Below are 72,089 nucleotides of genomic sequence, written 5' to 3' on the forward strand. Positions count from 1 at the left end.
GGACAGTGGTGTGCACTGGCTTTTTCTTGTGCAACCATCTCCGATGCCTTTGCCATCAGCCTACCGAGCACATAGTGCTTGGAGGCCTTGTCACCACCATTGCTCTCCACTTCGGCTTTGTTCCAGGACATCATAGACTGCGCTTTATTACTGGACCATCGAGAATTGATCAAACTATCTACATATCCATGGGGATATGTAAGAAGGTGGACAACAAATGCTACTTAGTGGATGCAGAAGGAAACACCATCCCTCGGAGAAACGAGGCAAGGGAGGGACCCAGTGAGACTTCATAGCCTCAAGAAGAAAGGCAAGAGCGGATGTTCGAAGAGTCCCCTGTCCGAGTGCCTCCATACACACCACCATTGACAAACCCGGTCCTTACATACCTGTAGCGCATGGAGACCACAATATACGGCAAGATGCGAGCTATCGAGGACAGCCTCCAGGAAGCACACAATAAACTGGACAAACTAGATGAGGAGGATGAGGAGGAAGATGAGCAAGGATCACCAGCATCACCATCATCATCATCATCATCAGAGGCCTTTTAGAGATAGGACTATAGGATAGGATCTTTATTGTAATATCTTACATGCCCTAGTCCTAACTTGCAACCATAGGTCTCTTTTATTTACTTTATGTTCAAAAATTTTCCATGCTTAATAAATATTATGCTTCCTTAAAATTTTTGTACACTTGATCTGATTTTGCATATTATATTGACATTGAGGACAATGTCTGGTTTGAGTTTAGGGGGGGATACATTTGCACTTGCATATCATTACATGCACATCATTGCATTGTTTAAATTCAACTACATTATTCTTGTGTATCAAAATTTTCGAGAATTTTTGAAAATTTTTGGATTGTAAATTGTGAAACTTAGCACTATAACCAAATTTTTTGTAAGCTAATAATTGGACTCCATAGGATAGAGGAATGAACGTATCTAGATGGGCAAAAAGAGATTCTAACATGTTATTTGTGAAGAAGCTAATCTCTTTTATGGAACTAGACTAGCTAAACCTCTTCATAACTATTAATTTATCACATTAAACTTGTAAAATTAGGAGAACAAATTTTGAAACACAAGCAAACTCAAAAATTGCCTCACTAGCTCTAGAACATATCTTTCGGACCTATCGAGGCGAAATACTAGCATATGTTTGATGAAGAGATGATTAAAGCATTATTTGATACAGCCTTACCAAGCCTTAGCCACCCCTAAATTAAAACGTATATCCCTTATAGCCAACTTGAAACCTATGTTCATCCTTTAAAATTTATTGCTTACCCATGTTATTCACCTAGCCCCTAACCTAAACAACTACCATACCCTTTTGAGGAAGCAAAATGCATAAAGAAAATGAAGAGAGGATGTGGAACTCAAGAAAGAATGCGAGTGTGCAATTGAAGCCAAAGAAAAATTTGCCTTTCTAACCCAGCAAAAGCAATGAATTTGAGGGAGAGGACAAAAAGGAAAGAGAAAAGAAGTCCCGAGATAAGTGTCATGGAAGCATGCTTGACAATATAAAAAGCCAAAAGCCTTTCCTCTCCACATAAAATATGTAGAAACGAACTCAGTATACTTGGATTTTATGCATACATGCTATCCTCATATTTGCATTTCCTAAAAACCTTTCATTGGCAACCAAGTTTATCCCTCTAGCCCCATTACAACCCTTTTAAAGACGTTTTGATCTTTTTCAAAAAGCACATACTACATTAGTGGAGATAAAAAATTGAGATATGCCTATAGAGTTAGAATTGAAATACTTCATCTCAATTACTTACGAAAGAGGCAGATTTGAGGAGTTAGTATTTCTTAGTTCTATCCCGATAAAATAGGTTGTTTGTGGCTTATTAATGGTCTTGTATAGAGGAATAATTAGTCGAAACACCATGAAATGAGGTGAAGTTCCAAACAGGCAACTGTTAGAGCCTTTATGCCTTGAAAGAGGGGAGTTGGTATGAAGGTTATAGGAGTTCAATTTATGCTTATTAAATTGATGGTTGTATTCCTAAGTATCCCTTGAAATGTGCTTTAAAATAGAGTTTTATTTTGCTTGAGAACAAGCAAAAGTTTGAGTTTGGGGTTATTTGATACACTTGAATTGTATAGATATTTTTTAGCACATTTGTATTCTAAATCATAGCATTTAGGCAAGTATTTTCATGCATAGTAGTTGATTTCATTAGTTTTCATAAATTCTATTGCCAAGCCCTTAATTCCATGTTTTCTGCATTATTTCAGGTGTTTGGGTGAAGCCCCAAAGGATGGGAGTGCAAAGAAAAGCTTGGAGAGGTAAAAAAACAAAGAATTACTGCTGATACAAAGTACACGGGGCATGTAAACCAAGCCCCAGACCCATGTAACTCTCTGCTAGAAGAAAGTCAAGAGAATCGATGAGAAACACAAGTACACGGGTCATGTAAGTAGACCCTTGTAATCTACAGGGACCCGTGTAAGTCTCTGCCGAGCGCAAGCTTGAAGAACCTTATGGGAACAATAGTACACAGCCCGTGTAGTTGGTATAGACCCGTGTAACCTCTGTGCCAAAACAAGACCACATGATTCTCCTCTAGCAAGTTATACGGCCCTACTTTGCGGGACTCGTGTACTGACACACGGGCCGTGTACTATGCTGCAGCCTATTTTCTGACTCAAATTCCCCTCCTGTTTTCTTATTCGAACGAGACTCCTAAAGCATTTGGGACTCAAAATGACCTAACCCTAGAGCAACCACTATAAATAGAAAAGAAAACATCAGGAAGAGAGGTCGGTCACTGTCATCGGGACTGCTGCTGAAGGTTGCTATTGTCAGGCTCTACATCAGTACCAAAAGAAGTTTCCCAGCTGAAGCTTCGCAAGATCAAAGCTACAAACTCTCTTTTGTTCCTTTGTTTCATCTCCTTAGATAGATTTTTACTATTTATTTCTTTTGCATAATTCTCTTTTTATTGTTTTTACTTTTTATCATGACATTTGCTGAACTCACCATGAGTGAGTAGTTTTCTTATTCTGGATTTGGGAGAGTAGCTCTTGTAATTATTATTATGGATGAACACTGAGTTTTATTTATTGGATTTGAGATTCATTTCTTGATTTAATTTCTTGCGATCTTAATGCATGCTATGTGTTGGTACCCACTTAGTTATGATTGTAGATATTAATTGAAGGACTGAAAGGTGAAGATTAACATTAGAAAATCAAGATCTTGAACCTAGGAATTCTGACCTAGACATAAGCTGATACCTTTGTGGAATCTAAAAATTGGTCAAACGTCTTAAAGGATTTTAATTGATTTGATCACCACAAAAGTAGGGTTCGAGTTAATTAGAATACACCCTAGATGCCTTTAGAGAGGATTTAAGATAGCTTAGGACTGATTTCCATCAAGGAAAACGATCCTTAATTCAATAAATAAATGAGATAACATCCCTAATATGATTCAAGTGTGAAATCTTAATTCCAGAATTGCTTCAAATAAATCATTTCGTTTTAAGTTTACCATTTTAGTGTTTAAAGTTAACAAACTTCATTCCCTAAGTATTCGATAGCCTAGACAGTCAAGATTTTAGTGTAAATTGGTACTTGCTAAATAAAATTCCTCGTGGGAATGATACTCTACTTATCACTTTATTACTTGTTAGCGATACTTGCACTTATGGTGATTGCAATATAGCGAAACACAGGACTTCCACGTACACAAAAGAATCTTTGGGTTATTATTGATAGATTGACCAAGTCTGCACACTTTATGCCAGTGAGGATGGATTACAGCCTGGAAAGATTGGCCAAATTGTACATTGATGATGTGGTGAGGTTACATGGAGTGGCAGTGTCTGTTGTGTCGGACAGAGATCCAAGGTTCACTTCTAGATTCTGGGGTTGTCTCCAAAAAGCCCTAGGGACTAGATTGAACTTCAGTACAGTATTCCATCCACAGACAGATGGCCACTATGAAAGGATCATTCAGATTTTGGAGGATATGCTTTGGGCTTGTGTGATTGAGTTTGAAGGGAGTTGGGACACACACTTGCCTTTAATTGAATTTGCTTATAACAACAGTTATTAGTCAAGCATCGGGATGCCTCCATATGAAGCACTTTATGGCAGAAAGTGTAAAACCCCCTTATGTTGTGATAAAGTGGGCGAGAGGAAGTTGATTGGCCCAGGACTAGTGCAACAGATGGAAGAAAAGGTTAAGCTCATTAGAGACAGACTCAAAGTTACAATGGATAGACAGAAGTCTTACATTGGCCTAAAGAGAAGAGATATTCAGTACAGTGTAGGTGACAAGGTGTTCTTGAAAGTTTCCCCATGGAAGAGGATCATGAAGTTTGGTAGAAAGGGCAAACTAAGTCCTCGCTTCATTGGGTCGTATGAGATTCTAGAAAGAGTGGGTCCATTGGCATATAGACTTATATTGCCTCTAGAGTTGGAAAAGATTCACAATGTCTTCCATGTCTCCATGTTGAAGAGGTCTGAATCGGACTTCTTTCACATTTTGCCAATAGTGGAGATTGAAGTAAATCCAGACCTGACATATGATGAAGAGCCCATAAAGATCTTGGCATATGAGGTAAAACAGCTGAGGAGTAAACAAATACCTCTAGTCAAAGTGCTGTGGGACCATCATTCAGGCTAGGAGGCTACATGGGAGTATGAGGAGGACATGAAGAGACAACACCCACAGCTATTCAGAGATTGAGACCAGGTAAATTTCGAGGACGATATTTATTTTTAATGAGTGAAGAATTATAACACCCCGAACCTACGAGTTATGAATAGTACCATTTTTGGTCCGTGACTAGTACTATTCAAAGATACCTTAAGGACCAAAAATAAATACAAAATTAATTAAGATAGACACAATAAAAATTCAAGTGACCCAAAAATATAAGGACTCACCGAGTATATTGTAAAAGAGGGATTATGACCCGATAAAGGGCATTTTGGTTAATTCACTTTAAGAGTTGATTTTTGACCAAAATTTCAATCTAAGTAAATGAAAATAATAAATTGAATAATGAATAAATTTTTGAGGGAAAAATTCAAGTAAAAATATGTAAGGGAAAATTTAAGAAGTGAAAACTTAAATTTTCATTTTCATTAAGACAAAATTTAAAATTATGAATTATAGGCTTTTTATAATTAAATTCAATTATTAATTAAAAGAAATAAAATAGGTATAAAAGAAGACAAAACCCTCCCTTCCTCTCCCATTCATGCCGCCCCACCTCCCCTCTCCCTCTTTCATTATTTCTTTCTTCTTCTTTCTTCCTCCTCCATAGACACCCATCCTCCAAGCTCAATCCCTTACTTATCTTTCATGAGTTTTCCATCTAACTTATAGTAAACATCAAAGAGATCTTTGATTGAGAGATTAAAAGCAAGGGGAAACAAGAGATTAGAAGAAGTTGGAAGGAAGTCATCAAGAGGTAAGTTCTTTAATGCTCATTTAGTTATACAAACCTTTAATTAAGTTAGATTATGATGAAATTTCATAAGAAAATGAAAGAAAATATGTATGGAATCTAAACTAGGGTTTTGGCAAAATTGGAGAAAAGTTAGGGTTTGATGTCTTTGAATGAAATTGATGATGAGATTAAGCTTAGTTGAAGTAGTATACGTGATTGGGGCAAAGAAATTGCATGAAATGTGTATAAATTTAATTATGGGAGATTAGGGTTCATAGGAAAATTGGAGCTTTGGTGCTAGAGAGTGAAATTAGGGTGTGTAGTATTAAATTATGATCATTTGAAGTTTATTTAGTTTGAATTGACATTGGGTTGATAAATGGAGGTAATGAAATGGTAGGATTAGGGAAAATTATAAACTTTGGTGTTTGAAAATTATGGGGTTTATGCTAGGAAGTGCCATTGATGTGTCAATGCTAAATTATAGTCATTTTGGATGAATTAAATGTGAATTAAGGTTGGTTAGTGGGAATAATTGAAGAAATAAAAATTTGAACCTAGGGCAAAATTTGCACACTGAGTTTAGTGTGTTTGACAGCCCATAAATTGAGCTACACAACTCCAATTGGTGTGAAACCAATTGGAAATGAAACTTAAGACATAGGGCTAGAATTTTCATAATGAGACGCAACCCAGAAACTACACAGAAGTTGCCTAAAACTTGGCTTGAACTTGGAGACAAAATTCTAGAACCTGCAGAATTAGGATGTGAATAGTAAATTTTGCATGGCCATAACACTCTCTAGAAAACTCTGATTTAGGTGATTCTTGAACCGATAGAAACTTAAAACATAGTAGAACATTTCATATGAAGAACTTAAGGCCAAATTATGGACTTAACCCAATCAAATTGCTAAGCAAATTGAATTACCAAATCTGCAAAAAATCTGGAAATCTGCAGATTGACTATATGAACAGTAAACTTTGCATAGCCATAACTCTCTCTAAAAAACTTCAATTTAGACGATTCTTGAACCAATGGAAACCTAAGACATAGTATAACATTTTGTATGAAGAACACTAGACCAAATTATGGACTTAACTTGATCACATTACTGAACGAAGTTGGATCGTTAAATCTGCGAGAACTGAAACTATAGGGTGAATAGTAACATAAATAGTAACTGTTTTTTGGTCATAACTTGAGCTACACTAATCTGAATTAGGCGATTCAAAAAGGAAAATAAATTTAAGATCCAGATGAAAAATTTTCATGAAGAACACCTCACCAAATTATGATCGAAACTAGGTAAAAATTGGGTTCAAAGATTGGGGCACTAAGCTGTCCAAAACCAAAACTCTCTAAAATTTGCAATGCTAATTTGGGATGCATTAGACATTCATGTAATGAGTTCTTGGCAGCAATTGAGATGCATATTGAGACATTTTATTTTTGTATTTTTAGTAGAGAAAGAGGTTAGGAAGGACAAGAAATAGTGAGTAAAGAGAAAAGAGAGCATTGAAGGTTTGTGCACAACTAACCTTTTCTTCGTTTTTAAACTTGGAAATTGTTTGGAATGTGTTTATTTGAATGAGTTTGCTTTGAATAAGTTTACTTTGACTAAAACATAGTTTTTCTCTTGCATTTAAGAAATTTGGGTGTTACCACCTTTATATGGATATTATGATGAATTTAAATGTGTTTATTGGTTTATAAATTTGATTGTTGAGTGGGAAATTTTTGGAAACTGTTTTAAAACCACAGTTAGCATAACAGTCCCTTTCTAAACTCTCCAGTGGTAATGGCTACTTAGGGTTGATAATTGATATTGATTATGTCTCCCATTAATAACGGTTAGTGAGGTAAGACTACATGAATACTCATTAGCTTGCTAGCCCTTCCCTCATTAATAATGGTTAGTGAGGTTGAGATTACTTTGTCGTGGTGTACAACACGGCACTGATCATGAAATTTTGTGTCATGGCCTGAACTGTGTGTTAATGTTGGCAATACTAATGCTTTGAGAATTGTGATTTATGAAGTGTGATTTCTCATTTGAAATGTTATTCCAATAAATGGCTCTTATGAACTTAGAATTATTGTGATGTTTTCATGCTTAAGAATGATGTGATTTATTATGCTTTGACAAATTGTTTTTTTCCTTAAGTTTTGAAATTTTAGTTGTGCACCACTGAGTGATATACTCAGCGATAGCTTCTTTATGCTATCGCAGGTAAGGGAAAGGAGAAGGCTGCCGAGTGAGAGACTTGGAAGCAGCATTTTGATATTGTTTGTGGGTATTTACGTTAGGTATACCCTTGTGATTCCTTTGGATGTATTTTGTACCTATATGTATGGATGTACGGACATTGATCAGTTTGTATTAAAAAGCATTGCATTGCTATCACATTTTGAGTTTGTAACTATTTGTATTTTATTTTGAGACTTATGAAAATGTAACCTTTGCAATATTTAGTCTATCATTATTTTCAATGGATGTTTACATTGAATTTTAACAATTCCCATGCAGTTTTTCACAAAAGAATTGATAAGATAAAAAGCTATAATTTGTTTAAAATCCCTTATAGCATAACTAATGGATTATCGGTAGGTGTAATTTGGTAATTCATTAGATATGCTACGAGAACATGTCATGCCTTACAAGGGATAAGGTGTGACATTATAGCCGGCACTCTGTCGGATTTTCTATAAAATTTGTGAAAACTCTGAATTAAATAAAATTTCAATAAATGACATAAATGGCAAAAATTTCACTTAGTGACTTTTAATAAATATATTAAGAAATAATAAATTGATTTGGAATATGGAATAAGACAAGATAAGGTAGTTTGACACTCTGTGTGACATGCCTTGCTCGGCTACACTGTAAACGGGTAAGGGGTGTCACATTTAGTGGTATCAGGGCACGATTTAGGCATTTCTGAGTCTAGATAGAGTGCATACTATTGCATTGCATTTGTAAGTATTGAGGTGACACTGATGCAAATCTGTTGTTTTTCGTTATTTTGATTAGGATATGGACCCAACATCACATAAAGCAATCGATGAAGAGGTGGAGAGCCATGCTCCCCCTGTGACTGAAACTGGAGGCAAGAGGGGACCTGCTCCACTAGTACATGAGGCACTTGCACAGCCTCCATAGGCCATGTTTTAGCAAATGGCCAAGTTTTTCAGACAGATGGCAGGAGCTATGCCACCGCCACCACCTCTACAGCAAAAATCTCACTTGGAAAAGATTAGGAAGTTTGGAGCTATGGATTTCGTGAGTAAGAAAGAAGATGACTTGGTGGCAGCTGAGAATTGGTTAGACTGAACCATAAGGCTACTGAAACAACTTCACTTCACCCCAGAGCAGAACCTGGAGAGTGCTGTGTCCTTGCTCCAAGATGATGCCTATCAATGGTAGGACACAGTAACCCATGAGGTGCAGCCAGATAGAATTACTTGAGAATTCTTCCTTATGTAGCTTAGGAAGAAGTACATTGGAAATGTATATATAGAAGATAGAAGGAGAGAGTTTATTAGTTTGAGGCAGAGACAGTTGACCATAGCAGAATATGAGAGAGAATTTGTTAGACTGAGCAGATACGGAAGGGAGATAGTCCCCACAGAAACTAAGAGGTGTAGAAAGTTTGAAGAGGGGCTAAATGATAATATCAAAATTATGATAACAACTTTGGGGATTTTTGATTTTGCAAAATTGGTTGAAGCAGCACTGAAAGTGGAAAGGGTCAGAGTAAGTGAACAAAACAGGAAAGATAGGCAGCGTAAGAGGGAATTTGGATCAGGGCAGTCAAGTATATCGATTGATAGTAAGAAGTTAAAGGGTTCACAAGACCAGACACAGGGCCAGAGAGGCTAGGTTGGGATATCTGTAGCTAGCTCCCCAGGCACAGTAAAAAGGGGATCAGCCCTAGTGCCTGAATGTATGCACTATGGTAAGAGACACAGAGAAGTCTTGTTGTTAACTAGAAAGTGTTTTAAGTGTGGGGCTATGGATCATTTCATAAGAGATTGCTCTCAGAGGAGTGGTTCAATAGCTCTAGCACAAGCTGATAGATCTGCCCCTACAGCTCAAAGGGGTAAAAGACCTGGAAGAGCAGAGATGGCTAACATTTCACAGAAGGCTGCTTCTAAGACGGTCGAAAGGCCCGAGGCTAGAGTGGCATCATGGGTACATGCGATGGAGGCTCGGGAGGAACTAGACCTAGACATTGATGAGACAACACAAGGAAGTGGAGAAGCAAGGAGGTAGCAGATTCCTTGACCATTTATATCAGGTAAATTTCGAGGACGAAATTTTATTTAGAGGAGAAGAATTGTAATGCCCTCACTTTAGATAGTTTGTACATTCTACTATTTCGGTGACCAATGTCTGTCCGAATAGCCAGAATGCCTGGAACTATATTTAAACTAGAGTGAGAAGTCATAAATAATTCAAATAACGGTAAGAAAAGTTAAGGAAAAAAAAATTTAGCAATGAAATACAATGAAATTAAATGAGTCGGTGCCCTAGCGAAGGGTGACCTAATGAAAGTTGCTGTGAAGATAGCTAATAGCCCTAAACCCAAGGGAAATTCCGTGAAATAATTTTTGGGACTCCAAAGAAGATTCATTGAGGTTTCGATGGTATTAGAATGCCAAGAAAATGCTTAGAAAATTTTATTAATTGGTACAGACAATTTTAGTCCGTTAAGCCAAATGGAGGGCATTTTGGTCATTTCGCATTTAGAGACAATTTTTGACTGACTTCTCCATTTAACTAAGTGAATTACATGATATAAAATATAAATAAATATTGATGAAAAATTAATTAAAAATGAATAGAAAAGAAAGAGAAAGAAAAAGAATTAAATGCCTAATTATGACATCATAATGATGTCATTTAAAAGCTCCCACCAATCACATTTAAATAAGCCATTATAAACCAATTAAAAAGAGATAAAATGAGGTAAAATTAAAAATCAATTTGCCTTCTTCTTCCCATAACCAGCCGAACTCCCTTCCCTAACCCATCCTCCATGAAAGTTTCATCAAGCTCCAAATCCCACCTAATTTCACCCTAAAACCACTAGCTTGCTTCACTAAAAATTGATCTTGCATCTTGAACAACCTCTAGGCAGAAATTAGAAGAATAAATTAAGAAGATTGACAAGCTCAAGTTGGATCTCAATAGAGGTTAGTGTCCAATTTCTTCTCTCTCTCACTCAAGTCATGTTTAAGGACATGATATAAGTTGAAATTGTAAGAAAATAGAATGAAATTTATATGTATGTATCCCCATGATTTCGGCAGCCTTGGGATGGTTAGAGTTTGAAGAATTTCTTTAAATTAAAGTAGAATGCTTGCTGCCCTTGACATGAATTTCATGATTAGAACATGAATTGTAGGTGTAATGCAAGAATTGAAATTTGAGAATTTGGGGTTTTGAGTAAAATTAGGGTTTTGGTCATGCGATGGTTGATGAACATTTTAAAGGTCAATTAGTGACCATTTAGTAAGGTTTGACCATAAAATGAGACAATTTGTGGCATTGGATTGTGAGTTGGCTAGGCTACCCTTTGTGATCCATTCTGGACCACTAGAGTCTTGTGTGGTTGGAGAGCCTTAACTGAACTTGTATAGCTCCAATTGGTGCAAAGCTAATTGAACATGAAATTAGACACATAATTAAACATTTTTTGTGAAGAAACTATGCCTAGAAAACTAACTTAGGTTGGCCTAAAAATTTACCTAATCTGGGTAACACACATGTTGCCCTGGAAAAGTGACTAAATGAATAGTGTTTGTTCAAATAGTTATAACTTAGTGTAGAAATGTCCAATTGACCTAATTTTTATGTCAATGGAAAGCTTAGACAATTTAGAACAACTTTCATGAGGAGCACAAGTCCAAATTTTGATCGTAAGCCATCTGAAATGCTAGCCAAAATCAGGGTACCAAAACTGCCAAATGGTTCCCAGAAATTCTTGGTACTAACCAATCCGGCTAGTTATGATTAACAGGCCATAACCTAAGCTACAAAACTCCAAATGGAGTGATTCAAAAATGGAATTAAAGAAGACACAATAAGGAACAATTTTGATGAAGAGAGTATAGCCAAATTTTTACTGTAAACAGGCCTAATGGAACAGTGAACTTAGGTGAACCAAAACTTAAAATTTAAGATTATGTCCATTAAGCTTAGAATTGAATTTGGCAACCAATGCCAACACATATAATATTCAAAATGTGGTATGTTGGTTTTATTAGAACTAACATACCCATTGATTATGAAAAAGTCTACATTTTGGTTGACTAGCAAAATGAATAGTAACCAATGAATATCAAATGCAAAGAATTACATAATAAAATTTTATAACATATCTTAGTATGCCTAGTGTGATTGGTTTGGATAGATTGGCATGCCAATAGAGTTCTGATAGCAGTACTGCATGTAGCATTATGCCATTATGTGATTTATGGCTTTTGTGGCCATTCTGTGATATCATAGCTTTAAGCCTTTCCAACACTATTGTTGGCCTTGTGCCCGATGATTACTATGGCTATTTAGTTGTTCTGTTGCACACCGGAAGACACTTTGTGATTGAGGGTGTGATGGCCCGAGGTACTTGGTACCTAATGCCAGTTTACCCATTTATCCAGTCCGGTTAACTGTATAGGTTACTTGGGCAGTTAAATTAAGTCTTAATAAATTATTAATAACTAATGTACCAAATTGATAAAATTGTTAATAATTATAAAAAATTTTACACTGCATAAAATATTAACAACAAATCTGCATAAACATTTATTTTATTTTATTTCAGTTTATTTTTATTTTATATTGGCACCACTAAGTTTTATGCTTAGCGCGTCGCTGTTTGCCATGCGTAGGTACAGGAGTTACAGAGAGAGATCCCAGCAGACCCCAGACTGGAAGGGAGTCTCGATCTGTATAGAGTCAGAATCACCTTTCATCTTCAGTGCATCATTGGTAGGACCCTTAGGTTCCTTTTGGATTTTGTATTTGCATTTTGTAGTAAATATTAGTTTTGATTTGTAAGTTATGAATTCATGTACATTGTAAACTTATGTAATTATATGTTGATGTAAATATTTTGTAAATTTTTGTTAATTAATAAAATTTGAGTATTTCTTATTAAATTTGAGCCTGAATGTGACATGAACTGAAAGAAAATGAAATTGTGGAATTGTGTTAAAAAGTTTAGACGATTGAAAATTTATTGATGATTATTTGGGGTTGAGGACTTGAAAAATATATTGGGAGTGTTCTTTTTCAGGTTCAGAAGAATTATTTTTTCAAATTATAGCCGACACTCTGTCGGATTTTCTATAAAATTTGCGAAAACTCCGAATTAAATAAAATTTCAATAGATGACATAAATGGCAAAAATTTCACTTAGTGACTTTTAATAAATATATTAAGAAATAATAAATTGGTTTTGAATATGGAATAAGACAAGATAAGGTGCTTTGACACTCTGTGTGACATGCCTTACTCGGCTACACTGTAGACGGGTAAGGGGTATTACATTTAGTGGGAGCCCAGCTTAGGCTGGACGTGGCGTAAAGCTCCTTTGAAAAATAAGGAAACACATCCCACATCGGAATGGGAGGACAAGGTAATGTTATATAAAATGGGGGAAATAATCACTAGAGGCGCCTTTTGGTGGAATGGCCTGGAGACTTGAAAGAACTCCGGGGTTAAGCGTGCTTGCTTAAGAGAAATCCTAGGATGGGTGACCTCCTAGAAAGTTCTCCATTCCACCTATGGGACAAAACCGTGAGGCTTACGACCAAAGTGGACAATTCCTCTAGTGGTTGGAGCCTGACCGTTACAATTGGTATCAGAGCCGGACACTCCCTCAGTACGGTGTGAGAGCGAGGACACTCGAAGCTTAAGGGGATGAGGAGCCTAGCTTAGGCTGGACGTGGTGTAAAGCTTCTTTGAAAGACAAGGAAACACGTCCCACATCGAAATGGGAGGACAAGGTAATGATATATAAAATGGGGAAATTCATCACTAGAGGCGCCTTTTGGTGGAATGGACTGGAGAGTTAGAAGAACTCTAGGGTTAAGCGTGCTCGCTTGAGAGAAATCCTAGGATGCGTGACCTCCTGGGAAGTTCTCCATTTCACCTATGGGACAAAATCATGAGGCTTACGGCCAAAGCAGACAATTTCTCTAGTAGTTACAGGTAGAATGCTTGCTCATGTGTAAAATTGATAACCGCCCCACCTCCCCTTGTTTTCCTAACTTGTTATATTTATATCTAGTGTAAAAGACCTTAAATCAAAGTCCTAATAGCTTTGAAAAGTCCATTTGGGTAAGGCAAGAAGGAAGAAAAGTAGAGGTTGGGATTCTTTGCTAGAGTCTATGCACGGCCCATGTAGTATTTATTATGATTCGGCCCGAGGGTCATAACTGGCACTAGGATTCTAACCTATGGTGAGTTCTACAATTAAACTTCAATAAAGAAAACAAAGAGAAAACATCAGAAGAAACAGAATAAAGGAACCCAGAATGAGAAATTGTAGGTTTAGATTTTTGGAACTTCGGCTAGAAATCTCCTCTAGTAATCTTGTTGAATGATCTCTTCCTTGGTTTTCACAAAGGTAGAATGCTTGCTCATGTGTAAAAGTTGATTCTCCTCCCCCCCCCCCCCCCTTTTTCCTAACTTGTTATATTTATATCTAGCGTAAAAAACCTTAAATCAAAGTCCTAATAGCTTTAGAAGTCCTTTTGGGTAAAGCAAGAAGGAAGAAAAGTTGAGGTTAGGATTCTTTGCTGGAGTCTATGCATAGCCCGTGTAGTATTTGTCATGATTCAGCTCGGGGGTCATAACCGGTGCTAAGGAACGAGTCAGCTTAAGGTTGTCGAAACCCATAGCAAGCTTGAGACTCTAGACTTTAAACTTCTAAGGGCCCACATAACTACTTTGGAACTTTTCTTAAAGTTTAAGGGAGGTTATTTCCTCCCTAAGATTCAAACTCAACAGAAAGAGCTTAAAACTTAAATGTATTATGTGGAAATTTCATTTTCTGTTTTTATCTTTCATTATCATTATTATTGTACTAAACTTTATTTTTACAAAACTAAGCTATTTCTGTAACTTTTACATGACTGCTGTAAACCACATAACTTTCTTTGAATTGTTTCCCTAGGAAGAGCATGCTGAAGACCTTTACTTTCTTATCTCTGTTATGGCTATTCAACATTATCATACATAAACTTCAGAAAAGTTCCCTTAAGGGACTTCTTTTCTTAATCATAGTATTTTAACTTTAACTGCATCCTATTAATCACACTAACTTTACTTCTTTGTGCACATTAGGTCTACCCTTGGTATTGAAATACCTAAAAGGGTCATTGATTACCCCAGTAGACTTCCATTAAATTTCCCAAATTTAGTGTGACAATAGGATAGTACTTACTCTATCTTTATTACATAATTTATGCACATAGGTTCGTTAATTATGGAGAGGTTCTAACTTTTGGTCCTATTCTTCTAACATTTTCATTTCTCTAAAACATCTATAGAACTCCATATCCCATTTCAATCTAAATGAAACCATTCACTACACATGCATCTATACAACTCGCTGGTAAGCACATTATCATACTATATACACTACTTGTACATGCCCACACAAAGACATATGATATACAACCATCATACTACTATACACTTTAACATTACATACCCACACATCATAATCAAATTGCATACTTGAACTAAAACTTATACATAAGACATTACATAACTTAGACAAATCTACACTATTACATAATTATTCTTTTACAATCCAAGCCTTCCTAGGTTCTTGTGCATCTATTACCTAAAAAATTGTTTTGGTTGGGTAAGGGGTGAGCTAGGAGGCTTAGTAAGCATAAACTACTTAAAACAGTCACATAAAATCTTTACATTACATAATATGATTGTCAAACACATGAATGCATCATTTCATCAAACATGTGCAAACATGGTAGTCATGTCACTAGTGACTCCCTTATAATCCAATGTGCTCGGCTCATGTAGAGGCTTCTCAAGACTTTTGCTTAATATATCTAATGTGCACAGCTCATGTAAAGACTCCTCAGGACTTCCACTTAAAACATGATATGTGCCATATACCAGGGGCCTCGTAGGGACCTCACTTGAATTTTTTGATCCATAACACACATAACATAATGCCATATACCATTTGGGAGTCAGTGGCTCATCCATAATCTACCTCATATCATAAACATATACGCAAACATCAAGTATGGTTCTAATGCATTGCAATTGCATCCTAATATCAATGCATTTCATGATGCATAATTATGCTTAAAGTAATAATTAAAGTAATTAAAAGTCATTTGAAATTAATTTAAGCAATCTATACTTACCTCTTATAGTACTTATTCATTTGCTCTTACCCCAGATTTGGCAGGTAGACTTGATTTCATGTGTGCTTCTAGGATTTTCTGACATCAAACCAACTCAAGGCCTGACTTCCTTGAACCTTGATCATCAACTCTAATTAAGTGATGAAACAACAAACATATCAATTGCATATCCTAGACTCCCTAAAAACATGTAAAGTACCTTTAATGTACATCATCTAGGTCCTTTTGGATCATAAAAAATGGTTTTGGAGCCTTAAAACAAAAAGAGAAATAAGGCCAGTGGAACTAACTTTGGCTACTGAAGTAAAAGGCTTTGGCTACCAACATCTTGAATCTTAAATGTCCTTCAGTCCAATAGCGGTTGCGGTTATCAAAGTTTTAAACTTTGACTACTGAACCTAAAAATTTTTAAACTTTGACTATTGAACTCAAAAATTTTCTAGATTTTCTCTAGAAACTGCATGACTCTAGCTACTAAAATAATGGTTTTCGGCAGCTGAACCTGGAAATTTCCAGAATTCCTAAGTCAAAAACCTACATTAACTCAACCCAAACATCATCAAAACTTATATCTATCCTCCAAAACACAATCCAAATCTCTCAACACTTAACTAGGGCCTAAAACAACTTGAATTCAAGCTCAAAGTCCACATGCATCCATCATGAACATGAATTTAAGGTTCTACTAAACTTCAAACAAAACATTAACATATATCACTTCATTCCATCTAGGAAAACTAGCCAATTTAGGCTTATAAACACCTTAAACTTGACAAATTCATAACACGACATGTAATTGCAACCAAAAAATGTCAAAAACCCTAACATGCAAGAATATCCCCAAGCTTACCAAAGTTCACAAACTTTTTCAAACTACACAAGAAATTAAAGCTTCCTAACCTAACTCTCATAAGCATGGTTAAACTCTACTAAAAGATCAAAAAGGGAAGAAGAATGACCTCTTTTCCCTTGAACTTGAATTGAGAGAACTGATAGTCCAAGCTTCAATTTACTCTGACTTGACTTCCCAAAAGAGAATTCAAGCATCAAGGTGTCTAAAACATGCAGTTGCCCAAAGAATTTCAAACTTACACTCTTTCCATGTAACAGTAGCTGAGGGAGAGAGAAAAAAAACTTATTTTCTTTCAAAAAAATGAAACTAAGTGGATCATTTATACCCTTGCTATAGATAGGACTTTCAGCTACTAGAGTCCATTCTATCCAAAAGGATATTTCAATAGTAAAAAAGAACTTCAGCTGCTGAAAGTCTAACTTTTAACTGTCAAAGTTCCTTCTGCCCATAAGGATATCTTAATTTCTTTTCTTAACAAAACATGCTTAAAAACCCACATATAACCTAGACTCTTAACACATTCATACATACATATACTCATATACATCTTACCACCATTCCCTTACCCATAAAAGCTCAAGTTTCATGAGAACTTCCTATCAACGATAGTAATTCTGACATCGAAAAATGGTGAGTGTTACAGTATTGCACTGGGAAGGGTCGTGCAATGCTTTATACTACTTTATGCCTAAAGTTTCCTCTTGTCTAGAAGATATGGTGTAGGTTTCACATCTTACCCCTCTGTAAGGCATAACATAATCCCGTAGAATACCTAATGAACTACCGAACTTCACCTACCGATAACTTATTAAGTATCCTACAAAGGATTTTGAAAAAAAAAATCTTACTTTTATAAGTGGTGAGCATTTTTTTAATAGATATTAAAACATTTAATTAAAGTTAAAAACTAGTTAAAATTTTTTGCCTATTTTATTTTTTCGTAAATTTTATAAAAATTTATTAATATTTTCTTATGTATTTTGAGAAAACAGTTCTTCAAATACCTATAAAAAGCACTTCTAATTATTTATCAATTCTGCAAAAATCCTCCCAACCAATTTCAACATCATTTCTCAATTTCTAAAAATTTAAATCCACAATTTCCAATTCAAATATCATCCGAAATATTACTAATTACTTTCATTCAAATTAAAATAAAATACTTCCATTCATATGTAATTAAATGTAAAACAATTTATATACATCATACTAAAAATTTACATTAGGAAAATCCAAACTAAAATTTATTACAAACTTTATACAAACTGCTCAAGACTAGTTTTACATGTCCATATCTTTACATACATTACTTACATCAAAATAAATTTTTCTGATCGAGTATAAAATATACCAGATAGACTTCAGAGTAGGTAGCTCCTCTGTCCTCAGCAACTCACTCTACTGCTCTTCTAGTCTCTATATCTGCGAAAGCAATAACAGCCATCGCTGAGTACTAGGACTCAGTGGTGCACAACATACTAAATTAATCTTTATGCAGAATTTAAATCATATTTATTCAAAAATTAAACTAAACATGAGAATTAAATACAAAACATGAATTATGAGATTTTAATCCAAACAATTTCATTTCGAAGTGTCAAAAACAATTTCATAAAACCCACAGTTATATCATGCCGTTCGAAACAAATATCATCTCAATAGCCAGAGGCTTATGAGAAGTCACATCACAAGGCTAGCTAGCTCAAATATATGGGAACCCATTTTTTTTCTTCTTCTACTGGCACACACCTCAACACTTCAGCCAAAGAAGGAATCAAAATTCGAAACTGATTTCCCCCACTAGTCATGCTATTGAGGTATTCAAATATATGGTCATGACACTGTGGTTTCAAAACTTATCTTAACAATTTACTAAACATTTATGCCATCTCAAATATACACAAATAACTTTCAACAATTTAAATCAAAATCATAATAAATATTTCATCACAATGATGTCACAATTCAATATTTCAATTTATTCAAAACAATATGCAGAAGAAAATTTACAGAAATTCTACGTTGTGCACAAACCTTATATGAGTCGCCTTTTGGCCTTGACTCGACACCTCGGGTTCCTTCCCAGTATTCTTTTTCACCGAAACACACAGTTTCATAGTGTTTCAGTATCATAACTTAGCATAAATCCAAAAATAAATTTAAATTCACTTTTACCTAGCTCTAATGTGCTAAACTTGACGTTCTTTAAAATTTGTGTTTCGAGGTTACTATTCACGACACTATTTAAGTCTTTAGGCTTATAAACACCTTAAACTTGACAAATTCATAACACGACATGTAATTGCAACCAAAAAATATCAAAAACCCTAACATGCAAGAATATCCCCAAGCTTACCAAAGTTCACAAACTTTTTCAAACTACACAAGAAATTAAAGCTTCCTAACCTAACTCTCATAAGCATGGTTAAACTCTACTAAAAGATCAAAACGGGAAGAAGAATGACCTCTTTTCCCTTGAACTTGAATTGAGAGAACTGATAGTCCAAGCTTCAATTTACTCTGACTTGACTTCCCAAAAGAGAATTCAAGCATCAAGGTGTCTAAAACATGCAGTTGCCCAAAGAATTTCAAACTTACACTCTTTCCATGTAACAGTAGCTGAGGGAGAGAGAAAAAAAACTTATTTTCTTTCAAAAAAATGAAACTAAGTGGATCATTTATACCCTTGCTATAGATAGGACTTTCAGCTACTAGAGTCCATTCTATCCAAAAGGATATTTGAATAGTAAAAAGGAACTTGTCTTTGAAAGTCTAATTTTTAATCACAAAGTTCATACGCCCATAAGGATATCTTAATTTCTTTTCTTAACAAAACATGCTTAAAAACCCACATATAACCTAGACTCTTAACACACCAAATTCATACATACATATACTCATATACATCTTACCACCATTCCCTTACCCATAAAAGCTCAAGTTTCATGAGAACTTCCTATCAACGATAGTAATTCTGACATCGAAAAATGGTGAGTGTTCTGATGTTACCTTGGGAAGGGTCGTGCAATGCTTTATACTACTTTATGCCTAAAGTTTCCTCTTGTCTAGAAGATATGGTGTAGGTTTCACATCTTACCCCTCTGTAAGGCATAACATAATCCCGTAGAATACCTAATGAACTACCGAACTTCACCTACCGATAACTTATTAAGTATCCTACAAAGGATTTTGAAAAAAAAAAATCTTACTTTTATAAGTGGTGAGCATTTTTTTAATAGATATTAAAACATTTAATTAAAGTTAAAAACTAGTTAAAATTTTTTGCCTATTTTATTTTTCAGTAAATTTTATAAAAATTTAATGAGTGTCTGTATTTTGAGAAAACAGTTCTTCAAATACCTATAAAAAGCACTTCTAATTATTTATCAATTCTGCAAAAATCCTCCCAACCAATTTCAACATCATTTCTCAATTTCTAAAAATTTAAATCCACAATTTCCAATTCAAATATCATCCGAAATATTACTAATTACTTTCATTCAAATTAAAATAAAATACTTCCATTCATATGTAATTAAATGTAAAACAATTTATATACATCATACTAAAAATTTACATTAGGAAAATCCAAACTAAAATTTATTACAAACTTTATACAAACTGCTCAAGACTAGTTTTACATGTCCATATCTTTACATACATTACTTACATCAAAATAAATTTTTACAGTCAGGGTATAAAATATACCAGATAGACTTCAGAGTAGGTAGCTCCTCTGTCCTCAGCAACTCACTCTACTGCTCTTCTAGTCTCTATATCTGCGACAGCAATAACAGCCATCGCTGAGTACTAGGACTCAGTGGTGCACAACATACTAAATTAATCTTTATGCAGAATTTAAATCATATTTATTCAAAAATTAAACTAAACATGAGAATTAAATACAAAACATGAATTATGAGATTTTAATCCAAACAATTTCATTTCGAAGTGTCAAAAACAATTTCATAAAACCCACAGTTATATCATGCCGTTCGAAACAAATATCATCTCAATAGCCAGAGGCTTATGAGAAGTCACATCACAAGGCTAGCTAGCTCAAATATATGGGAACCCATTTTTTTTCTTCTTCTACTGGCACACACCTCAACACTTCAGCCAAAGAAGGAATCAAAATTAAATCGATTCCCCCACTAGTCATGCTATTGAGGTATTCAAATATATGGTCATGACACTGTGGTTTCAAAACTTATCTTAACAATTTACTAAACATTTATGCCATCTCAAATATACACAAATAACTTTCAACAATTTAAATCAAAATCATAATAAATATTTCATCACAATGATGTCACAATTCAATATTTCAATTTATACAAAACAATATGCAGAAGAAAATTTACAGAAATTCTACGTTGTGCACAAACCTTATATGAGTCGCCTTTTGGCCTTGACTCGACACCTCGGGTTCCTTCCCAGTATTCTTTTCACGAAACACACAGTTTCATAGTGTTTTGATATCATAACTTAGCATAAATCCAAAAATAAATTTAAATTCACTTTTACCTAGCTCTAATGTGCTAAACTTGACGTTCTTTAAAATTTGTGTTTCGAGGTTACTATTCACGACACTATTTAAGTCTTTAGGCTTATAAACACCTTAAACTTGACAAATTCATAACACGACATGTAATTGCAACCAAAAAATATCAAAAACCCTAATATGCAAGAATATCCCCAAGCTTACCAAAGTTCACAAACTTTTTCAAACTACACAAGAAATTAAAGCTTCCTAACCTAACTCTCATAAGCATGGTTAAACTCTACTAAAAGATCAAAACGGGAAGAAGAATGACCTCTTTTCCCTTGAACTTGAATTGAGAGAACTGATAGTCCAAGCTTCAATTTACTCTGACTTGACTTCCCAAAAGAGAATTCAAGCATCAAGGTGTCTAAAACATGCAGTTGCCCAAAGAATTTCAAACTTACACTCTTTCCATGTAACAGTAGCTGAGGGAGAGAGAAAAAAAACTTATTTTCTTTCAAAAAAATGAAACTAAGTGGATCATTTATACCCTTGCTATAGATAGGACTTTCAGCTACTAGAGTCCATTCTATCCAAAAGGATATTTCAATAGTAAAAAAGAACTTCAGCTGCTGAAAGTCTAACTTTTAACTGTCAAAGTTCCTTCTGCCCATAAGGATATCTTAATTTCTTTTCTTAACAAAACATGCTTAAAAACCCACATATAACCTAGACTCTTAACACACCAAATTCATACATACATATACTCATATACATCTTACCACCATTCCCTTACCCATAAAAGCTCAAGTTTCATGAGAACTTCCTATCAACGATAGTAATTCTGACATCGAAAAATGGTGAGTGTTACAGTATTGCACTGGGAAGGGTCGTGCAATGCTTTATACTACTTTATGCCTAAAGTTTCCTCTTGTCTAGAAGATATGGTGTAGGTTTCACATCTTACCCCTCTGTAAGGCATAACATAATCCCGTAGAATACCTAATGAACTACCGAACTTCACCTACCGATAACTTATTAAGTATCCTACAAAGGATTTTGAAAAAAAAAAATCTTACTTTTATAAGTGGTGAGCATTTTTTTAATAGATATTAAAACATTTAATTAAAGTTAAAAACTAGTTAAAATTTTTTGCCTATTTTATTTTTTCGTAAATTTTATAAAAATTTCGGCAGAGTGTCGTCTGTATTTTGAGAAAACAGTTCTTCAAATACCTATAAAAAGCACTTCTAATTATTTATCAATTCTGCAAAAATCCTCCCAACCAATTTCAACATCATTTCTCAATTTCTAAAAATTTAAATCCACAATTTCCAATTCAAATATCATCCGAAATATTACTAATTACTTTCATTCAAATTAAAATAAAATACTTCCATTCATATGTAATTAAATGTAAAACAATTTATATACATCATACTAAAAATTTACATTAGGAAAATCCAAACTAAAATTTATTACAAACTTTATACAAACTGCTCAAGACTAGTTTTACATGTCCATATCTTTACATACATTACTTACATCAAAATAAATTTTTACAGTCAGGGTATAAAATATACCAGATAGACTTCAGAGTAGGTAGCTCCTCTGTCCTCAGCAACTCACTCTACTGCTCTTCTAGTCTCTATATCTCATAAAGCAATAATACACCATCACGAGTACTAGGACTCAAGCAGTGCACAACATACTAAATTAATCTTTATGCAGAATTTAAATCATATTTATTCAAAAATTAAACTAAACATGAGAATTAAATACAAAACATGAATTATGAGATTTTAATCCAAACAATTTCATTTCGAAGTGTCAAAAACAATTTCATAAAACCCACGCTTATATCATGCCGTCAAACAAATATCATCTCAATAGCCGAGGCTTATGAGAAGTCACAACAAAAGGCTAGCTAGCTCAAATATAAGGGAACCCATTTTTTCTTCTTCTACCGCACACACCTCAACACTTCACCAAAGAAGGAATCAAAATTAAATCGATTTCCCCACTAGTCATGCTATTGATTTATTCAAATATATGGTCATGAAACTGTGGTTTCAAAACTTATCTTAACAATTTACTAAACATTTATGCCATCTCAAATATACACAAATAACTTTCAACAATTTAAATCAAAATCATAATAAATATTTCATCACAATGATGTCACAATTCAATATTTAAATTTATTCAAAACAATATGCGTAAGAAAATTTCTGAGAAATTCTACGTTGTGCACAAACCTTATATGAGTCGCCTTTTGGCCTTGACTCGACACCTCGGGTTCCTTCCCAGTATTCTTTTTCACCGAAACACACAGTTTCATAGTGTTTCAGTATCATAACTTAGCATAAATCCAAAAATAAATTTAAATTCACTTTTACCTAGCTCTAATGTGCTAAACTTGACGTTCTTTAAAATTTGTGTTTCGAGGTTACTATTCACGACACTATTTAAGTCTTTAGGCTTATAAACACCTTAAACTTGACAAATTCATAACACGACATGTAATTGCAACCAAAAAATATCAAAAACCCTAACATGCAAGAATATCCCCAAGCTTACCAAAGTTCACAAACTTTTTCAAACTACACAAGAAATTAAAGCTTCCTAACCTAACTCTCATAAGCATGGTTAAACTCTACTAAAAGATCAAAAAGGGAAGAAGAATGACCTCTTTTCCCTTGAACTTGAATTGAGAGAACTGATAGTCCAAGCTTCAATTTACTCTGACTTGACTTCCCAAAAGAGAATTCAAGCATCAAGGTGTCTAAAACATGCAGTTGGCCAAAGAATTTCAAACTTACACTCTTTCCATGTAAGAAATGAGGGAGAGAGAAAAAAAACTTATTTTCTTTCAAAAAAATGAAACTAAGTGGATCATTTATACCCTTGCTATAGATAGGACTTTCAGCTACTAGAGTCCATTCTATCCAAAAGGATATTTCAATAGTAAAAAAGAACTTCAGCTGCTGAAAGTCTAATTTTTAACTGTCAAAGTTCCTTCTGCCCATAAGGATATCTTAATTTCTTTTCTTAACAAAACATGCTTAAAAACCCACATATAACCTAGACTCTTAACACACCAAATTCATACATACATATACTCATATACATCTTACCACCATTCCCTTACCCATAAAAGCTCAAGTTTCATGAGAACTTCCTATCAACGATAGTAATTCTGACATCGAAAAATGGTGAGTGTTACAGTATTGCACTGGGAAGGGTCGTGCAATGCTTTATACTACTTTATGCCTAAAGTTTCCTCTTGTCTAGAAGATATGGTGTAGGTTTCACATCTTACCCCTCTGTAAGGCATAACATAATCCCGTAGAATACCTAATGAACTACCGAACTTCACCTACCGATAACTTATTAAGTATCCTACAAAGGATTTTGAAAAAAAAAATCTTACTTTTATAAGTGGTGAGCATTTTTTTAATAGATATTAAAACATTTAATTAAAGTTAAAAACTAGTTAAAATTTTTTGCCTATTTTATTTTTTCGTAAATTTTATAAAAATTTCGGCAGAGTGTCGTCTGTATTTTGAGAAAACAGTTCTTCAAATACCTATAAAAAGCACTTCTAATTATTTATCAATTCTGCAAAAATCCTCCCAACCAATTTCAACATCATTTCTCAATTTCTAAAAATTTAAATCCACAATTTCCAATTCAAATATCATCCGAAATATTACTAATTACTTTCATTCAAATTAAAATAAAATACTTCCATTCATATGTAATTAAATGTAAAACAATTTATATACATCATACTAAAAATTTACATTAGGAAAATCCAAACTAAAATTTATTACAAACTTTATACAAACTGCTCAAGACTAGTTTTACATGTCCATATCTTTACATACATTACTTACATCAAAATAAATTTTTACAGTCAGGGTATAAAATATACCAGATAGACGTCAGAGTAGGTAGCTCCTCTGTCTCAAGAACTCACTCTCGCTCTTCTAGTCTCTATATCTGCGGACAATAAATGCATCATCGAGTACTAGGACTCAGTGGTGCACAACATACTAAATTAATCTTTATGCAGAATTTAAATCATATTTATTCAAAAATTAAACTAAACATGAGAATTAAATACAAAACATGAATTATGAGATTTTAATCCAAACAATTTCATTTCGAAGTGTCAAAAACAATTTCATAAAACCCACAGTTATATCATGCCGTTCGAAACAAATATCATCTCAATAGCCAGAGGCTTATGAGAAGTCACATCACAAGGCTAGCTAGCTCAAATATATGGGAACCCATTTTTTTTCTTCTTCTACTGGCACACACCTCAACACTTCAGCCAAAGAAGGAATCAAAATTCGAAACTGATTTCCCCCACTAGTCATGCTATTGAGGTATTCAAATATATGGTCATGACACTGTGGTTTCAAAACTTATCTTAACAATTTACTAAACATTTATGCCATCTCAAATATACACAAATAACTTTCAACAATTTAAATCAAAATCATAATAAATATTTCATCACAATGATGTCACAATTCAATATTTCAATTTATTCAAAACAATATGCAGAAGAAAATTTACAGAAATTCTACGTTGTGCACAAACCTTATATGAGTCGCCTTTTGGCCTTGACTCGACACCTCGGGTTCCTTCCCAGTATTCTTTTTCACCGAAACACACAGTTTCATAGTGTTTTAGTATCATAACTTAGCATAAATCCAAAAATAAATTTAAATTCACTTTTACCTAGCTCTAATGTGCTAAACTTGACGTTCTTTAAAATTTGTGTTTCGAGGTTACTATTCACGACACTATTTAAGTCTTTAGGCTTATAAACACCTTAAACTTGACAAATTCATAACACGACATGTAATTGCAACCAAAAAATATCAAAAACCCTAATATGCAAGAATATCCCCAAGCTTACCAAAGTTCACAAACTTTTTCAAACTACACAAGAAATTAAAGCTTCCTAACCTAACTCTCATAAGCATGGTTAAACTCTACTAAAAGATCAAAAAGGGAAGAAGAATGACCTCTTTCCCTTGAACTTGAATTGAGAGAACTGATAGTCCAAGCTTCAATTTACTCTGACTTGACTTCCCAAAAGAGAATTCAAGCATCAAGGTGTCTAAAACATGCAGTTGCCCAAAGAATTTCAAACTTACACTCTTTCCATGTAACAGTAGCTTAGGGAGAGAGAAAAAAAACTTATTTTCTTTCAAAAAAATGAAACTAAGTGGATCATTTATACCCTTGCTATAGATAGGACTTTCAGCTACTAGAGTCCATTCTATCCAAAAGGATATTTCAATAGTAAAAAGAACTTCATTTGAAAGTCTAACTTTTAATCACAAAGTTCCTTCGCCCATAAGGATATCTTAATTTCTTTTCTTAACAAAACATGCTTAAAAACCCACATATAACCTAGACTCTTAACACACCAAATTCATACATACATATACTCATATACATCTTACCACCATTCCCTTACCCATAAAAGCTCAAGTTTCATGAGAACTTCCTATCAACGATAGTAATTCTGACATCGAAAAATGGTGAGTGTTACAGTATTGCACTGGGAAGGGTCGTGCAATGCTTTATACTACTTTATGCCTAAAGTTTCCTCTTGTCTAGAAGATATGGTGTAGGTTTCACATCTTACCCCTCTGTAAGGCATAACATAATCCCGTAGAATACCTAATGAACTACCGAACTTCACCTCTACCGATAACTTATTAAGTATCCTACAAAGGATTTTGAAAAAAAAAAATCTTACTTTTATAAGTGGTGAGCATTTTTTTAATAGATATTAAAACATTTAATTAAAGTTAAAAACTAGTTAAAATTTTTTGCCTATTTTATTTTTTCGTAAATTTTATAAAAATTTAGTGAGTCGTCTGTATTTTGAGAAAAGCAGTTCTTCAAATACCTATAAAAGCACTTCTAATTATTTATCAATTCTAAAAATCCTCCCAACCAATTTCAACATCATTTCACAATTTCTAAAAATTTAAATCCACAATTTCCAATTCAAATATCATCCGAAATATTACTAATTACTTTCATTCAAATTAAAATAAAATACTTCCATTCATATGTAATTAAATGTAAAACAATTTATATACATCATACTAAAAATTTACATTAGGAAAATCCAAACTAAAATTTATTACAAACTTTATACAAACTGCTCAAGACTAGTTTTACATGTCCATATCTTTACATACATTACTTACATCAAAATAAATTTTTACAGTCAGGGTATAAAATATACCAGATAGACTTCAGAGTAGGTAGCTCCTCTGTCCTCAGCAACTCACTCTACTGCTCTTCTAGTCTCTATATCTGCGGCAATAAATAATGACCATCGCTGAGTACTAGGACTCAGTGGTGCACAACATACTAAATTAATCTTTATGCAGAATTTAAATCATATTTATTCAAAAATTAAACTAAACATGAGAATTAAATACAAAACATGAATTATGAGATTTTAATCCAAACAATTTCATTTCGAAGTGTCAAAAACAATTTCATAAAACCCACAGTTATATCATGCCGTTCGAAACAAATATTATCTCAATAGCCAGAGGCTTATGAGAAGTCACATCACAAGGCTAGCTAGCTCAAATATATGGGAACCCATTTTTTTTCTTCTTCTACTGGCACACACCTCAACACTTCAGCCAAAGAAGGAATCAAAATTCGAAACTGATTTCCCCCACTAGTCATGCTATTGAGGTATTCAAATATATGGTCATGACACTGTGGTTTCAAAACTTATCTTAATAATTTACTAAACATTTATGCCATCTCAAATATACACAAATAACTTTCAACAATTTAAATCAAAATCATAATAAATATTTCATCACAATGATGTCACAATTCAATATTTCAATTTATTCAAAACAATATGCAGAAGAAAATTTACAGAAATTCTACGTTGTGTACAAACCTTATATGAGTCGCCTTTTGGCCTTGACTCGACACCTCGGGTTCCTTCCCAGTATTCTTTTTCACCGAAACACACAGTTTCATAGTGTTTCAGTATCATAACTTAGCATAAATCCAAAAATAAATTTAAATTCACTTTTACCTAGCTCTAATGTGCTAAACTTGACGTTCTTTAAAATTTGTGTTTCGAGGTTACTATTCACGACACTATTTAAGTCAATTTGCTGACTTTCTAAGGCTTAATAGGTATGGGAATTCCAACTTCACCCACATACCACATTTTGGTTACTAAATTTGTTGGTTTTGGTTGTTTACTCAAATTCTAAGTCTTTTAGGCAAATTTTCAGTTTTGGGTGTCTTATGTTGCACTATTCCATTGGTCATTTTACTGTTAGAATTTGGCAAAATTGTCTTCATAGAAAATGTTCCATATTGTCTTAAATTTATTCTCCTTTTTGAATTACTCCAATTGGAGTTTTATAGCTTAAGTTATAGCTATTTGAATCATGGCTGCCAGATTGGACTTAACCCAGATTTCTGGGCAAATTCTGTTTCTGGCAGTTTTAGGTCACTAAATTTGGGTGACTAAATGACTTGGTTAAGGGTATAATTTGGGTTTATGTTCTTCATGAAAGTTTTAGGTCTATACCTCAGATTTCTACTAGAAAAATTTCAGGTCATTTAGACCTGCCTATCCCAAGTTATGGCCAAATGAATAAACACTGTTCATTTAGTCATTTTTGGTACAGGTCAAATTGCTAATTCCGAATTTGGTCAATTTGTTCACTAGGTTTTGGTCACTTTTTGGGCATGATTCCTAAATGAAAAATGTGTCATTTTGTGTCTAGTTTCATTCCCAATTGGCCTCACACCAATTGGACTTGTAAATTTTCAGTTTTGGTCCTTGAAAGGGACCTTGGTTCTACCGCCTGCAGCATGACCCTAAGCAATCCGAATTTGCATTTGGTTCCAACACTTCTAACATACTCCAATTGGTCACAAATGACCATTTCTCAGCTCAAACTAGGTCAAACACATCATTTAACAATTTATCACATTTTTTCTCCCAAAACCCTAGGTGCCAAACCCTAATTCACCTATTCGTTGCATTTAACTAATTTCAAGAATACTAGCATTACTTCTATACTCATACAAGCTTACCTACACTATTTATTCAATCAAATTCATATATTATCATCACAAACCCTAGCTGGCCAAATTTTTCCTCTAGTCCTCCAACAATTATTTTCTTTTAAATTTTAAGTTAAAATTTAAGCTACTTGAACCAAAAACATAGAAATTAAACTAAGAAATGGAAGTTTGCTCACTAACCTCAAACTTTGATTTTCAATCTTCAATTCCCTACTTCTTTTCTTCTTTCTTTCTTGTTCAAGCTTCTTCTCAAGTTAGGTTATCAAGTTCTAATGGAGAAATTTAGGGAATTTAGGGTTTAATTGGTGGGTTCAAAAGCTTGAGTGCAAGCTTCCATGGTGTTTTGATGAGGGAGAGGGAGAGAGAATGGTGGATGGCAAATTGAGGAAGATGAAGACTTTTGATTTTTTTTTTTTCTTTTTTTTTATGTCTTTAGGAAGACCACAAATTTAAATTAATTAAATTTTAATTATAATAATTATTGCATCATGCATGATGTCATCACTTTTTGCTTTTCCTTTTTCTTTTTTTTTTATTTATTTTTTTCTATTAGTTCTTTAATTTAATTTTCGATTCTGAAATTTTATTTTCTCCTATTTTATTTGACAGTTAGGTCAGGAGTTAACTCTCGGGGTCAATTGACCAAATTGCCCCTCACCAGATCAACCCGGTTTGAAAATAATTTAATATTTCTTCTGAATCCCTGACCTAATTATTTAACTAGCTTAATAATTCTTTTTCGTGATTTTTTCTTTTTCACTGTGTTCACAATAGTCCTAAGGACCGCGGCGTCACATTTTATGGTTCGAAATTCGAGTTTAAATCCACCTTGCAATCCTTCCCGAGAAGGTCACCTATCGCTGTGACTCGCGGCTCATTTAACTTCTTGTGTTCTGTTCTTCTTATTTATACTTAACTAATTGATAATTACTAATTATTTGTGTTCAGGGCTTATCTAATTGTCTTAGGCGTGGTTCTAATCCCCTTAATTATCTGGACCAACACCGATCACCGGAATAGTGAAATATACTAGGCTATACAAATAGGGGTATTATAGTAGGTGTTGTTACACAATGTTCTTTGCCTGAGTCGTACAATTGGCTCTCTATAGTTTCCCTTTACACATGCCTTATAGCTTGCTTGCACGCTTGGTGCAATTCTTCCAGCTCCCTATTCTTTATTTTTTGCCCTTCGCTGCCGAACTCATTCTTGGCTCTAAGATCACATCAAAAGACATGATATAATATAAAAATCAAGGAATTAGGTTAGATTAACATATTTTCCAAAGCACAACAAAATTTACTAAAAACTATGCAATTAACTAACTAAACATAAATGAAAATGCAACAATTACTACCTTTAAATGCTAATATAATGTGAATGCATCAAATACCAATTTAGATATTTGCTTGTCCTCAAGCAAATTGGAATTCAAAAAGTCATAGGGCAATCTTGTTTCATAGAATCATAAGTAAAACTCATTTAGCTTCCTATTGGAAAACTCATTAAGCTTCCAATTGGGCTCTCAACCACCACATTCCAATTCTCGCTTCAAGGCACAAAGAAATTAGTGGTTACTTTGAGAAAATCTACATTTCTAATGAATTTTCAATCAATCAATCCCCAGCATAAAACTATTAATAAGTCACAAATAATTATCTTGCTTAGATAAATTCAAAGAGACCATCATCAACTAAAATGCCTCTACTATAGATGAATATATGAAGAATGAAGGAATGTGTTTCCAACTCCATAGGCATACCTCAATGCACTAATGTAGTATACACCATCAAAAGATCAAAAAGTCTTTTTATAGGGTTGTAATGGGGCTTAAGGGATAATAATGTGCCAATCAAAGAAAAGGATAAAAGGTATTCAAAGCATGAGAAGAATCTATCTATGAAAGATCAAGATACAGTAGATCTTTCTTTCTTTTCAATTTTGGAGAGAAGAAGTTTCACAATTTGGCTTTAGTGCTTAGCATGTTTTTTTATAGTTAAAACTTTTGTACCTAATTAGTTGAACTTGAAGTTTTCGTCTCACTTTGATGTCTACCCCCAAAATCATTTTTTTATAAGTTAGGAGGACAATTTTTGATGATTTTTATTGTACACTAACACTTCTATTCTTACTTTTTAGCCATATATTTCTTTTATCTCTTTTATTTTTTAATTTTTTTATACACCTAGTTTTTTTTTTCACTTTGTAGTTAACTTTTCTCATAGGGTCAGGATTAATGTTTAGGCTAAGAGCTAAGTGAATAGTATGGGTAATCAAAGAAAAATTATGTAGGTAAAACTCAAGCTCAAAACTATTTACAAGGGATAATCTTTGTTTAAGGGTGGTTAAGACTATAGGAGGGCTATATCAAAGAATGCCTAAATTATTTCTTTATTAAGTATACACTAAGATTTCACCTTAATAGATTAAAAAGGTTTATTCTAGGGCTAGTGAGACATACATTAGTTATTTCAGGTTTCAAGAATTTTTCTAAATAGTTAAAATTGGTTTATGACAGATTAATAGCTATGAATTTACTTTGATTGGCTTAGCTTCACCAAAAAGTGATTTTTACAAGTAAACCACCTAAAAACCTTAAGCCTCTCTGATACATTCAATCCAACTGGCTTATGAGAGAAAAATTGCTTGCTTTTTAGAGTGTTAATTATGTTTCCATAGACAAAAGGTAAAAAAATTTATTATGCAAATGCAAAGTTAGGTATGAAATGGAGTGAATGCACTTAGAATAAAGTGAAACAAAATGAGGCAAAACAAAGTAAATAAGCAAAACAAAAACAAAGTAAAACTTTGCACAATAGCCCCAAACTCATTCTTGACATTATTCTCAATGTCAAATATAGCAATGTATGCTAGTAAAAGAGCAAAGCATATCCACAAAGTTATAGTAAGAGTCAATAATAACAAAATGAAAAACTAGGCTTTAAACATCAAAATAGGCCTTATGGTACCATGAAGCTTATGTACTATGTATCTATAAGCCATTACATCAAAATAAAAGTTATAAATATAAAGGCTTCGTCTAAAATTCTTCTGAAGGAGAGGATGGTCCATTATTGTTGTCTGTAAGGAGGGTGTCCAGTTTGTCATGTGCCTCCTGTAAGTTATCCTTTAGGTTTTGAAATCACTGGGCAAACACTGCCTCTATCCTCTGAAGGTATGCCAAAATGGGGTCTATGATAGGTTGTGGTGTTAGCTTAGGAGGTGGAACACGAGCTGGGGAAGCCTGTAGAAGAGTGTTTGTGGCTTCCTACTGCTGCTTGGCTTAGTAGGTTGAGATTGCTTTCCTTACTGTTCTATCCTTGCCCTTAGTATAATGTTTCCTTCCTCATCTAGTAGGAAACACCAGTCACTGACCTTACACATCCCCATCCATACAATTGTAGTTGCAACGATCCTAGTTGTCCCTGTGATGGGATGTAGCCTAGTATGTGCAAGGACAAAGCCAAAGTGAAGGGCAATGACAGTGATTAGACCTCCACTAGCTATGTTTCTTATCTGCTAGTGGGAGATGCACTGAAAATGCTAGCAAAGGAAAAAGCCTGTATTACACCTCCTGTTATTTAGCATTCACCACAGGAAAAATAACTCATTGGCATTCACAACCCCTAAACTTTCTCCTTTCCCAGTGATGGTGTGGGTGGAAAGACGATAAAGATATCTAAGGGTTAGGTTAGTTAGTCCAGAGGATCTTGATCTATTGGCTTGATATTCTAGAGCATTTCGTGCAATGGTGCACTAGAAAGTGACTCCGTTATACATAGCCCTATCTATTAGTATCTCTTGAAAACCCATACTATCGAACCCAAAAATTACATTAAATTTATCCATTTTCATGGCTCTATTAACTCCTATCAATCAAAACTCTATATGTCCTCTATCTTATCTACAACCCAACCACAATTATGGTTTTAAAACTACCTAAGAATTACAAGTTAAGGTCCCTATATATTGGTATTTTAGGGTAGTAAACTTAGTCCAATCAATATTTTCAAGAGGCATTCACTTGGTCCCTCAACCGTGTTTGTTCTAGAACATCATCATTAGGATACTTAGTTGAAATGACTTTTCTCTTTGTGAGATTGATGTAAGAAGCCTTGTGGTTAGCATCAAGAAAAAGCCATACAAGTTCTAAAGAGGGTTGCAGCTTAGACCTATTATGGGTTGTGGTTGAGCAAGGCTTGCTTCTTATTGACTATTATGCATTCAAGGTCTCCTTGGTGGAGAAAGAGTTGGTTCTTTCACACAGGAAGAAGAAATAAGCCCTGCTGCACATTTCTTAGGTGGCATTGGTGAGAAAAATTAGATTCTGGGGTTAGGGTTTAAAGAAGAAATTGATAAAGAGAGAGATATTGAAGGAGAGAGAGGAGTTGAGAATGGTTTGGGAGCTTTTTTTTATCGCTTAAAGGAGGTTAAGAGTTAGTTTTGAATATGGGCTTGAATTGTGCAAAGTGGGGATTTAAAAAAAAATGCGTGCTTTATAAAATTGCACAGGTCTATACCCTTGCATGGGTTGGACCCGTTCAATTCTTTGTTCCTTTTTAAATTACATCAAAAAAAAGAAACTATTGTTTTGGTTACACGAGCCTTGCACAAGGCAAACCCGTGTAACTTTCCTTTTCACTTTTTAGAGAGCTACAGGTAGTGGGGTTGCACAAGTCATGCAATGGTGCACAAGGAAGACTCGTGCAATGTTCTGAAGTTGCTTTTTAAACTAGCTTGAATTTCCATTATTGCATAGCCTATTTTTGAGGCAGTTTTGTTGGCCTTTTATGTTTTAGGTTGTATTTCATCACCTAAACTTGTAAAATTCCTTACTTTTGCAATTCAAATGCACAAGACTACCCCCTTTTTGACTCTTATGCCCATGTAAATTTTATGCTTAGAAGGAAAAACTTTGCTATTGATATTCTTGTTAATTATGCACAACAAGTGGAATTGAAAATATCAAAGTAGCGTAAAAAATTATTAAGGTAAAGGAAAAGTCCATTTTTGGAGTTGCCATCCTTGGTGGTGTATGCTTGATTTTCTAATCCCTTTTTTACCTTTTACTACCTTTTAACTTGAAATATTTTGTAAATATCAAGATTGAGTTTTGGAGGCGATGTAAAGAAAAATTAAAAAGAAAATTTTAATTTTTAATGAAAGGAAACTTGGGTTGCCTCTTAAGAAGTGCTTATTTAGTCTTTAGCTTGACTATGGTGCTTGCTTATTATGGAGTAGGTGGATTAGCAAAGGAGCATGTGTCTCATTTTTCAATAGGCTCTTCTGTGAGGTATGGCTTCAAGCATTATCCATTGACCTTGAACACTCTTGATGATTCACTCCATAGTTCTACTACACCATAGGGAAAGACTCGCAGAGCCTTGAAAGGTCTAGACCATCGAGATCTCAATTTTCTGGAGAATAATTTCAACATGGACTTAAACAACTAGGCTAGCACTCCTTCTTTGAATTTTCTTCTCATTATGTGTCTGTCATGCCAGTTTTTAGTATTTTCTTTATAGATTCTTGCATTTTCATACGCATCTTGCCTTATTTCCTCTAGGTCATTCTACTATAAAAGCCTCTTCTCTCCAATACTTTTTAAGTTGAAATTCAATGTCTTTATTACCCAATAAGCCTTGTGTTCTAGCATAATAGGAAGGTGGCATGATTTACCATAAACCAAGAAAAATAGGGTGGCTCCAAAGGCTATGCGATATGCTTATAGTGCATCATCCAATTTTAAGGACCAATCTTTCCTTGAACATTTCACTGTTTTCTCTAGAATCATTTTTTAGTTCCTTATTAGAGAATTCAACTTACCTACTGGTTTGTGGGTGGTAAGGTGTTGCCACTTTGTATATCACTCCATATTTCTTTTGTAACGGCTCGGCCCACTAGCTAGTATTGTACCCTTAGGCAAATTCCACATCGACAAAGCACGGGAGAGATCCTAAACTTAAATTGGGTGGTCTTGGAACACTGGTTAGTGTGCTTTTGGGTGTAAAAGCCCAAGGGATAAATCCATGAGGCCTAGTATGGGCTAGGCCAAAGCAGACAATACTAGCCAGTGAGCTGGGCCGTTACAATTAGTATCAGAGCACTCCACATGGCCTCTTGAGCGATGGTAGTGCAAACCTCAGCGAGGACACTGAGTCCCAAAAGGGGGGGAGAAAGGTCCCTTAGGCAAATCCCACATCGGTAAAGCACGGGAGAGATCCTAGACTTAAATTGGGTGGTCTTGGAACACTAGTTAGCACGCTTTTGGGTGTAAAAGCCCAAGGGACAAATTCGTGAGGCCTAGTATGGGTAAGGCTAAAGCGGACAATATTAGCCAGTGGGCCAGGCCATTACATCTTTAGTAGTGCTTCAAATTGATGATTGCAGAAGTGACATCCTCCACCGCTAATTATGGCTCTTGGAGTCCCACACCTTATGAAGATAAACTTTTTGAGGAACTTGATCACAACTCTTGCATCATTGGTTGGTGATGCCATTGCTTCCACCTAGTTAGATACATAGTCAGCACCAACTAGGATGTATTTATTCCCGTATGATAATGGGAATGGGCCCATCAAGTCTATTCCCCATACATCGAAGAGTCTAACTTAAGTATTCTATGCAAGGACATCTCATTCCTCCTTAAAATATTCTTGATCTTTTGGCATTGACCACATGTGAGTACAAAATTTCTTGCATCTTGGAACAATGTTGGCCAATAAAAGCCTAATTGCATTATTTTTGCAGCTGTCTTTAAATTGCTGAAATGTCCTCCATAAGGTGAGAATGGCAATGTTAGAGTATGCTTTCAACTTCTTCCTTTGGAATGAACCTTTTGATAAGTCCATCGTTGTACCTTTTGTATAAAAGTGGTTCTTTCCATGTGTAATCCTTTACATCAAATAGAAACTTTCTCTTTTGTTGATAGGATAGATCTGGTGGTAGAACCCCACATACAAGGTAGTTAATGACATCTACATACCATAGAGGTTGAGTTATTGATAGTAGGTGCTCATCTAGAAAAGAGTCATCTATTAGTGTCTCATCATGTGGATCTCCCCTTTTTCCTCTTGCTTAAGTCTCAAAAGATGGTCAGCTACCACATTTTTGGTTCCCTTTTTATCTTTTATTTCCAGGTCAAATTCCTATAGGAGAAGTATCCAGTGGATTAACCTTGGTTTTACTACTTTCTTGTTCAATAGGTACCAAAAGGCTACATGGTCAGTGTATACTATGACTTTTAAGCCCACTAAGTAGGATCTATAAACTTATCATTTGCAAAGATAATAGCCAAAAACTCCTTTTTTGTGGTGGCATAATTAACCTATGCATCATCAAGTGTCTTACTGGCATAGTAAATTTAATGGACTTTTTTATCTTTTTTTTTTTTTTGGTCAAACTACAGCTCCTACTGTACAGTCACTTGCTTTGCACATTATTTCGAATGGGAGATTTCAATCTAAAGGCTGCATGATTGGTGTTAAGATCAACGCTTCCTTAATCCTGCAAAAGGAAGTAAGGCAATCCTCATCAAAATTAAAGGGTACATCTTGATTTAACAAATTTTTTAAAGGCTTAGCTATTTTTTAAAAGTCCTTGATAAACTAGCGATAAAAGCCTGCATATCTTAAAAAGCTTCACACTTCTTTAACTGACATGGGTGGTGGCATTTTCTTGATGACTTCTATTTTTTGCCCATCCACCTCGTTGCCTCTTTCTGATACTAGGTGACCAAGTATTATACCCTCGCGAATTATGAAATGGCATTTTTCCTAGTTAAGTACTGAGTTTGACTTCTCACATCTTTGCCCCACTTTAAAAAGATTAGTTAAACAATCATCAAAAGTTATGCCGTAAAAAAAAGAAATCATCCATGAATGCTACCATAATATTTTCAATAAAATCAAAGAATATAGCCTTCATGCATCTTTGCATAGACCAAAAGGCATTCTCTTATAAGCAAAAGTGTTATAAGGGCAATTAAAAGTTATCTTATCTTGATTTTTAGGGTGTATTAGGATTTGAAAAATCCTGATTGCCTATCTAGGTAACAGAAATATGAATGCTTAGCTAGACTTTCAAGAATTTGATCAATGAAGGGAAAAGGGAAGTGATCTTTTCAGGTGGCACTATTTAGTTTTTTTTATAGTTAATGCACATATGCCATCTAATGACTATCCTAGTAAGAATTAACTCGTTATTTTCATTCTTTATTATAGTTAACCCAACCTTTTTAGGTACCACATGTACTAGACTTACCCATTTACTATCAGAAATAGGATATATTACTCCTTATCAAATGGTTTCAGAATTTCTTTCTTTACTACTTCATTCATATTATTGTTGAGTCTCCTTCGGTGCTCAATTATGGGTTTACTATTCTTTTCCATAACTATTCTATGTATACAAATGGAGGGGCTAATCCCTTTTAGGTCATCAATGGTGTACCCTATGATCTTTCTATGGATCTTAAGTTCCCTCAATAATTTCTCTTCTTCTAGTTCAGTTAAGCTAAGCATTAATGATTGCAGGAAAAGTAGAGTTTGGACTAAGAAATGCATACCAGAGAGTGGAAGGAAGAGGTTTCAATTCTGCCTGAGGTACTTGTTCTTTGCTAGTTGGGGCTAATGTAGTTGAAATTTGCTTTAGCTCCTAGATTTGTAATGCTTAGGCTGATGGTAGTGGCGGACTGGCCCTCCAGTATTTGTGAACAAGTTGTAAATTTTTCATTCTCATCTTTAATGGTGTTACTATGCATGATACAGGCTTTTAAAGGGTTTTCTGGATATTTCTTTTTGAATTCTTCCTCTACCAGTTCATTAATAACATCTACCCTTAAACATCTGTCCATGTCTCGTTTCATCTTTATAGCTTAGAAAAAGTTAAGCCCTATTGCACCTTCTCCCACTTTGAGAGCTAATCGCCCATTTTGGACATCTATAATGGCTCTGGCAGTTGCTAAGAAAGGTTTTCCCAAGATTATGAGAATCAAAACATCTTCTTCCATCTCTAGGATAACAAAATCGATAGATATGAAAATTTTACCTACCTTGATTGGAATGTTCTCTAGTATTCCAATGAGATATTTAACAATTCTATCTGCTAGTTGCAAGGAGATAGTAGTTGGCTTCAATTCTCCAACGTTCAACTTTTGACAGATGGAGAGTGGCATAAGACTAACACTTACTCCCAAATCACAAAGGGCTTTGTCAATGGACATGTTGCCTTTCAGACAATGAATAGAAAAGTTTCCAGGATCCTTCAATTTTAGGGGTAGTTTGTTCTGTCATATTGCACTACACTCTTCAGTGAGAGCTACAGTCTCATAGTCATCAAGCTTCCTTTTATTGGATAAAATATCCTTCAAAAATTTAGCATAAGATGGCATCTGAGATAGAGCTTTAGTGAAAGGAATGTTAATGTAGAGTTTATACAAAACTTCAAGAAACTTCCCAAACTGCCTATCCAGTTTAGCTTTCTGAAATCTCTGAGGAAAAGGTATTGGCGATTGATAAGGCTTGGGCAATTCCTTCTTCTCCTCTTTCTTCTCGATATTCTTGTCAGCAGGTGTTTCTTCTTCCTTTGTTTGAGTGTTGTTTTCACCAGAAGTTTCAAATGTTTGTTCTTGCTTGTCTTTTACTTTTTGGTTTTCTATCATTTTTTTCCTCTTCAAAATGATTGCCTTGCACTACTCCTTTGGGTTTATCTCAGGTTGACTAGGTAGTTTACCAATGGCCTTGCTAGAAGAACTATCTTGTTAAGCAATTTGATTCTTAAGAATTTTGTTATGAGTAGCCATTTAGTCCATTCTAGAAGTAAGCTACTTAATCATCTCACTTTGTTATTGTTGAGCCGTTAAAAAACTTTCTATAGCCAGGTGGTGCCAATCTATAGCCATGTTGTCTACTAATTTGTTAGTTCTGTTGATTCTGCTAATTAAACTATCAGAAATTTGGGTTGTTTCTCTATCTAGAATTATAAGTATTTGAATAAGGATTTCCCATTTCTCTCTGGCTGAAGTTCCCATTGTTGTTCACATAGTTCACCTGTTCTAAAAGGGGTTCACTATAGTTATTGGATTATGAACCTTGGTGTCCTCTTCCACAATTATCATAAAAAAAAATCATTTGCTCCAATTGCATTGGCATGCATTTTGTTTAACCTCTTTGTTAACTGCTCTAACAAAGCATTAATCATGCTTAGTGTATCCAATTCTAATACTCTAGCTATACTTGTTGTGTTAGCTCTTTCATTTGACCATTCGAAGTTATGATAGGTAACTCTCTCGAAGACATCAAAAGCTTTGATAGTGGTTTTCTCCATTAGATTTCCTCCAATTGCTGAATCAATAGTGCTCCTAATTGGTGGTAGAAGTCCATCGTAGAAGTTTTGTATAAGGAGACAATGTTGAATGCCATGGTATGGGCACTCCCTCTGATAATCTTTGTACCTTTCCCATGTATCATAAAGAGATTCAATATCCTTCTATCTGAAAGTGTTGAGTTCAGCTTAAAATTTAGCTGTGTTTCTAAATGGAAAGTATCTTGCTAAGAAGTGATAGATCAGCCCATACGATGAATGAGCCTATGGGTTGAGATAGTAACCACTTTCTTACTTTGTCCCTAAGAGAGAATGGGAATGCTCTAAGTCAAATAGCATCTTTAGAAATACTATTCATCTTGAATGTATCACAAAGAGTAAGAAATCACTAAAGGTGATAGTGTGGATCCTCCAAAAGTGATCCTCCAAATTGAGACTACTGAATCATCTGAAGCCATGCCAATGTCAACTCAAAGTTACTAGTATCAATCATCAGTTTAGATACACTCGGCTGGAATCCTCAAATAGTAGGAGCTCTATAGTCCCTCAAAGGTTTGTTTGCAAGGCTGTCAGCCGTGTTTGGAGTTTTAACTTGTTGTTGCTTCTTCCCCTTTTTGATGGCTCTTAGAGTTCTATCTATTTATGGATCCAATTCAGGAAGCTCTTCTTTTAGTTTAGTTTTGGTCATAAACTAAACAAAAGATCTTGAAAAATATAGAAGCAAAAAAACAAAATAAGGTATACAAGTAAAAAACTAAATAAAATAAAATGTCTAAATTAATGAAATTGCCTATTATCTAATATTAAAGCACCGATCCCTGGCAACGATGCCAAAAACTTATTATGCAAAATTCTAAAAGTGCACGGATCCTGACAAGTAATAGAGTGATGAGTGAGTATCATTCCCATGAGGATCATGTTTAAGTACCAAACTACACAACAATTGTAATTATCTAGACTATCAAAATCTAGAAGAATTTGTAAATTAAACCAATTATTACTAGATAGTAAATGTGTGTTGATTAAATAAACTAAAATATCAATGTGCAAAGGCATTCCAAAGCTAAAGGTTCACGCTTCAATCAATCACAAACTCAATCTAGCCTATTCAACAAATCGGGAAATATTACTTTGAAGAAAATTAATCCTAAATTATCTCAAGTCTTCTCTCAAGGCACTCAAATTTTATCTTAATTAACACAAAGCCTACTTTCATAGCGATTAAATTAATTACGATCTATTAAGTTCTTTGACTAATTGTCAGTTTCACATAGGATTCTAGCCTATCTCTAGATCAAAAACCCTAAGTTCAAAATCATATTCTTCCAAAATTAATATTCACTTTTCAGTCCTTCAATTAGTATCTAAAATCAATACTAAGTGGAGCTCAACATAAAGCATGCATTAAGAACACGAGATTAAATCAAAGAATAAATCCTAGATTATTAAAATAGAATTAAATTGAATTCATAATTGAGTTGAAAGTGCTACATCTCTAACTCTAGAATAAAGAAAACTATTCACTCATTGTGAGTTCCACAACTAAACTTGAATAAAGAAAACAAAGAGAAAACATCAGAAGAAATACAATAAAAGAACCCAAAATGAGAAATTATAGCTTCGGACTTTTGTAACTTTGGTTGGAAATCTCCTCTAGCAATCTTTTTAAATGATCTCTTCCTAGGTTTTCACATTGCTTGAATGTGTGAAAGTCGATCCCCCTTTATTCTTGACTTATTATATTTATATCTAATGTAAAAAACCTTAATTTAGAGTCCTAATGGCTTTGGAAGTCCTTTCGGAAGGAAAAAAAATGGAGTTGGGATTCTTTGCTGGAGTCTATGCACGGCCCATGTAGTATTGCATATGGAAGGGCCATGCAATGTTCTGTACTAGTTTTGGCCTCTGGACCTCTTCCAAACTCAATCTTGGCTCTAAGATCACATCAAAAAACCTGATCTAATATAAAAATTAAGAAATTATGTTAGATTAATATATTTTCTAAAATATAACAAAATGTACTTAAAACTATGCAATTAACTAACTAAACACAAATAAAAATGCAACAATTACTGGCCTTAAATGCCTATATAATGCAAATGCATCACCTTTAGTTATAGATGGGCTTGTTTAGGCTGTGGGTGACGGTAAATCAATAAAATTCTAGAAAGAGATGTAGATTCCAGATCAGGGAGGCCTCATTCATATGGTTTCTATTGATATTCCTGAGAGGATGTTAGATGATGCAGTGGCAGATTATATGGATGGTTTGGGTTGGAGTTTTCCTCAAAATGTTGTGTTGAATATTGCAGGTGTCACTCCTCCCTCTTCTAGTCTAGATTCGGATACTTTTTCCCCCTTTTTTTTTTTTTTGCGAGAATCAAAATTGGGAACTTTTCATGTAAAGTTTGCTTATAATAGCATTTCAGGTCTCTCCCTGGTGCAATTTTCTTTGATTTGGAATTTTTTATGGACATGGAATGGGCCTTAAAGGATCAGAACCTTCCTTTGGATTGCCGCTTAAGGGCGTCTCTAAATGAATGTAGAAAGATGTCAGCGTCGTCTCTCTTCTTCCAATTCTTGTGCTCTATGTGTTGTTGAGGCGGAAGATGAGTTGCATGTTCTTCGAGACTGCCCCTCAAGAATATATATGGTCTCTCTTAGTTCCTTAAAGTAGTGTGCTTGAATTCTTTGATAAGCAACTTAGCGTCAAGGAGCGGTTGGAGTTGAATTTGCGCAAGAATGATATGGCGCACTTTGGAATTGCTTGGAATGTTTTGTTTAGAGTGACTTGCTGGAGTTTTTGGTAGAAGCCAAATGAAAGGATCTTTGTTGATTACAGTGATGGGTATCAACTTATCATAGATGGCTGCCAATGGCAACATGCAATGCTAGATAAAGGTTAGAGGTGAGAGAGAAATGGGCAATAGGTTGGAGCTATAATCTGTTTGTAATGAGAGAGAAACTAGGTGAAGGAAGCAGCGATAAAAACAATGTATCAAGATATGCATCAATAAAAAGATGCAGCATTATGTATATAAAAAGAGGTTTGGTTTTATTTTTCCAATTTTTTGACTTTAATAATTGATATTCAATCTAAAAACAAATAGAAATTGAACCTTTAGACCGAAAAATGATTCGGTTTGATTTTTTAGTTAAAATTGCAATATGATCAACCCGATTTTTCATGTGCCCCAATGGTCCCTTTTCCTAAGCTTGCACATTTTTATCCTCTTAAGCTTAATTTTAGGCTAGACAACTCCCCAACGAAAATAAAATGATTTAGGTAGCTTATAAACTCTTTCCCTTTTAACATTTTGTTTATCTTGCGTTTCCTTGTTGTGCAGGGCATGAAGGTTTAATGTAGGAAGCTAACATAAAATAAGAACAAGATGATCATGAATTTGTCTAGGGTCAAAATCATATACATGAGATCAATAATTTTTGAAGTATATGATTAATGATGCTCTTACCACATATATTATAGACTATTATACAGCTATTAATAAAAGGGTTAGGCAGTGTGTTACTATTTTTACATGGCTTGATACTCAATTCCATACCTATATTTTGGCTTCGTTTATTTTATGAAAAATATTTTTTAAAAAATATTTTTTACATTTTTAGCGTTTGACACGTAAAAAAAATTGATCAATAAAAAATATTTTTCTAATCAAAGGAAAACTAAATCATTTTTAAGGAAAATGATTTTCATTTTTTAAAAGAAGTCATTTTTCGTTTTTTTAATTTTGATAATCTTATTAACATGCGAATACACTTACATATATATGAAATAAATACATATTATTAATTTAATATTACAACCAAATAACAAAAAATATTTTCATAAAAAATATTTTTTAAAAAAATATTTTTCATGTACAAGTTATTTTCCATGAAACAAGCAAAACCTTAATTTAGCATATTTTTAACTTTTTGTTCAAATTAGCTCCGAAATTTCAGTTCATGTCCAATTTAACCTAAAAATAAAAATAAAATAAAAAAAATTGAACTACTTTGTTTATGAGTTAAATCAAGAAATCAACAAAATTTAGTCCAAAAATGAAGAAATTTAGTTCACAAACTTTAATTTTTGAGCTAAATTGAACTTAAATTAAAACTTTAGAGTTAATATAGATAAAAAGTTGAAAATAAGCTAGTCCCAATAAACACAATGATGAAATTGAACATTTAGCCTTTTTAATATGCCAAACAAAAATGGTACAGATTAAATTGATTATCACTAGAACTACTTGAAAGATCAATGAATCATAAAGATTTCATATTTGTTTGTCATCGGTGAAAATAAGCACCAAAATGCTCAAATTCATGTGGTAACAAGAATTATTTTCATTGCAACAATGATTAGATGCTCAACTTACAATTTGAAGTGAAAGAAAGGGATTGTTTTAATGCTATAAACACGAATCAATATACACAAAGAAAAAGAAAGTGAAGTACAAGATAGATTATTACTGTGCCATTACAAGTCGTGTCCACCAGAGATACCAATCCATAGTAGAAGCCTTCGCGGCCGGTCAAGAAATCTAGCTTGCCATGCAGGTTCATCATTTTCATATGTGAAGCCACTCTTTGTGTATAACTTCTTTGCTGGCTCATTCTCAACGGCAACATGGACATATAAGTCACTTATGCCTGAAAATAATTCAACAAATTTTGGTCTAAAAGGTATAAAACCAAAAAGACAGCAAACTCAGATGTGCTCATACTAAGCAGCAGAAAGACTTTAAAAGGCATAACCAATAGATTATACAGTTCAAAATTTAAGATAAAAGGTAGGCATGTGTTGCAGCTGAACCATTACACTCATTACGATTATATTTGCAGCAATTTACTGAGTTCTTACTATTTTCACAATTATTACTTCAATTTCTAAAAATCAAAAGATAATGTTTTTTGTGGAATCTCATGTATATCGATGAACAGAAGGCAGTATAGATTAATGAAGGCTGTGACTAACTACGAAAGTGATGTTACTCACCCCATTCTTGAGCTACTATTTTTGACTCTGCGACAAGTTCATAACCCAAGCCACGCCTTTGCAGTTCCTTGGCAACACATACATTGCTCAGGTATGCCCTCATAAAATCAGCTCCAATACCCTGTTGAAGAAAACTTCTAAGGTAGCTCAAATTTATTATCATGAAATTGATAAATCATATCAAATTCCTAATCATATAAAATAAGTAACTCTCAGACCAGGAGTTGTTTTGTCCGACACTAGCCAACGGAAGCAGTCAAGCATCAGGTCTATATCAATGATGTAAACATACTCATTGTTCACAAATATATACATGTGTAATGCTCAACACATACCATGCACGGGACAAATTCTCCATGAAGATCCAAGCAAGGTAGAAATTCTTCAAGATAAAGTAATAAATATAACATGCAAAGCAACTACTAGTACATAGTTACATACTCTTCAAAAATACTGCTTGTAATTATGTATGTTGCAAGTTATTAATAGAAATTATACTTGCGATTGATATATAAAACTAAAATAAAAGAAATAAAAAAAAAAATACATCTAACTACTACAAATCAATTAAGGTACTGCAATCAAAGACAGTGATTTTTAGAAGAATTATATGATTCTTTTTGAAAACTTTAAACAACAACAACCAAGCCTTAATGTTCATATAAATAATTTTAATTTCTCACACACATGGTAAAGTAACTTCCCATCTTTGAGCTGGAAAATATATGTGGGATCTAAAAGTTTAGAAATTAAACTCTCCTATGAACGTAATTCTCATACAAACCAAATACAAAAATTTGACCTTTTTGGTCACTTTTGCAGATTCCAACAACCAAAACCCCCTAAAAGAGTGGGCTTTAAAGTTTTGTCCCAACTCCCACATACATTGTCTTAAAGTCCTACAATATATCAAATAGGAAAGAATTTCCGCAATTTGCCTTGACTTTTGAGTCCCAAAAAACTATAAACTCCTACCAACTCTCAAGACAGAAAAGACATTAGCCTAATAATTATTATTATTTTATATGAATTTAGGTTTTTTAAGAAAAATAAACTTAAGAATTAGTATGCAATTAGGTTATATATATATATATATATATATATATATATATATATATATATATATTTATATATATTGAAAAATTTTAGGATTTAAACTGAACATAAGAGATAAAATTGAACCATGAATTAAATACCTTAAACAAATATAACAAAAAAGTATCTAAAAAAATTTAACACATGAACATTAAACTTCACCCACAAAAAATCTAGCATTCCTATTAAAATAGTTTAAACTGCAATTTGAATATTAATCAACTAAATTCTAGCAAATTCTTCATTAATAAGTTTAGCTTTTAATTTTCATAAGAACTCTAGTAGAATAGGAATATATTATTAATTTAAAATTTCATATTTATTAAAATATAAATGGTCAAAGAACATTTCAATGAATAAAATGAAATCTTATTATAATTAGAAATTTATGTAGTATAGATTTCATGTATTTAATAGGTTTAGGATCCTTGGCCAACCAAATAGGAAATAATAAGAATTAATTTTATGTCATTTACTTGCTTGGAGTAATCTTTAAATATATAATTTTATCTATATACTATAATTAAATATTAGTATTAGAATTTATATTTTATAAAAATAAACAAGAACAAAATAAAAAAAAAAACAAAGTGATTTAATGTCAAAGTAGAATTCTACTAATTTTGAAGTCTTTTTTAACCTTAAGTTACTTTTTTTTTTTTACTTCGTTGTTATGTAAAGGGATTTAACTTAATTATTGATTAATGAATTAGTAAACTTAGTAAGTTTTATATGATTTGTTAAAAGAAAAAAGCATAAGGGTAAATAAGATCCCATTATTCCAACACCAAAACGGATTCCATTGCACCAAAACTACTATAGCAAAGATGAAATAAATAGGATTAAAGAGGAATTTGAATATATTTAGGAAATTAATTCATAAAATAGTAGAATTAAAAATATAACACTTATGGAAACTCTAAAATAAAATTAGGAATTCAATATTCATAAAAAATAATAAAAAAAACTAATAGAAAGTGGTAAATAGTATTGCAATTTTAATATTGTAAATTGAAATAATACAGATACGTAAAGGGAGTAAACTAATTAGGTATACATATAGTACCATACACAAGTCTTTTAGTAATTTTTTATGTATATTATCGATTTGGTTTCAGCAGAGAACAAATTACATTGAAAATAAATGGCAGCTGCCATAAGAAACCATAATGCAAAACATTGTTGATGATTCAAATAAAAAGCATGGGAAGGATAATTATGGTACAGTAAATTGAATCCATGTTTATGCTCATGCTTCTCAACTTACCCAATGCAAGATTATAACAACTAATATTTTGATTACAATGAAGAAAAAATGACTTCCAATTAAGAGCAGCTTAAAGAGCTTCCTCACCACTGAAATGATATATAGATATATACAAAACTAATAATGTACCTCAGGTTTTTTGCCTGTTATTTCATCTGGTAGTCTTAGACACTGATTAAGATCGAGTGTTCCAACTACTACTCGTTCTTCGCCATTATTAGTATACTACAAACAAAAGAAAATAAAATTAACTATGTCAGTTATGTAATTAACAAAACATTAAATCATATATTAAAGACCAGCCTCCAAACTACAAGTCTAACATGTGGCCAGGTCATAGCAGAGACCAAGAACTGTAGAACTGGTAGTTGCTCTGTGAAACGTTCAAACCATACATACAACACTATCCGCCTTCAAAACAAAGTTAAAAAATAAAAAATAAAAAATAAAAAAAGTCTAACTACTGGTTGTTTACCATAGATAGGCCTCTCTTATTGAAAAAAAAAAAAAAAATATATATATATATATATATATATATATATATATATATATATAGGTTGGCGTGGCAAATATGAAAAACAACTAAATGCAACCATTAAAGTTCATCTCAAAAATAGAAAATGCCAACTCAAAGAAAGATCTAGGCAAGTCTCAACTTTAAATTATCAACTAATGTAGGCTTACGCTAATATAATGAAAATAATGTAATGATTAATACATGTCCAAATGTATTGTATTTGTAACTAACTTAAACTACAAACAGTGAACGTTTCCAAGGAACAAAGGATATGGAAAACGTCAAAAGGCCTACAAATTGAAATCTTTGGACTATATGCAACCTTAGACCTTGCTTCTAGCACTGTTGCACATATACACTTTGTTTATGAAAATAAGAGGTGAAGTAGAGGAAAGATTCTCTCCTCTTGTTTGGGAACACAATTGAACAGTAAAATTAATATATTCATTTTCCTACATTACCTTCATTTTAGTTTGGGATATTTTAGACTTTTAAGTTTTAATAGCAAGTCTCGTTAAATGAATTAAATTCTTGCAAAATCCTATCACATTTTGCATGATTTCATTTCTTTTAGAATAAGTTATTCTTAAACTTGAAAGAAATGAATTAAAGAATTTATATACTTTCCAAACATGAAAATTAATAGAATAGAAATCAATTAAATTGAATTCTTGCAACTTTTAGTGAAAGGGTTTGGTGGGCCCAAGAGACAATCCCCAATTTTACCTTCCCTCCATTTTCACCACTTCTCAAACAAGAGAAAGCCTCCCTCTTTTGCCACCCTGCACTTTCACCCTTTCCGAACAAAGTATTAGTTCACTCAAATGCAGCTTAGCATCTTTAAAGTGACACTATTCACTGCATACAATGTATGTGTCTTTAAAGTGACACTAAGAGCTTGGATCCAGCTCAGATTTTCCATGTGAATGACAGATAATCTAAGATATGTGGTTCAATGAACAGATAAAGAGCAGATGAGAAAAGAAAGCAATAAGCAATCAACATATTAACCTGAAAGACATTTCTTGACACTCTGAATTTGTTTGACAGGTCAACATAGACCCCAAAACCCAAATGCTGAATATGACATACATTTATACCCAATTGAAATACAGCAAAAATATAAACCAAAAAAAAAAGAAAAAAAACCAACCTTACATTCAGCACATAAATCTTCAGATAAGCTTGATAATTGCGATAATGGAAGAGTAGCATTTATGCAAGAAACTCTTCTAAAGCCTGTCCTCTTACCAGCAATACGCTCTTTTACTGCTTCAAACTCACGCTCCGCCAAGTACCTTTTATGATCCTAATAAAACTTGAAAAACACAGAATAGCATCAGTTTCATATTGCAGAAGGAGTTGATTCTGTAATCTTAACAGTTACAGTCAATATTGATAATCAATGGCATAAATAGAATCTCTCACAATCAACAAAAATCTTTCCTAAATAACAAGAAAACATAAGCAATTAAATTCAATTCAAGCTCTTCAAATCAATCCAATGTAGAAGAAATATAGAAAAGAAAACATCATGAAATATACGAGGAAGCAATTAAGTATGACAAAAGCTAATATTTTGTATTGTTTTCAATCAATAAACATGGAGATTCCAGCCCCAGCTGACTTTTCATATGTTCTACTTTAGAATTTTTCCCATTAGCTGTTGGAGATATTATTAATAGTAAGACCATATTATCTTTACTGGTATTCATCAATTACAAGTTACCGTTTAATGCTCATTGGTTATATTTATATTTATATTTATATTTATATTTATATTTATATGCAAGAAAAAATGATACCCTTTATAGAAAAGAAAACAAATTTTGATTTTATTAATATTTTTTTAATTAATAAAACATGTTAATCATTTAACATAGAAAAAATGAAACCGAAAATAATTCACCGAATGATCAAATATCTAAGCTATCAACTATCACTTAGAGCTAAATTCAACATTTCTTTTTCTGGGGTATTATTTCCCACCACATTTAGCACTAAAAACACAAAAATTAAATAAATAAACTAACAAAGAGAGAAAAATTTTAAAAAGTTTTCAGCAGCTAAACTAAGAAATCAAACTAATTATAAAAAAAATAAATAAATAAAAGGAGAAAAATCGTAGTGAAAGGTTGACTAACTTGGAGGCCGTAAGAGGAAGGCGTGAACTCATAGAAGGAGCGGACACGGAGACACGAGGCGGCCCAGAGCTCGTCCTCCGCCTCTGTTTCTGCTATTATGAGTGACGATTTGTCAACCTCGTGGGGCGTGCACACCTGAGAGGCTGCGATGGGTCGGATGTGAAACCGATGAGATGTCGATTGTTGAAGGAACGCAGTAGAATTGAGGGAATTACAGAAATTTGGACATGTAATGGACAAGGAGATGGTAAGAGGACTTAGATAAGAGGAAAGGATTGCCATTCTTTCTTTCTTTTCTGCCTTCTGTTTTGGCCTTTGTATTTTCGAATTGGGTTATCCGTTGCTTCGCGTTTCTTGTTACGTTTGTGTCAAGGAAAATTATTCCTCAGACTGATTTATGGTCAAAGTAAAATATAATATGCGGGAATTATAATTTATTCCTTAAAATTTAATTAAATTTATAATTAAATTTTCATAATTTTAAAATTTGATAATTTAATATTTAAAATTTTAATAATACAACAAACTACTTTTGCTATTAAAATTAAAAGTTAATTCACCGTTAGTAAAATGATTATAAGTTGATCAACATAATTATTAATTTTTAATATAAAAAATGTGCTTGTCATTACAAGAAATTATTTTATTCCATCTTTCACTAATAATAATAATAATTATTTATTATAAATTCAAAATACACTACTCAACATTCCAATTACATCAAAAACTAATTATACTCAAAAGAGCTCTATCTAAAAACTACTTGTATTAAATACATTAATTATTCCTATTAATTTCCTTTAATATAACTCAATACATTTATTATTATATCCTAAAAGGGTATCCAATTATAATGAACAATAATCATTCCTCATGGATTATATTCTTTCTCTACCTTAAGCTAAAGTCACTTTCCCTTTATGAGACTACAATGGGTAAAAAGCTTTCATCAATGGCCATAGTCAAATCCTCAGTAATTGACAAAATCTCTCTCTACAATGGGTAATAACCCCATACTATAGATTGAAAGCCACTCTCCATAGGCAAAGCCACTTTCCATTGGTAAAGCCAAATAACATTTTCACTATTCTCCTATTTATAGTGTTAATTCTCTCAATTTTAATCTGATTAAAAATTTTACTCAATTTAGGAATAACATTAAAATAAGAGTTTTATTCTATATAAGAAATATACCTCCATCCTATTAAGGAATATTTTCTATCAGAAAAAAGTTCTCTTCAAATCTCATTTGGATTTTGAGTAATAATTCTAACAATTTTCATCTTGGCATAAAATCTATCACATACCTTAAATTCTTGGATGTCATCAAATCCCAATGCTTGAGCTTGAACCCTTCAAATCCTCAATTCTTCAATCTTCATCTTAGGTGTAACTTGCTTCTTTTTTCAAAAAAATTTTCGTGTCATCAATTTTCTTTATTTTGCATCAAGAGCTCCACCTCAATTTCAACTCTTCACCATCACTATTGTTATATGTGTGACTTTCTATATATCGCAACAGCTCCACCTTTAATTAAATTCATTAAGATCACCCCCATCCTCTGATATCAATTATTGTGCACTGTGGAAGCATGCAAACTACAAAAAAATAAAGTAAATACACAAAATACTAATATTTACATGGTTCACCCTTTTTACACAAGGTTATATCCATAGGCATGCTATCTTTCACTATTAATAATAATAAATTATCCATTACAAGATCAAACTATACTACCCATCATTCTAATTACAACCAAGAGAACCCTCAAAAAAAATTGCTCATAATAAATACATTAGTTAGTCTTCTCAATCTCCCTTGGATATAACCCAATATATTTACTACTACAACTACTACACCATAAAGGATGTCTTCAACTACAATAGACAATAATCCCTTTCTCTTAAATTATGTCCTTTCTCCACCTTAGGCCAAAGCCTTTTTCCCTCTATGAGACTGTAATGGACAAGAGCCTCTCATCAATGGGCAGAGCCAAATTTTCAGCAATTAGTAATACTCCTCTCTGGGAGATAATCCCACTCCATGGGCTGAAAGCCACTCTCTATGGGCAAAGCTATTCTCCATGGGAAAAATCGAATAACCTTTCTATCATTCTTTTATTTATAATGTTAATTCTCTCAATTTTAATCTAATTAGGGGCTTCACTTAATTTAGGAATAACATTAAAATAAAAATTCTACTCTATATAAGAAATATTCCTCCATCCTATTAAGGAATATTTCTTCCACTCAAATTATGAAAATGTCTCTTCAAATACCACTAGGATTTTGAGTCACAATTCTAACACTCTCCTTTCTTTTGTTGCCTTGTCATTGCTAGCTCAAACTCCCACCAGCCACCACATATCTACCAAAAACCATCATAAAAAATATGTCTTTCATGCCTCACAAGACCTCTCTCACTCGCCTCCTTCTCCTCTCCCTCCTAATCTCCTCCTCTTCCTACTCCTCACCCATGCAAGAATGAATCTAGAGTATTCAAACCTTAAAGCCTTCTCCATCATCCACAAAGGCATAGACATCAACGATTAGTGTGATTCCTCCACTAACCCTTGCAACAACTAAGGTTGTTTTCCAAGAGGAGATCTCTAACAACAACACCTATGACCTTAAAATCACCACTCATCTTTAAGTCCCAATAATTCACTAGGTTCTTATCTCTAGTGATTGGCTAAATGTTTGAGCTCAAAGAACTTTCTCTTCTAAACAACCAACTAGTTGACAAATTCCCTCCCTCAATTGTTAATTGCAAGAAACTAGAAATTCTTTACCTTAGAAACAATGAGTTTTCCATGAAATTCCCTATTAATTATCTAAACTTTTACGTCTTTGAGTTCTTGATCTCTCAACTTGGAACTTCTTTCTCTTGCAAATAATCTCTTTACAGGGGCAGTTCCTAAATATACACATTCATTTCATAATCTCCAATTCTTCGACTTCTTTGGGGATAACATTCTTGAGTGATCTGTGACCAAAGCTGGATCCATAAAATCTCAATACCTAAAACAATATATCTTAGCTGAGAATAATACAAAAAGAGGAAGCAAAAAAAAATTGTTTCTTTTACTGTTGGACCAACTGCAACCATGGGTTTTGCTCAAGCTCCTAGCCCATCATTAAAAGGAGACACCCATCACAAGCACAAAAATAACTAAAAGAAGCTTCGTGGGCAGATAAACATGGTAGGTTACTAACTGAAGAAGAAATAAGCTTTTGAACCAGAAAAATGAGGCAATTTATGGGTCAAATTTGACACAAAAGCCTTTTTCCTCTCCTGACATGTGTGTTTTGGCCCGATTGCCTTTACTTGTGTACAAATTCATGAAGAATGGTTCTTTGCAAGATGTGTTGAATCAAGTTTCATAGGGTACTAGAGAATGGGAGACTGAGGGATATGCGTGACAAATGGGGAGAGGCTTGATTTTATGTTGGATTTTTAGAAAGTTAAAGACTAAATTGTTTGCTTTTTAAAACTGTATGGACTAATTAATTGATAGATTTTCGAATCTTATGGCTTTATTATCCTTATTTTTATTCTTCTCTAGCTTAATTTACTTTAGCGTAAATCTTGTTCATTTAGTCAACTTATATATATTATTGTTTACACCATTAAGAGTGACAACTTTAGAGATCAAAAGAATCTTAATCCTCTCATTATACATGTCACACCCTACCCCTCTGCAAGGCATAACATGATCCCATAGTATACCTAATGAATTACCAACTCCGTCTACTGGTAACCCATTAAATACACTACAAGGGATTTTAAAAACTTTTCTTACTTCTTTTACAGTGGTGAGCACTATTTACAGGTGTTAAAAACCTTTTTGAACTGAAGCGATAAAACTAACACATTTGAATTATTTGGAATTTCTATAAAAATTTTGGCAGAGTGCCATTTGTATTTTGGATAAAACAGTTCTTCAGAAAACCTGTAAAAAGCACTTCAATATATTTCCAAATCTCAACTCCAACATATTTCTCAGCACAACATATTTCTCAACTCAAATCCACAGTGATTTTTCAAAGACTAAGATACAAGAAATATAATACAATTTTTTTACAAGTCAAAATAACTCATAATTTACTTTACAACTTCAATGTATAATTTTAATTTACAACTGCTCAAAACCAAAAAACAATATATACATACAGTGTAAATATATTATAGTACAAAACGCAAAATGTGGTATATTCATTATACCCGATAATCTCTCGCTGGATGTACTAGCAGCCTAGTCTGCTGCCCTGTCCGTCTGTCTACCTGCGACAGCAATGAAAAGCTATCGCTGAGACAATATCTCAGTGGTGCACAACATTAACCAAATACAACTTTAAATCATAGTTCATAAATTATATAAATGATAGATACGTAAAACCATAGTTAAATTCACGACAATGAATGTCATAAGGAATTTAACACAATATCACAATAAATCTCAGTAATCAAAACATAGTTAAATTCAAAAGACAGTGAATGTCAATAAGAATTTAAACTCCATTTCACAAATTATCAAAGCTCATAATAACACAATTTAGTCAAATAATTTACGAACACAGTGTTGCCAATTCATACACAACTTAAGCCATAACACAAAATTTCCGATCAATGCCATGTTGTACACCACGACAAAGCAATCACAACCCCACTAATCGAAATCAATGAGGAAGGGAGCTAGCTATATAATGAGTACTCATCCGATCACCTCAACTGGTAAACCAGAGAGGGAGAAAAATAAACGATCACGACTCCATAAATGGAGAAGGAAAATAAACGATCACAACCCCATAAATGGAGAAGGAATAATATGATAATGTCATGCTAAGTGTGAACACAAAATCAATTCCAAACATTTTATTCAAATGATTCATGAGAATCCAATAAATTTCTAAAGTCATCAATTCATTCACAAAATGGCAACACAATTCATAATTAACTTTAAATTTTCACAAATCACACTAAATCAATTTTTCCACAGTTTCAAACTATTTACAATTCTTTTCAAGCAATAAATATCCATTCAAACACATTTCCATAATTGAAAACAATAATATACAAATAGTCATAATTTATTTCAATTGAAAAATTCAAAAGAAATAACTGTTGTGCACAAACCTCTGATAACTGTCTCCCAGCCTTGACTCAGTGTTTCCTTCCCTTTCCCTGAGTCTTTGCTAATTGAGAAACACAATTTGAAGTGTTTCAGTACTCATTTAAACTGTCTCTAACGATAATGCTTGATAATTAATTCACTGAATTCTAATATTTGCTTAGTCAACTTAATATGTCGACCCTCGATGCATTCTAGGTAAATTAGGTTTTAATGTTATTAATATGTCACATTCGATAGTATTTTAGAGTTGGTACATGTTACCAAGTTCATTTCCGTGTATACTGCATTTCCTTGCAGTTTGCTGGATTCCGGGATACTAGTTTGACCTAGCCGGACAACCTAGTTTCCTCGGTTTTCGGGTTTCGGTCAAAACTACAAACTTGTAGATCTATGTCTTATGGAACGCGGGACAAAATTTCAGGTCATTCTGAGTTATGTAGACCAAGTTATAGTCATTTTACTATTGCTGGTCAAAATGCATAAAAATTGATCACTTTAGGTCACTTTAGGTCATTTTAGGTTCGGCCAGTTTTTGGACCTGAATTTGTGCAAGCTGTTTGACTTGCTTATGGTCATTTCTGGGCTTTGGTGTCTTCATAAGACTTGTAGATATGGGTCTTAACTATTCATGGTTAAAATTTCAGGTCAATTGGACCTGTTTTGAGTGAGTTATGGCCTAAATACTAACTGCTGCCCAAATGGTCAATTTTCAGGCCTTATTTGCACTTAATCCGGATTTGGTCATTTTTCAAGCTACCTTGCAAGCAGAATTTTGGCAAGCTTTCTTCATGAAAGTTGGCACATTTTGTGCCTAGTTTCACCTCCAATTAGTCTCATACCAATTGGAGCCACACAATTAAAGTTCTAGGCCTAAAACTCAAACTGCCTTATTGCAATTCTTGCATACACATCAAGCATCACTTTTAATACTCACCAAACTTAACATTCAAACCAATTCTGGTTGTACCACAACCTAAACATAATTTACAACATATTATAGGTTATTTTGGCAGCTTACGATTACATTCAATGTGCACCAATAAGTGCAGAATTTGTCCAACTCAATTTACAACAATTCAATCACCAATTCATGCTCATTTACATGTCCAACTTCACATCATCATACATGCACTCAAACTGCCATAACCCCTATCACAAATTAACATCATTATTCCATAAACCAAGCATGAATTCCAACATTCTTTAAGAGCTAACAAACTTCCACAATGGTACACTTACATTCCATTACTTTCCAAGCTTTAAATTTCATTTTACATTTACATATACTAAGTATACATCACCCAAACAATTTCCTACACAAATACATTTAATTAATCATTTAATTCACCATTTGCAATCACAAATAAACTGCCTTCAAGGTGTTCCCATGGCTACCAAAAGTACACTTCCTCATTCAACATCAAACCTCAAAAATTTCTTCATAAATCAAACATCCATAACATCCTTACAAACTCTAACAAAGTAACAATAAAAAACTCAAACTTTCCTATGGATGAGACTTCTTAAATCTTCACCAAAACTTCTTGAAATTGCTATCAAACTCTTCCTTGTGATGTGGGGATAAACTTTAATGAAGACAAGTAAAGAAAGTGTAGCTTGAAATGGGTGTAAGAAGTCATGCAAATGGGGCGGCCATGGGAGGTTTGAATGCTTTTGGATTTTTGGCAATGGTGAATGAATTGAGGAAGATGAAGATGTTGAGTGATGTGGCTATCCACTTAGGTGTAGATAATTCCCACTAACTCTCCACTAACTTTATTTAATTAATATTATATGTTAAATGTGTTAATTACTCCATTTACTCTCCACTTTTGGCTATTTACATTAGGTACCCCAAATTTAATTTTTCATTATATTTTCCAAGTGTAATATTATTTATTTTTAATGGACATTTAGGTCAAAAGACAACTCGGGGTGTCAAATGACCACAATGCCCCTATTCGGGTTGCATTCCCGATTTTTCTGTAACACCGGGTTTTGTCCGTTTTTCGATTTCTCACTTTTCTTTATACTAATTATTTAATTTTTCTTTGATATTTCTAATGATATTTATACTTCAATAAATATTTATTTGAGTCTTAAAAATATTTTCCAGGGTTTCCCGCAGTCCAGGGCTAGTCAACGGTCCACACCGTGACTTCCCGGTGCGGTCACCTATCGCTAGGGTTCTCGGCTCGCTTAACTTGATTATATTTCTTTGCTATTATTTTTCCTTTGTTTTTCTTGTATTTTCTTTTCTTGTATTTCATTATTTTATGTCTCCTCACTCATATCAAAGTATAGTTTTAGGCATCCTAGCTGTCCGGACAACACTAGTCACCGGAACAGTAGAACGCACTACCGAACATAGAGGTGTTACAATTCTCCCCTCCTAAAATAAATTTCGTCTCGAAATTTTACCTGGCATTAGTCTCTGAACAGCTGTGGGTGCTGTCTCCTCATATCCTCTTCACGTTCCCAAGTAGCTTCCTGGCCTAAATGATGGTTCCACAGCACTTTAACCAGGTGTATTTGTTTATTCCTTAGCTGCTTCACCTCATAAGCTAGAATTTTTATGGGTTCTTCCTTATATGAGAGGTCTGGATTTACTTCAATCTCTTCAATTGATAGTACATGAGATGGGTCTGATCTGTACCTCCTTAACATGGACACATGGAAGACATTGTGTATCCTTGCTAACTCCGAAGGTAATACCAACCGATATGCCAAAGGACCCACTCTTTCCAGAACCTCATATGGTCCTATGAAACGAGGACTCAGTTTCCCCTTTCTGCCAAATCTCACAATCCTCTTCCAAGGAGAAACTTTGAGGAATACCTTATCACCCACTGTATATTCAATATCTCTTCTCTTCAGATCAACATAGGACTTCTGACGGTCTGATGCAGCCTTAAGTCTATCTCTGATCAATCTGATCTTTTCCTCTGTCTGCTGAACAATTTCTGGCCCAATCATCTTCCTTTCACCTACTTCATCCCTACATAAGGGAGTTCTGCACTTTCTGCCATACAAAGCTTCATATGGAGGCATCCCAATGCTTGATTGGTAGCTGTTGTTATAAGCAAACTCAATCAAAGGCAAGTGTGTATCCCAACTACCTTCAAACTCAATCACACAAGCCCGCTGCATATCCTCCAATATCTGAATTACCCTTTCAGACTGGCTATCATCTGCGTGGGTGGAATCTTTGTCTTTGAAGTTCAATCTAGTTCCTAGGGCTCTCTGAAGACTACCCTAGAATCTAGAAGTGAACCTAGGATCTCTGTCAGACACAATTGATACTGGCACTCCATGCAATTTTACAATCTCATATATGTACAATCTGGCCAATCTTTCCAGGCTATAATCCATCCGAACTGGCAAAAAGTTGAGCAGACTTAGTCAATCTGTCAACTATAACCCATACTGCATCATGAGTACTCTGTGTCCTTGGAAGTCCTGTAACAAAATCCATAGTTATCCGTTCCCATTTCCACTCTGGTACTGATAAAGGATGTAACAAACCAGCTGGAACTTGATGTTCTGCCTTTACTTGCTGGCAAGTTAGGCATTTGGAAATAAATTCATCTATATCTCTCTTCATACCCATCCACCAGTAATGCTCTTTCAGCCCTCTCTACATTTTAGTTCCACCAGGGTGCATAGCAAAAGAAGACTCATGTGCTTCCTTCATAATGATTTGTCTCAATTCCACATCATTAGGAACGCACACTCTACCCTGATATAGTAATAAACCATCATCTCTCACAGAAAATTCAGGTTTCTTGCCCTGCTGGACTTCTTTCAGTAGCTTCTGATATTTTTCATCACTGAGCGACCATTCCGATCGATCAATCGACTGGCTGTACATGCCATGCAACTACTGTCTGTCCCTCATCATCAATCTCTAAACTGGCATGCTGTGCTTTCAATTCATATACCATGGACAAAGGAGAAACTCTGAGACTTGCCATAGTCTTGCGACTTAAGGCGTCAGCCACCACATTTGCTTTCCTTGGCTGATAGTTTATTAAACAATCATAGTCTTTAATCAGTTCTAACCATCTCCTCTGCCTCAAATTCAATTCCTTCTGGGTGCTTAAGTACTTCAAGCTCTTGTGATCTGTGTAAATGTAGCATTTCTCCCCATACAAATAGTGTCTCCAGATCTTCAGAGCAAAAACAATAGCTGCTAGCTCTAAATCATGCGTTGGGTAGTTACTCTCATGCGGTTTCAGCTGGCGTGATGCATAAGCAATGACATTCCGATCTTGCATCAGTACACAGCCTAATCCATTGTGAGAAGCGTCACTATAAACTGTGTATTCTTTACCCGGAGTAGGTAAAGTGAGGACTGGAGCTTCAGTCAAACACCTCTTCAACTCATCAAAACTTTGCTGGCATTTATCTGTCCACTGAAATTTCACATCTTTCCGAAGCAGTTTGGTCTGTGGAGAAGATAACATAGAAAACCCCTTCATAAACCGATGGTAATATCCAGCTAAACCTAGAAAACTGCGAATTTCTATGATGTTCCTGGGCGGCTTCCAATTAAGGATAGCTTCTACCTTGCTGGAATCTACCTTGATCCCTTCAGCTGACACAACATGTCCCAAAAAGGAGATTTCTTTCAGCCAAAATTCTCACTTCGACAATTTGGCGTATAGTTGTTTCTCCCTTAAAGTCTGCAGTACAATCCACAGATGTCTGTCATGCTCCTCTGCATTCCTCGAGTATATCAAAATGTCATCAATAAACACCACCACAAATTGGTCGAGATATGGTCTGAAGATAGTGTTCATCAGATCCATAAAAGCAGCTGGAGCATTTGTTAACCCGAATGGCATTACTAGAAACTCATAGTGGCCATACCGGGTTCTGAAAGCAGTTTTTGGAATACTCTGCTCTTGCACCTTCAACTGATAATAACCAGTCGCAAATCAATTTTGGAGAATACAGCTGCACCCTTCAACTGATCAAACAGATCATCAATGCGAGGCAATGGATATCTGTTCTTTATTGTCACCTTATTCAACTGCCGGTAGTCAATGCATAAGCGGAGAGTACCATCCTTCTTCTTAACAAACAACACTGGTGCTTTCCAAGGTGACACACTAGGGCGGATGAAGCCCTTTTCAAGTAATTCTTGCAATTGTATCTTCAACTCCTTCAACTCTGCGGGTGCCATTCTGTATGGCGTTATGGAGATTGGATCCACACCAGGCATAACATTAATTTCAAACTGCACTTCTCTTTCCGGAGGTAGTCCTGGCAATTCATCAGGAAACACATCTAGAAAGTTATATACTGTAGGGATGTCCTTCAATGTTGGACTCCCCACTTGGGTGTCTACCACATGTGGCCAAGTATGCTTCACACCCCTTTCTGATCATTTTTCTAGCTAGTGCAGCCGAAATGATGTTTGATGGCAATAACTGCCTCTCCCCATGTATTACCACATCATTGCATCGAGGAGACCAAAAGTGACGTCTTCACCTCATACCAATCATGGCATGATGCCTAGCTAACCAATCCATGCCCAAGATGATATCATAATCTCTGAAGGGCATTTCAATGAAATCAGACAGAAAAGTGTGTCCTTAGATCACCAAAGGACAATCTCTATACATTCTATTAACCCTGACCTCCTGTCCTAGCGGACTTGTTACTAGCACCTCAAAGTCCATTTTTGTACATGGAACAGCAATGCAATCAATGATGCTAGCACTCATATAAGAATGGGTAGAACCCGGATCAAATAACACAAACACATCTTAATTAAAAGTTGAGAAGGTACCAACCACAACTTCAGATGTCTCGGCCTCTTCTCTCTGTCTCATTGCATAGACTCTGATCGGAGCACTGTCTTGCTCTGAATGTTTCACTGTGCCTTGGCTGCCTGCTGGGCTACCTCTACCCCTGCCTCTACCTCTGCTGGTTGGTTGTGAACTTCTGGTGACAGGGCTCTGAACTGACCCTTCTGCAATAGTAGGAGGTGGTCCAACTCTGCGACTACTGGTGCAGTCCTTGGCAAAGTGTCATGTGCCTCCACAGTTATAATAGGCTCCAATAGCCTTATAGCATATCCCACCATGATATCTTCCACAAGTTTCACATTGGCGGGAAGGGTAGGAACCTCTGGTACTCTCCTGACCAGATAGAGGAGGTTTCTGTCCTGAATATCTTCCCCTACCCGACTTCTTGCCACCTCTGCCATGTCCCCCATGATTCTTCCTCTTTCCAAGAGGGACCACCTGGAACTCGTTTCACCGATTTTCCTCTTTCTCTGTCTTCTCCGATTTCTTTTCTCGTGAGCTGCTTGGACTCAATTCTTTCCAACTCTAGGGCTTGAGAAACAAGTTCGAGAAGTTAGTGTGTTGAATCACCACTTATAACTGACATCGGGCTTCAAGCCGGTTTCAAACCTCTTGCATCTCTCCCTGCTGGTAGCAAGTAAACTTACTGCATAATGGCTCAGGTGAGAAAATTCCCCTTCATACTCACCGATCTGCTCCTGTTTGGACTTAGGAATTCTTGTAGCTTCCGGTCTACATAAGCATCGGGAACATATTTACTCAATTCCTGAGAAAGTCATTCCATGTTAGCACTGCAGTTCTACTGCATCGTGGGGAATGGTTTTCCACCAGTCATTAGCATCCCCCTGTAGCAAAGATACTGAGTATTCAAATCTGAGCTCCTCTGTGCAGTGCAATTTCTTGAATACCCTATCCATCCTCTCTAACCATTGTTTAGCCTCTAGAGGATCTACTGTCCCCTTGAACTCTGTAGCCCCATACTTCATCAATTTGTCATACTGCCTAGTAGGAGACTGTGGTTGTACCACTGGTGTCTGTATTGGGACTTGAGTAGGCACATTACCTGCCATTTGTTGGAACATTACTGACCATCTTTGGGTGAATCGAGCAGGAACTGCAGATCGTAGGGGCTTTGTTGAACCACTAACATTGTGTAGGCCTGGGGCATCTCCTTGCACCTCAGCCTCAATAGATTGATCGACTGAACGATCACCCTCTTTCATAGTCAATGCGAGGATTTTAAATCTCCTGAACAAATAACACAAGGAGATTTCCTCTCGTTAGTGCATATTTATAATGTAATGTACTGTATGTATCAAACAATGATATTGAGCAGTTGTACTATGAAGAAAGAATATTCAAATAACAGGTGAAAACAGAATTTAAAAACTAGCTATGATACCACTAAAACATGTCACACCCTACCCCTCTGTAAGGCATAACATGATCCCGTAGTATACCTAATGAATTACCAACTCCGTCTACTGATAACCCATTAAATACACTACAAGGGATTTTAAAAACTTTTCTTACTTCTTTTACAGTGGTGAGCACTATTTACAAGTGTTAAAAACCTTTTTGAACTGAAGCGATAAAACTAACACATTTGAATTATTTGGAATTTCTGTAAAAATTTTGGCAGAGTGCCATTAGTATTTTGGATAAAACAGTTCTTCAGAAAACTTGTAAAAAGCACTTCAATATATTTCCAAATCTCAACTCCAACATATTTCTCAACACAACATATTTCTCAACTCAAATCCACAGTGATTTTTCAAAGACTAAGATACAAGAAATATAATACAATTTTTTTACAAGTCAAAATAACTCATAATTTACTTTACAACTTCAATGTACAATTTTAATTTATAACTGCTCAAAACCAAAAAACAATATATACATATAGTGTATATACATTATAGTACAAAACGCAAAATGTGGTATATTCATTATACCCGATAATCTCTCGCTGGATGTACTAGCAGCCTAGTCTGCTACCCTGTCCGTCTGTCTATCTGCAACAGCAATGAAAAGCTATCGCTGACACAATGTCTCAGTGGTGCACAACATTAACCAAATACAACTTTGAATCACAGTTCATAAATCATATAAATGATAGATACATAAAACCATAGTTAAATTCACGACAATGAATGACATAAGGAATTTAACACAATATCACAATAAATCTCAGTAATCAAAACATAGTTAAATTCAAAAGACAGTGAATGTCAATAAGAATTTAAACTCCATTTCACAAATTATCAAAGCTCATAATAACACAATTTAGTCAAATAATTTACGAACACAGTGTTGCCAATTCATACACAACTTAAGCCATGACACAAAATTTCCGATCAATGCCGCGTTGTACACCACGACAAAGCAATCACAACCCCACTAATCGAAATCAATGAGGAAGGGAGCTAGCTATATAATGAGTACTCATCCGATCACCTCAACTGGTAAACCAGAGAGGGAGAAAAATAAACGATCACGACTCCATAAATGGAGAAGGAAAATAAACGATCACAGCCCCATAAATGGAGAAGGAATGATATGATACTCTCATGTTAAGTGTGAACACAAAATCAATTCCAAACATTTTATTCAAATGATTTGTGAGAATCCAATAAATTTCTAAAGTCATCAATTCATTCACAAAATGGCAACACAATTCATAATTAACTTCAAATTTTCACAAATCACACTAAATCAATTTTTCCACAGTTTCAAACTATTTACAATTCTTTTCAAGCAATAAGTATCCATTCAAATATATTTCCATAATTGAAAACAATAATATACAAATAGTCATAATTTATTTCAATTGAAAAATTCAAAAGAAATAACTGTTGTGCACAAACCTCTGATAACTGTCTCCCGGCCTTGACTCAGTGTTTCCTTCCCTTTCCCTGAGTCTTTGCTAATTGAGAAACACAATTTGAAGTGTTTCAGTACTCATTTAAACTGTCTCTAACGATAATGCTTGATAATTAATTCACTGAATTTTAATATTTGCTTAGTCAACCTAATATGTCGACCCTCGATGCATTCTAGGTAAATTAGGTTTTAATGTTATTAATATGTCACATTCGATAGTATTTTAGAGTTGGTACATGTTACCAAGTTCATATCCGTGTATACTGCATTTCCTTGCAATTTGCTGGATTCCGGGATACTAGTTTGACCTAGCCGGACGACCTAGTTTCCTCGGTTTTCGGGTTTCGGTCAAAACTATAAACTTGTAAATCTATGTATTATGGAACGCGGGGCAAAATTTCAGGTCATTCTGAGTTATGTAGACCAAGTTATGGTCATTTTACTATTGCTGGTCAAAATGCATCAAAATTGATCACTTTAGGTCACTTTAGGTCATTTTAGGTTCGGCCAGTTTTTGGACCCGAACTTGTGCAAGCTGTTTGACTTACTTATGGTCATTTTTGGGCTTTGGTATCTTCATAAGACTTGTAGATATGGGTCTTAACTATTCATGGTTAAAATTTCAGGTCAATTAGACTTGTTTTGAGTGAGTTATGGCCTAAACACTAACTTCTGCCCAAATGGTCAATTTTCAGGCCTTATTTGCACTTAATCCGGATTTGGTCATTTTTCAAGCTACCTTGCAAGTAGAATTTTGGCAAGCTTTCTTCATGAAAGTTGGCACATTTTGTGCCTAGTTTCACCTCCAATTGGTCTCATACCAATTGGAGCCACACAATTAAAGTTCTAGGCCTAAAACTCAAACTGCCTTATTGCAATTCTTGCATACACATCAAGCATCACTTTTAATACTCACCAAACTTAACATTCAAACCAATTCTGGTTGTACCACAACCTAAACATAATTTATAACATATTATAGGTCATTTTGGCAGCTTATAATTACATTCAATGTACACCAACAAGCGCAGAATTTGTCCAAGTCAATTTACAATAATTCAATCACCAATTCATGCTCATTTATATGTCCAACTTCACATCATCATGCATGCACTCAAACTGCCATAACCCCTATCACAAATTAACATCATTATTCCATAAACCAAGCATGAATTCCAACATTCTTTAAGAGCTAACAAACTGCCACAATGGTACACTTACATTCCATTACTTTCCAAGCTTTAAATTTCATTTTACATTTACATATACTAAGTATACATCACCCAAACAATTTCCTACACAATATACATTTAATCAATCATTTAATTCACCATTTACAATCACAAATAAACTGCCTTCAAGGTGTTTCCATGGCTTCCAAAAGTACACTTCCTCATTCAACATCAAACCTCAAAAATTTCTTCATAAATCAAACATCCATAACATCCTTATAAACTCTAACAAAGTAACAATCAAAAACTCAAACTTACCTGTGGATGAGACTTCTTAAATCTTCACCAAAACTTCTTGAAATTGCTATCAAACTCTTTCTTGTGATGTAGGTATAAACTTTAATGTAGACAAGTAAAGAAAATGTAGCTTGAAATGGGTGTAAGAAGTCATGCAAATGGGGCAGCCATGGGAGGTTTGAAAGCTTTTGGATTTTTGGCAATGGTGAATGAATTGAGGAAGATGAAGATGTTGAGTGATGTGGCTGTCCACTTAGGTATAGATAATTCCCACTAACTCTCCACTAACTTTATTTAATTAATATTATATGTTAAATGTGTTACTCCATTTACTCTCCACTTTTGGCTATTTGCATTAGGTACCCCAAATTTAATTTTCATTATATTTTCCAAGTGTAATATTATTTATTTTTAATGGACATTTAGGTCAAAAGACAAATCGGGGTGTCAAATGACCACAATGCCCCTGTTCGGGTTGCATTCCTGATTTTTCGGTAACACCGGGTTTTGTCCGTTTTTCGATTTTCTCACTTTTCTTTGTACTAATTATTTAATTTTTTTTTGATATTTCTAATGATATTTATACTTCAATAAATATTTATTTGAGTCCTAAAAATATTTTCCAGGGTTCCCTGCAGTCCAGGGCTAGTCAACGGTCCACGTCGTGACTTCCCGGTGCGGTCACCCATCGCTAGGGTTCTCAGCTCGCTTAACTTGATTATATTTCTTTGCTATTATTTTTCCTTTGTTTTACTTGTATTTTCTTTTCTTGTATTTCATTATTTTATGTCTCCTCACTCATATCGAAGTATAGTTCTAGGCATCCTAGCTGCCGGACAACACTGATCACCGGAACAGTAGAACGCACTACCGAACATAGGGGTATTACAATACATATAAATCTTTACACACACACACACATCACCATAGGTTATACACACTTTGAGCAAACAAATCATAAAACACATTCATATTTTCAACCTTATCTCAACAATTCACAAGGTTCCACAATTGATTAATTCAACTCATTAACTCTTTCACATTTATTCATAGCGGTTTTTTCTTTAAACCACGTATAGGGCAGCATAGACATATGAAAATTAAATGAAATTGGAGCTTATAAATTTACCTCACTATAAACTTAAAACACAAATATGTGAGACTCATATATTTAATAAGTAAGTCCCATAATACATCTTATATCTTGGGTCTAGGGTGAACCTAGTCTAAACAAGAAAAATCCTCCAAACTAAACACACTAGTAAGTAGGTGCACACATGTAAGGCTGTAATTGATTGTCATTTGTTGAAGGAAAGCAGTAAAATTGAGGAATTACAGAAATTTGGACATGTAACGAACAAGGAGATGGTAAGAGAACTTAGATAAGAGGAAAGGATTGCCTTTTTTTTTCATTCCTTCTATTATGGACTTGTACTTTTTGAATTGGGTAAGTTATTGCTTCCCATCTCTTGGTACGTTTGTGTTAGGAAAATTAATCTATTGTTAACTTAAAATAAAATTTTATAGATTTTGCTTGGAAAGTCGAAAAACAAAATAACTCAATTAAATAAATTTTTTTTATGAATTTTTATTTTTGAAAAGTTTAAAATTACTAATTTGGAATGATTTCTTATGATAAAATTCAATTTAATTATATTAAAAGAATTCAATTCAAATGAATTTATAAGAAAACTATCCTCAGGTAGCAAAATACAGCCATTAGCAACAATTATTTATGCAACCAATTGGGATGCTCCTATTGTTGATAACTATTTATGCATGTATAGATAAATGCATGAGCATGATAAAAAAAATATAAAATAATATTTAAATTATAAAAATAATTAATATTCAACTCACAACTCAGCTAGTTCCCTAATCAAACTAAGAGGAGGAAGGCGGCTGGCTCAGATCAGCTAACAAAATATAAAACATCTATCAAGGATTGACCCAAAAATAAATAAACTAAAAATATGAATGAATCAAAATAAAAACCTAGAATCTTGCTTAAATTTCAACAAGAATTTTGCTATACGTAGGAAATTACCCCTACAAGGAAACATTATTCAGCATAAAAATAACCTCACAATGCCCTAAAGCCTAGAACATTCTACTCAATACCCATTTATGGCTTGTCACATCTACCTAACTATCTCTGTTCATACTCATCAATCCGAGCTCATAAACTTCATTATGGTCCAAAATTATTTATTGTGCTCAGTAAATTCCAAAAGTATTCTTGGGTCCTTAATACTATTATCTTAATATTTCAATTTAATTTACTTAATTATACTTAGCCAATAATATTTAATTAGGCACTAAGAAAACCTTAATTTTGAGGTAAAAAACTAATCATTTTACCTCCGTGTTGTGCAAACTTTTTTTTTAATAACATAATAACTTTAATATATATTTTATTATATTTTATATTTTCATAATTATATTATAAAATTTTATAACAAAAATTAATTAATTTTAATTTTATTTTAAATTTAATAAATAAGATTATTAATAGATTATTTTTTATTATTCTTTCAATTATCTCACATGTACCAATAAAAAGATAAATAAAATATAAAAAAATAAATAAGCCACTTAGAAAATTTTGAAATATCATTATTAAAATTCTTATATTTTAAATATAAGAAATGTTTTTAAACTATATAGTTAAATTTTCTAAATAATTTTTTTGTTAACAATTATATATATATATATATATGGTTTTGTGACTTTCAGGATGCTTTGCTTAGCTCTGTTGAGTTTAGTCTTTGTACTAGTCCTATCTCTTTTGAATGTTACCCAAATTTAACTATATCATTGAATGATAAAAATTTGCTTAATAGTCTTATTTTACAGATAAAGACTCACAATTACAAAATGCTTCCTGGATCTATTCTAGTTGCTTTGAACTTTAAAGTCCATTATAAAGTTATGATGACTGCTTTTGCTTCTAAAGCTCTCATTCACAGCCAGAAAGGAGAAACCCTCCTCCTACAAACTGACCTCACTAAAGCCAATGTTGTTGTTCTTAGATCCATCAAATGGAATGAGGTCTCCCTTCCAGATGATTGGATCTTAGAAGGAACCTCTAAACCTAAGCCTTTATCTCCTCCAAGCCCAAATACACAGCTCAGACAAATTTCCCAATTCCCTGATGGAAAATTAAAATTATCTTTCACTAGAAAATCCTCATGCTCAAGACCATCTCATGACACTGCTTCTTCTTCTGAAACTATTGAGTTAGGAAGAATTTCAAACTTACCTTCTGTGATAAACTTACCAATCACCCGAACGCCTTTTATTGTTAACTTTCCAACCACTCAAGAACATTTTAACCAAATCTCTGACCTAATTAGACATTCATTTTCTGATATACTAAGAACCTGAATGCAAACTGCTGATTTTACTACTACCATACCAAAACCAGTCTATTCCACTTATGAAGAACAACCAAGACCTACATCTCCAACTTTCTCTTCTGTGACTAAGAATGTAGAGGCTGAAATAAATGTTCTTCGAAAGGAATTTCAAGTTGATAAAACATATCTTCAAAAAGATTTTTATGCTCCTCACAATCATGAGAAAAAACTTTTGTTTTTTGAACATTTTTAAATAAAAGGCATGAAATTCAAGAAAAGTTTTATGCATTTATCAATGAGCATTAAGTGCGCATTTTCCTTTTTGATTGGTTTGAGATTTATGCTTCTGAAAATGATTTGGAATATCCTTTTGCCCAAAAGTCCCTAAATCCACTTTTTGAATCTTCTTCCTGGCAAACTTCAAACAATGAATGGATTCAATCTGTTCATCCACCACTTAGAGAACTTCAGACCAAACACCATAAAGCCACCCTTATAGTCTCACCCTTTAAAGTTAAAAGTGAAAAGAATATTGAGAGAGACCTTGAAAATATCATTTAGGAAAACAACTGGACCAATAGCCATCTTCATACTATTGGAAACCAGTTGAGCGATATCCAAAGGCAAATTCAGCACCCCACTGTAATTACATCTTCTCGGGAGTCAAAGAAAAAAGCTCCAGTTTTTAAGCCCTTTGATGTTTCAAAGACTTCTCTGTCTCAATTCCAATAGAGAAACAAAGATGAATTTTTACAAGCTATTCAGGAGCGATTGAACTAACTTGGTCCCTCAGCTTCAACAAAGTCCAATGTTGTGATCCCGGATACTCCTAAAGCCTCTGTCAACGTTATGAAACAATCTTCTGATGAAGAAAAAGCCTTCTAAGGAGACTCTTCTCCAAAAGTCAACAAAGTTCATTGGCAGAACCCTCAACAACTTTATTATCTAAGAGCTACTGCTTCGGATATTAACATTGAAGACAAACCAAGTGCTCTTTCACAAAGCTGTTATAATGCTTCTTCTATCTATGAATGGAACATATATGGAATGTCTGAGTACAACATTCTCAATGTCTTTCAGCAAATGACTATGGTAGCAAATGCCTATCGAACCTAGTTAGGCACCCCTGACCAAGCGATTGCAGAATTTCTTATTGCAGAATTCTCAGGCCAACTTAAAGGATGGTGGGATTATTATCTCACCCCCTAAGAAAAGTTAAAATTTTTAAAGTTTGTAGAACTTGATGAAGACCAAGAGCCAATTCTTAATAAGAATAGTAGACCAATCCAGAATGTTATTGCTACGCTCATCCTTGCACTTACTCTTCACTTTGTTAGAGATTTATCACATCTTAAAGACAAGAATGTTAAGCTTCTCTCTAATCTCATATGTAAAAAGCTGAGTGACTTCAATTGGCATAAAGACACCTTCCTTATAAGGGTTATGCTTCGAGAAGACTCCAATAAGCTCTTCTGGAAAAAAAAGTTTCTTACTGGCCTTCCTCCTCTCCTCGAAGAAAAGGTTCGAAACAAAATCAAGGAGAATTATAATGAGAAAATTCCCTATGATCAATTAACTTAAGGGGAACTTATGAGCTATGCCCAGAAAGAAGGCTTAAAGATTTATCAAGATCTTAAGCTTCAAAAGCAATTGAATTAGGAAATGCACAAGACCAAAAAAGAGCTCGGATCTTTTTGTTAATAGTTTGACATCTCTTACCAAAAGCCCTCTTCCTTAAACACCAAACCTTGCCAAGACTGCCAAACTAAAAGATAATGAAAAGCACAAGAAACATTGCTCTAAAGACAAACCTTTAGAAAAGCCTTATAAAAGAAAAACCCATACTAGAAAACACAAAAAAAACTTACCAAAAGCCACAAGAACCCACTCCCGGAAAGGATGTCACCTGTTATAGGTGTGGGAAAAAGGGGTCATATTGCAAAGTATTGCAAACTTAACAAAAGACTTCATGAGCTCCAGCTTGATGAAGAAGCCTTGTGCAAAGTTGAAGCCCTCTTGCTTGAATCAGACTCTGAAGAAATTGTCTCAATCTCTTCTAAAGACAATCAAGCTCTAAACTTGATGAAGTACTTTCTGATTCTTCTTCTACTGAAGAACCAGAAAAACAGTTAAACATGCTTACCAAAGACCAAAAGTTTTTCCTGGATGTGATCAACCATGTCCAAGATCCCCAAATTCAAAAAGATTCTCTCTTAAAACTCCAAGATTCCTTTGAAGCCTCATCTTCCAACACTATTCCATCTAAAACCAATAACCCCTGTGATCTCACAGCCATCCTCCAAAAGGCCAAGACAAACAAAGCAAAGGCCCCCACTTCCATTATCCAAGAACTCTAATATGAGATAAAGACTATCAAAATCGAACTTAAACAGCTCCAAGCCAAACAGAAAGAAGATTCAACTGTTATTCAACTCTTCTTAAGAAATTTTCTGAAGAAGAAGAAGAAGATGAGCCTGAGCCTGAGCCTGAGCCTGAGCCTGAGCCTGAGAATGAAACACCCTAACCACCCAATCTAAAAAATATTCCAAAAAATTTTCTCTCTGTTTTAAAATAAGTCACTTCCCAAAAGTGATTAAAACCACTTTGAAAATTTTTGATGATTTTAAATTGGATATTATTGCTCTCTTTGATACAGGTGCTGACCTCAATCGTATCAAGGAAGGAATAATTCGGAAAAAATGTTTAGAAGCCACCAAAGAAAGGCTCAAAGCTGCAAATAACTCTTATCTCAAAATTGGTTCCAAAACTGATGCATATGTTTCTAATAATGGTTTGCATATCAAAACTTTATTTTTACTTGTGCATAATATTCATCACATTGCTATACTTGGCACTCCATTCATAAATCTCATCACTCCATATTCTATAAATTATAATCATATTTCTTCAAAGCTTAAAGATAAAAGAATTGTTTTCCCTTTTATTGAAAAACCCCAAACTCGCAATTTAAACATTATCAAAGCCTATTTTGTTTATGAAAACCAATTAAACTGTTTGATTTTATCAAAAGAAAGGGAACTCCAAGATTTAAAGAAAAATATTTCTCTTCATAGGATAGAAAATCAGCTTTTAAAGTCCTGCTTTCCAGAAAAGGATTTCTCTCCTTCATATCTAGATTGAAAATACTATTTGCTTTGATCTTCCAAATGCTTTTTGGGAAAGAAAACAACAAGTTGTTGACCTCTCATATGAAAATGATTTTCATGAATCCCAAATTCCAACTAAAGCTCGACCTATTCAAATGAATAAAGATCTTGAACTCCATTATCACAAAGAGACTCTTGATTTACTTTTAAAAGGTTTAATCTCTCCTTCCAGGTCCCCCTAAAGTTGTGCTGCTTTTTATGTCAACAAATCTTCTGAAATTGAAAGAGGTGTTTCTAGATTAGTTATCAATTATAAGCCTCTTAATCAAGCTTTAAAATGGATTAGGTATCCTATTCCAAACAAAAAAGATCTTCTTCAAAAGCTTTTTGCTTCAAATATTTTCTCAAAGTTTGATATGAATTCCAGTTTTTAGCAGGTTCAAATAGCCCCCAAAAACCTTTACAAAACTGCTTTCACTATTCTTTTTGGCCAATTTTAATGGAATGTCATGCCATTTGGATTGAAAAATGCCCCATCTGAATTTCAAAAAATCATTAATGACATCTTTAATCTATACTCTGCATTTTGCATTGTTTACATTGATGATGTGTTAATATTTTCATCCTCTGTCGAGCAACATTTCAAGCATTTGAACAAATCTTCAGGAG

General features: G+C 34.0%; 2 protein-coding genes and 1 pseudogene across 2 annotated transcripts; 1 reads left to right on the forward strand and 2 right to left on the reverse strand.

Annotated features, from left to right (window-relative positions):
• Positions 1–38,179: 38,179 nt before the first annotated feature.
• On the reverse strand, positions 38,180–38,965 carry LOC131172137 (uncharacterized). The gene is made up of 2 exons (XM_058133093.1): positions 38,608–38,965; positions 38,180–38,532 (listed from the first exon to the last, which is right to left on the reverse strand). The coding sequence occupies exons 1-2, from the start codon at positions 38,963–38,965 to the stop codon at positions 38,180–38,182; spliced, it is 711 nt and encodes a 236-aa protein (XP_057989076.1).
• A 753-nt stretch (positions 38,966–39,718) lies between these two features.
• Positions 39,719–39,813, forward strand: LOC131172411 (small nucleolar RNA R71; annotated as a pseudogene).
• Positions 39,814–43,957: 4,144 nt separating this feature from the next.
• Positions 43,958–50,026, reverse strand: LOC110665985 (GCN5-related N-acetyltransferase 7, chloroplastic). Its single transcript, XM_021826315.2, has 5 exons — positions 49,653–50,026; positions 48,662–48,817; positions 47,121–47,216; positions 44,630–44,750; positions 43,958–44,283 (listed from the first exon to the last, which is right to left on the reverse strand). Exons 1-5 carry the CDS (start codon positions 49,932–49,934, stop codon positions 44,111–44,113), a joined length of 828 nt encoding a protein of 275 aa, XP_021682007.2. The 5' UTR covers positions 49,935–50,026; the 3' UTR covers positions 43,958–44,110.
• Positions 50,027–72,089: the final 22,063 nt, after the last annotated feature.

The sequence above is a fragment of the Hevea brasiliensis genome, chromosome 13, assembly GCF_030052815.1.
Source record: "Hevea brasiliensis isolate MT/VB/25A 57/8 chromosome 13, ASM3005281v1, whole genome shotgun sequence".
Classification (NCBI taxonomy): Eukaryota; Viridiplantae; Streptophyta; class Magnoliopsida; order Malpighiales; family Euphorbiaceae; genus Hevea; species Hevea brasiliensis.

Coding starts and splice junctions, on each gene's coding strand:
- LOC131172137 (XM_058133093.1), bottom strand. CDS start 38,965: ATGATAGAAAACCAAAAAGTAAAAGACAAGCAAGAACAAACATTTGAA. Junction 38,533..38,607: donor TGTAGCTCTCACTGAAGAGT/GTAGTGCAATAT, acceptor ATTGTCTGAAAG/GCAACATGTCCATTGACAAA.
- LOC110665985 (XM_021826315.2), bottom strand. CDS start 49,934: ATGGCAATCCTTTCCTCTTATCTAAGTCCTCTTACCATCTCCTTGTCC. Junction 47,217..48,661: donor ATTTATGTGCTGAATGTAAG/GTTGGTTTTTTT, acceptor TTTTGTTTGTAG/TATACTAATAATGGCGAAGA. Junction 44,751..47,120: donor TAACAGGCAAAAAACCTGAG/GTACATTATTAG, acceptor TTTCTTCAACAG/GGTATTGGAGCTGATTTTAT.